Genomic DNA, 72,089 nt, shown 5'->3' with positions numbered 1-72,089 from the left:
CCATCTTCTTTCAACCAATATTGTTGAGAGACATTTGACACGTTCACTCTCGGTGATCTGTTTACCTGTTCACCTCCGCTGAATCCTGTTTCTGCACTGTATCTCTGCACATTTACACAGTTTGGAAGTGGCGGTTGTGGTATCTGACTTTGCTGAACCACTACCTGTCGCTGTAGCTGTTGCTGCTGATTTATCTCATTCTGCATCTCTGGATTTAATGATGCATTTTTTAACAAATTTCTGGGCGGATTCTTACATTCACGCTTCCAGTGTCCAATTTCGCCACAATTAAAACATGGGAGTTTCTGTCTTAACTCTTCTATATTTCCCATTAATTGTGGCTTATTATAATTACCTTTAAATTTTCCTTGATTCTGATCAACATTTCTATTTCCAAAAGTTGCTAATTGCTGTTCAGCCACTTTTACCTGAGCCCACATAGCTTTTTCTTTTAGCTTCTTTTGTTTAGCATCTATTTCATCACTGCAGTATTTTGCTTTTCTCAGGATTTCATCTACAGAGTTTGATTGCCAACCAACTATTCCAGTTCTTATCATTTCACCAATTTCAGGTCTCAAGCCATATACAAATCTGTATATAAAATGGCTCATATCCTTTTCACTCAAATTTTCATAACCACTGTATTGCTTAAATACCAGCAGCAGTCTTTCATAAAATGAATGTACAGATTATTTTGGCTCTTGGGTAGTTCTATCTATTTTAACCCAATCTATCTCTTTTGGAGGAATCTTGCTTTTCAAAAATACAATTACTTTATTATACATTCTCATTACCTCTGGTGAAGGAGCACCTGTTATCTTATGTCGAGGAAATTCTTCTCTAGGCCAATCTATAGAAATTTTACATTCTGCCCAAAGATCTGATGGTACAACTATGTCAAAGAATCCATCAAGATCAACCCATAAAACTTTTGAAACTTTCACAAATCTCTCTACCTGTCTATACCATTCTACAGGTTTGTTTCTTAATCGAGGAAAATCATTCGTGAACATTAAAATGTCCTGTCTTGTCCATGGAACATGCACATACCCTCCTCCTGGTATTTCTCTCATTGGTAATTCATTTACTACTTCCTCTTCCTTTTCTCTGACAGGAAAAGCTAAACTTGTTCTGTCTTCATCTCTTTTCTTTGTCCATTTTACTCTCCATTTAGCGAAATCACCCCATTTTCTTAAAAGCACAATTAAGTCTTTTATATGAATAATTCTTCCTGTGGTATTCAAATTTTCAATATCTTTTTCAGTGAAATCCACCCTGTAATGTTTCTGCATAATCTTCTGCCTACTTAAATCTACTTCTAATTCTGCAGCCATCTCCTCTAATTGATCATATTTGTTTTTCGTTTTCCATGTTATGCTTTTGCAAATAAATAATAATTCATCATCCTGATATAGCTTCAAACTGTCAGTTCCAATTGTTCCAATTATTAATTCCTCAATATCTGCTTTCAATTTTGCAACATCAAGTAATTTACATTCTGGGGTTTGTGTTAAATCTATTTTATTTGGACTTTTTTCCGGAGTTCCAGAATCAGATTCTGCACCAGATGGAGTTTTACTTGTCAAACTTTGATTAAAGGTAAAGTCAGGCATCATTTTCTCTCGATGTATTTCAGACAAATCTGAATAAAAATTTTCAGTCACTTTCTGTATTTCTGAATTTAGTGGAACAGTCAAAGCTGAATGTCTAATTTCTTTTTGATCAAATACTGGAAGAACAGGTCCAATTGTTACAGGTACTGTTACTGCTTCCATGCTTTTAGTTAACTGCTGTATTAAGTCATCCTCCGAACGATTATATTCTGAGATATTTGGTAATTCCTCATATCTTTCTGTTCTTTTTTCATTTGGGGTTACATTTCTCTGAACTGGTGTTATATTTCTCTGTACTGGGGTTTCATTTCTACGAACTGGAGTTTCAGCATAATTTCTATTTTCTCCTGAAATATTTGAACTACATCTTGTTTCTACTCTTTCAGGTGTTTTTCTAGAATCAGGATTTGTTTTAGGGGATGACTCATCAATAATTTCTCTCAGAGGGGCACTTGGAGAGGTCCATGTACAAACTGGTTGATAAGGTGGCGGTTTTCTAGTATACATTTCTTCTAATACTGGATCTTCTAATTCATTTTCTTCAAAAATATTATTTTTCTTTTGGGCACTCTTTTGTCCAGTTACCTCACTAACTAATCTCGCTGGGTACAAGCCATCACACATATCTGCACTTCTCCATCGACGCATTTTATCCTCATGTGTTTCCCTATTAAGATCTAATCCTCCTCTCCTTGATACTCCTCTACTTTCTCGTTGTAATTCAAACATTTCATCCTCCCATTCAGCTAGTGCTTCGAATTGAGTAGGTCTAGGCTTTGGTACTAGTTTCATCATTTTTTCTCTTAAGTTTTTCAAAACTGCCATGTTAAAAGATCCATCTTCTGGCCATGCTAATATACCATCATTTTTAGTATATCCCATCCAATTTTTAATCCAAAGACAAGTATGATAACCATATTCACCTAACGTATACGCTGCAGGTGTTTTGTACTTATGAATTAATCTTCCACCTCGCGTTGCAATTTTCTTGTCAGGTTTAAGTTTATTTTTTAATTTCTGAAACCAAGAAAGCTTCTTTTTCTCTTTCCTGTAATAATAATCCATGTTTTAAAACAATTTCCCTTGCTTCAGAAAAGATCGTAATAATTTATAACAAGGAAATTGCTATTCCGCAACACCAACCAATCCGTGAGCGAAACTCACCAACAAGCCAATCAGGTTAAGCTACGTCAGTATTCTGCTCAACAAATAGAATTACTGCTTTTCAGGATAAGCCAATCAGCTGTAAGCTTGGCTTAGTCACATGAACCAATCGGTGCGCGAACACTGTGACGTATGTTAGCCAATCACAATGGGACTCTTGTGACGTATGCTGCCGCTGCAGCTTCTCTGTCCCTCGCTCCGCTCCTTAGACTGACACCTCCTTTACAAAATATTTTCAAAGCGCCATATTTACAAATCCAATAATTGAATTCAGTTAGTAACTCCACAAATAACACACCATTTGTCTGTTTCGCTAAGTAAAGTGATAGCTTTTTCAATCATTCAAGTATTCTTTTCGCGTGAAATAGACGACACCATTTTCACAGAATATTTACATTCGTCGATAAAGTAAGGCTACTCTAAACTTCTAGCAGGTAATAACGAACTTGTTTTCTTCCGAATGCACATTGACAATTCAGAGTTTAACTCGATTGTATATTACAAATTCATTTACGCACAAGTTATTCAACCACCGCTCACGACCCCTAGTAATCAATCTACTATAATAGGGAGAAACAATGAAGGGAGGAGTGCAGTAAAGAAAATATGCTAAGTTAACTTACCACCAGATTGCGCACCCTACATAGTAGCACTTACAAATGTACCAGAGGGGGATTCCTATCTCACTGAGTCGAGGCCGGAAACCCATGACTCCCTGAAAAATAAATGTCTATCCTGGTTGAATAGGAATTGTGGGTTTCCTCTTGCCTTTTCTAACGACATTATATCGACCCGTAGAGTCAGTTGGATAGGAAACTCTAAGAAAAATGGTAGGGGGGACTGCCTCATTGTTAACTTTAAGCATCCGCAGCACGTTGCTACAGTACTGCTTAGAGCGGCCTCCCTAGTATCTGCTGATAACATTGTATGTGCACGCCCTCTTGGTTTCTTTTATAATCAGCTTAATACTACCACACACCTAAACACTGACCAGCCTAAACCATTTAAACATCTCCCTTGGCGCTGCTTTGTTACCCCTCCTGCCCAATTTGGAATTCAACCACCAAATAGTCAGGACCCATACTGCTATAGGCTGTCCAGGAATTACAACCAATTTGATCAACCCCTCCCACTGGCCAATCGATATGCCCCTCTAGCTTCTTTGGAGGAAAATGATTGACAGCCAATTGATCCAAGGACTAATATAAAGCCTCCTCATCCTATAGCCAGAATAATGACTTGGAACATTGCTGGCATTAAGGCTAAAGTAGGGAATGATATCTGGACTAATTCACTAAAAACTTATGACATTATAGATTTCCAAGAGACTTGGGACCAGACTAACAGCTTTTCTCTGGATGGGTACAGACACTTTTTTATTCCGGCAACATGCAGCGTGGCTGGTAGAGCCAAGGGAGGATTACTAAGTCTATTTAAACTTGATTTAAATGGCACACTAACCCAGTGTAATTCAGGTTCTCAGAACTGTCTAATTGTTGAGTTATCATATTCTGATACTCCCAAGATTTTATTTATTAATTTTTATAATTCATGTGCCAATGAATGTACCGGGACTAACCTACACTCATTGGAGAAATTCTTGTCAGTCTATAGTACAAATGTAAATACTTTTGAATTAATATTTTTAGGGGACTTTAATATCCATCCCTGTAACCAACCGTGTGCCAGTAATGAAATAGAAGGTCCACCATATTCCTCATTTATGCATTTTGAACATTCTAAGAGGGGGGAAGTACTTGAAAATTTTCTGGTGAGATGGAATCTTTACGAATCTGGTTGCGGGGAAAGTGATTCTAGGCCCCCTACTTTTAAAGGAACAGATGAAGGCACTATAATTGATTATATTTTTATGACTTCTTTTATGTTATGTAAGGTACTAAGGTATAAGACGGAGGTATCGGTCTTTAGTGACCACAACCCAGTGTTAGTAGAGATAAAGTCTGTGGATCTATTAACCCTGAAATCTGTAACTTATAAAGGTGGCCAATGCGTGGCTGTAAAAGATCAAGGTCGCAGGCTAAAATGGTCAAACATAGTCCCTGAAACTTTTTTGCAGGAAGTTTTGGAAAAGGTTGAGGACGATGTGGCCATATGCCTTGAGAATCAGGCCCAAAACAAAGAGGTGGTCATTGCCTTTGATAATATCTGCAGACAAATTAATTTAACCTTACATGTTGTCCCTAGACAGAGGACAAACCATGGAAAAAGATGGTTTGACAAAAAATGTTCTAGGGCACACAGAGTTACTGATGGCCCTAAAAGCAACCCCTAGGGACAGAGCCCAAATAGCTATGCTAAGATCGGCCTATAAGAAAGCAATCTTAGAGAGGAAAAACGAGTTGAAAGATGAGGCCTGGTCACATTTACTCGCCCCTGAGACTCTTAGAGACAGTGGGCTGTTCTGGAGAATTGTAAATCAACCGTTATTCTCGGGAGAGGAGAATACTCCCCTTGAGTCTAACATTCCAGACGAGGGCTGGATAACTCATTTTGAGGAAATATACTCTACCCCAGGCCCTGAAAGTCATACGGCCAATACCCATGTTAGATCTGAAGGGTGCCAGGTGATTTTTGAGGCCGAAGAGATTGAAAGAGCTATTGAGCTGACATTAAAAAATAAGGCTCCAGGCCCCGACGGGGTCCCCGCGGATGTTTTTAAGTGCGCCCCAAAATTCTGGTCTAAGATCCTGTGTAGTGTTTTTAACGCTTTAAACCAAAATAATATACCGGTCTCATGGAAAAAATCCATTATTATACCAGTCTTTAAGAAGGGAGATAGGCAGGACCCCTCTTGTTATCGACCTATCTCTCTAATAGATTCCTCGGTCAAAATCTTAGGGCGGGTAATCTTGCACAAAATTACAGACTGGATCAATGACAGAGGGCTCCTGCCTAATTTACAGTATGGGTTTAGAACAAAAAGGAGCACTTTAGACCAATACCTTAACTTGCAAATGTTAGTAGACAAATATACCAAGGTCAAAGAGGGGTCAATGTATTTGGGGTTCATGGACCTCTCTTCGGCATTTGACCTTGTAAACAGGGCCAAGTTATGGCAAATTTTAATTAACATGGGTCTTGATCGGGCCTTAGTTGACCTCCTGGCAGACTTACATTCTGGCTTTTTGGCCTCCGTCAGGGTTACTGCCGAGGGGCGCTGTACTAGTCATTTTAACTCGGAAAGGGGGGTCAGGCAAGGGTGTATCCTGGCCCTGCTTCTTTGTACGGTATATATAAATGCCCTTGAACCTGCTCTAAAAGAGGCTACTCTTGACATACCGCGCATAGGGGAACTGGGTATCCCAGTTCTCCTCTACGCGGATGACGCTGTCCTTCTTTCACGGACAGGGGTTGAATTACAGCGGCTTCTGGATGTATTTGGGAACTTCATGGGATCCTTGGATCTTAAAATAAATGTAAAAAAGTCCCAAATCATGATTATGGGGAAGTGCTGTAGGAAAATGCAGTCTAAAACCTTTTTCTGTGGCAAAGAAGAACTTAGCAGGGTTCCCACATTCCCCTACCTGGGGATTACATTTGATGAGAGAGGGAATTGGGGCCCGCAGCTTAAAAATAGAAACATCTCCTTTGCAAGATCTACCTCTGCACTTCAGGGCTTTACGAAAAAACTTGGGGCTAGGCCTATAGCAGCACTAATGAAGATCTATAAGGCAAAATGCCTCGCAGTAGCCACATATGGTAGCTCAATATGGGGATATAGTTCCCCTGATTGTTTACAGGTGACCGAAAATAAATTTATGAGATCTGTCCTCTCAGTGCCACAGTCTACTCCCTCATACACTATTCATTCTGAATTGGGGGCAGGCTTTATTTCTGACATGATAAGCATGGCTCCTGTATTATGCTGGTTGAAGACCTGGATGAACCAGGAAATCTCCCTGAACCATGCTATCATGAAAGATTGTCTCCTTTTAGAAAACTATAGCAAGAGTGAGTGGCTGACTTACATTAAAAATACGCTTTAACCACTGTTTGTTACCTGGGAGAGGAGACGGACCCACTGACCCACGGACCCACGGAGCTGACCTGTTGCTCTTTATCCCTCGGGATACCGCTGTTCCCGCTACTGCTTGCCGCACCCACTTCGCGGGTGCCGCTTCGCAGGTTGCAGCGAGGGGCCAGGTTGTAAGGCTGTTGGGCGGCTGTGAAAGCTGCAAGGAGGAGTGAAACATCAACAGAGGGCGTGTGCAAGCAGGGACTCGGAAGACCAGGAGTCCCTGCGCCGCTCAGGTGCGCACGGCCGCGCCCCCAGCGAGACACGCCCCACGCCCAACCAAGATCTAAAAGGCGTGTGCTTCCTCTTGCCTGCGGGACGCTTTAACCACTGTTTGTTACCTGGGAGAGGAGACGGACCCACGGAGCTGACCTGTTGCTCTTTATCCCTCGGGATACCGCTGCTCCCGCTACTGCTTGCCGCACCCACTTCGCGGGTGCCGCTTCACAGGTTGCAGCGAGGGGCCAGGTTGTAAGGCTGTTGGGCGGTTGTGAAAGCTGCAAGGAGGAGTGAAACATCAACAGAGGGCGTGTGCAAGCAGGGACTCGGAAGACCAGGAGTCCCTGCGCCGCTCAGGTGCGCACGGCCGCGCCCCCAGTGAGACACGCCCCACGCCTGCAACGGCCACCATTTAACAGGCTGCTTGGCGCGCAGCGGGACGCGAGCGGGACGCCGAGCAAAGCCCGGGCAAAGGGCAGGCAGTCTGTGGCAGTCAGGGGCTGCCAGTGGCTGGGCTGGGCCACCCCCCTGTCATCTGCCATCTTTTGCTACAGAGTTAGTAATCCCCTTGGGGGTTTAGAGGCCCACATGTCTACCCGTTCTGGGAAAGCTCTGAGAGGCGGGGGTGAGGGTGTTGCAGGGAGCTCTATGATTGGCACGATGGACAAATTCATTACAAGAGTAGCTGCTGTCATTGAAAAGGAGATTGTGATGACGGAACGCCGCCTCTCACAAGATTCTTTCCCGGCCAGACGCTCCTCGTTAGGAGCAGTGGCACATGCCCTGTCTCCAACACCTACCCAGCCTGCCTCCACTCTACCTGGGATTGTCTCTGAGCAGCCACGGATTGCAGCAATAGGGGCAAGCATTGATAGGCTGGAAAGCATGGTAGTACAACCCTTGCCCATTAGCTCTAGTCCAGTGATCACAGGACCCCGATTTACTACACCCCCAAGTACTTCTGCCGGTCTGGTGTGTCAACCGCTTCCTCAGGTCCTCTCACAGGCTCCCACATTTTCGTGTTTGGCACGAGCCCCCCTGGTTCGTACTAAGAGGAAAAGGGTTACTTGCACACAGAAGGGTAGCCTTATATTACGTCACAAGTGCCCGAGGAAGTATGTCCCAAGAGGTCCTGCCCTACCAAATAGCCGTGGACTTGCCACATCGACCACTGATTCAGCCGGAGGAAATGATCCTATGATAACTGTGGTTGAAACCACACAGGCAAATTTCATGGTTCCTCCCCCTCCAAAATCTCCTCATGAAGCGCTTACCCCTAAGCTCATTGAGAATTTGGTTAAGTCTCTATTGGTCCCGCTTATCGACCAAGTTAAGAGTTTGGGGGATAGGCTTGACAGGTTCGAACAGACCACCCGGGATAACTTTTTTTCTCTGAAAACTCTCATCAAACTACAGTCCAAATCTAGGGAGTACATCGCGGGTGGGAATGCTGGGAAGGGGGATCTCGGGGGCTCAATTCAGGCAGCATCACCAACAACGTCTGAATATGCCTCAGCGGCAGGGAAAGACTCGGTAACCGCTTCCGAGACCCCTGTTACTGTTAAATCAGGACCTATAATTCATATTGCCCAGGTCCATGCTAGTACCCCCCTGATAGTGAGGAATGCAAAGCTCAAACCTGACCAAAAGAAGTTGCAAGCGGGAGGGGCCTTTACTAACACAAAACGATCGGCTCATCAAACTGATGACGCCAGGGTAGCTGCCCCGGCCTTAAAGGCAAAAGCAGCATTGAGCCATCCTGTAGTCCCTTCTCCTGCGACCACACCGCTGAAGGTGGTTCGAAAATGTCCCCCAGTTAATCTCCCCCCAGAGTGCCATCCATACGTTGCCGTCCTCATTAATGTTCCCGTCCTGAAGGACGCTCAGCCAGAAAACCACCAGGCACTGAAGAATAAAATCATCCATTGGCTAAAAGCCAATAGACCCCTTCCCATGGGAGTGGATGGGGTGATCCTTGGAGTGCGCAGGGTAGGTTGGATTGGACAGGGAAAGAAACCATTTGAGGGTGATTGCGTGGTAGTCAACTTTCAAGATATGAGAGTTGCTCACGCAATATGTAATTCTGAGCAGGTCACGGGTGGACCAGGTATTGATGTGGTCGATTTAACATACTTCTACCCACGGCCGGCTATGAAATGTCCTGTTCAAATCCCTGGGGCAACCTATTATAACATCTTTGAGAGCCAATAGCATCCTGCAAAACCTCTGTTACAGCCGCATGCTGTGTGGCCGAGGCCTGAGTTGGGGTCCCAGGGGGTACTGACTTGCTGATTCTCTTGGGGAGGCACGGGGGGATTTAAGAACTGATGGAGTTTCCCATTCATCCCTAAAGTTGACAGGTTCATCCACCGCAACAGGGAAGCAGGTAGCCTTAATGGCTGATCGGGAACTAGGTGTGGGGCGGGATCCAACTGAAGCTGTTATCGATCAACCCACTTTGGTAGAGGCAGGGTTAGTCGGCACTGTCATGTCCAGTAGCGCTGCAGCTGTGTCGGGCCCATCCATTAGGGTTTTCAGCTGGAACGTTGCTGGACTAGTTAGGAAGTTGGCCTTGCCTGACTGGAATGCTCTTGTGGAGGAGTACTCCATTTGCGTGTTCCAGGAGACCTGGAGTAGGGAGCCCCTGCACAAGGCGGGTTGTTCATCCCATTTTACACCTGCTGTTTACTCGGAATTGGGCAGGGGGCGTCCCTCTGGAGGCCTCCTTATTTGGGTATCTTCCTCCCTTAATTGCAGGGTAGAGGAGCATCAAACAAACTGTCCGGATCTCCTTAATATCACCTTAAAAAATTCCAGGGGTCGAGTCATTCTTAATATTTTTAATATCTAAAAGGAGGCAGACAATCACCCACTATAGCTCTCTTAGAGGGTCTGCTTAGATCTTCCCCGTATAAGCTATGTACCCTGGTCGCGGGCGACTTTAACTGCACTTTTGAGCCCCTTGGCTCAGAAGTCACCCAAGATCAGGAGGAGGATGACTATAGGAGAGGGATACCGGCTTTAGAGCTTAGCCCAATTAAGAGATGGACCGAGGTGGCACTCCAGGTCAATTCTCTCACCATGGAGTTTGACCTGAGGGCCCTCAATGGAAGGACTAGATCTAATAAAGCGGGAGCCCATACGTACAATAGGCCCAACCACACGTCAAGAATTGACTATATTCTGCTTGACGTCCACCTATGGAGCTCGGTGGAAGATATGGAAATCATATCCTCCGTGGAGAGCGATCACACCTTGCTCTCCCTTGCCTTGTCTCCTGGGTGGTTTGAGGATATAGGGGGTTCATCTACATGCGCTATTGTTCCCGGTGAATCAGTTGTCTCGAACTGTGGTAGACGGCTGAAGTGGGCTAAGCTCACGCTCTTGGTTGAGAAGATGTCCATCATATCTCAGCTCTTAACCACAGCCTCAGACAATTTGGACTCCCTTGAGGGCGGGCCGGTGGAGCTGCACGACCGGTTTTGTAGTCTAACTCAGGCCATAAGCAATCTGTTTATTGTCCCATTTAGTCATAATGGCGGGAAGACACGTCCACGCAAAAGACAGGGTTGGTATAACCACAAGTGCAGGGTAACCAAGACACTGCTCGTGGAAGCAGTGAAATCTAAGTGCCAAACAAGGACTAGGGAGGCTAGAAGGTTGTACTCACAATGTTTGAAACTTGCCAAAAAGGAATGGGAGGATAATAAGATCTCCTGGCTGCAAGTAGGGGGAGAGATGCTAAAGGCTTTTGGGATCTGGTGGGCAGTAGGAATCGCCCTGATGACACCTTGAGGACTTGTACGATCTCAGCACAGACGTGGTTCAACCACTTTAAGGCCCTTTATTCAGCTGTAGATGGGTCACTTGATGACCCATTTTCCCTTCCCCCATTTGCACTGGATAGAGCCACTGACCCCTTCACTGCACGGGAGGTTATGAACTTTATCAAATCCCTGATACCCCTGAAAGCAGCTGGTCCTGATGGGCTGCCATGGGATCTTCTTCGAGCACATCCGGGTGAATGGGGCATATTGATTTCTGCTATCTTGAATGCCATTCTAGACGGAGGCCCTGTCCCTGAGTCTTGGAAAGGGGCAGAGGTAGTCCCAATTTTTAAAAAAGGTTGTCGGGACCAACCGGGGAACTATAGGCCAATAAGCCTCATTGACTCTACTCAGAAGGTGGCGGGAAAGGCGATTTTGGGGCGGATTCTTCACTGGGTAGATGAAAACCATATATTGTCCGACCTGCAGGTGGGTTTTCGTTCCGGTACAGGAACTATTGAGCAAGTGTTTAGATTATTGCTTCTACACTGGAAGGTGGTGGAACTGGGCAAGGGCAGTCTTTACTTGGCCTTTATAGACCTGAAGACTGCCTTTGACCTGGTTCCCAGGGAGGAACTCTGGAGGGTCTTGCAGGGTCTTGGGCTGCCCCCTTACATTTTACTGCTCCTCATCAAACTACATAATGACAACTATGCCCACGTGCGATGGGGACAGAACGGGGAAAAGACCGACAGGATCCCGGTTAATAGGGGTGTCCGACAGGGTTGTGTATTAGCTCCCACACTATTTTCCCTGTACGTGAATGGTGTGGTAGAGCACCTGCTTGAAGAACCAGCAGGCGCCCCCTCCTTGGGGGGCGTGAGGATTCCAACCCTGTTGTTTGCGGACGACACCCTCCATATTTCAAAAACTCCCCAGGGCCTCCAGAAGCTTTTGAACCACTTTCAGGACTTTTGCTCAAAAAGAGGGTTGGTCATAAACGTGGAAAAAACGAAATACTTGATCATGCACCCTCCACGCAAGCTTGGTCGTCCTCCAGTACTAAACTCTGTTCCTCTTGAGAGAGTCTCAGAATTTGATTACTTAGGGATCCGCATGAGTGATGTCATGAGCTGGTCACCCCATATCAACAAAATGACCCTTAGTCACAAAAGGGTGGGGGGAGCATTGTTGAGTGAGTATCGTAATTCTTCCAAGCTATGTGTAGCTCCAGTAATTGACATTTACAAAGCCAGAGCTGTCACAGCATCTCTTTACGGGGCAGAGCTATGGGGCCTTGGTAATCTGGAGGTACTTTCCAAGGCAGAGAATACATTTCTGAAGGACCTTCTGGCCATTCCGATGAGCACTCCAACAGTTCCGGTGCTTTTGGATGCGGGTTGCAAAGCAGTTAAGGACCAGGCTCGCCTCCGGCCACTCCTCTTATGGGCTCGTCTGTGGAGAGTTCCCGAATTGAAAACATATGCGGATGGGCTGTCAGAGGTGATGGGAATGTGTGGTTGGAATAAGATTAAGTGGCTCAGGGATATCAAAAATCTCCTGGGAGACCTAGGTCTGGGGTCTTGCTGGACTACACAATCTGCCCCGCCAAAGGCGACCCTGAAAAAACTATATTGGGAGTGGGTTTCTGCCCAGCTTATCAGTAATCCACGTCACTGCAACTCCACCGCAGCTTACTTGAAAATAAAAGACGTTGTTGCCTTTGAGCCCTACCTGGACCTAATTACAATTCTTGCTGACCGGACACTTTATATTAAATTTAGAGTAGGCACCTTACCTTTAGGAGCCTTGCTCTCAAGATGGAATACACCCGCGCAGGCATCACCATACTGTTCACTATGTACAACTAGGCCAGAAACTGTGGCTCATTTCTTTTTTGAGTGCCCTGACTATACCCGCCCAAGAAGATATTGGCTTAAACCTCTCTGCAGGCAACTGGGAACTCGCCACTATACGGTGGCTCTACGGATTTTATTAACTGACACATCCTCCCCCATAGTCTGCGGTGTGTCCAAATTTTTAAAATGGGCATGGTTGATTCGCTTAAAAAGACTGTCTATATCAATTTAATTCCTTTTTAAATAATTTGTTGTTGTACAATTCAGAAACCTTTTGTTTGACTTAATTTTAACTGTACAGTTTTTTTTAACGATGTGCTATTTTATATACTTCTGTAATGCTTTTATGATATCTGCATATCGAAATAAAGCTACCAACCATTAAAAATACCCTGATCAAACTTGGGAGACTGGAGCTTTTCTCCTCTCCGGAGTCAATAAGACCAAAGGATATTGCTCTAATTAAGGGAGCAATGGCAGATTTGCTGTCTCTGGAGAGAGAGGAACGCAAATTAAAAAAACCTACTGTAAGGGCTAATCTCATTATTGCCAGCTCATGTGGTCCTGAAACCTACCTTAATGTGGTGAATCGTCCTTTCCATAGGTTTCTCCTAACCCGCTTCCGTTTTAATCTGATACACTTGAACTTAGGACTGTTTCCCTCCTGGAGTACCCCCAAAAATGCACCGCCGTGTTCCTGTGACAACTTTTCCACCCAGAACACAATGCACTTTTTGATGTTCTGTAGTCACTACACGGAATTAAGGATGAAATTCTTGGTCCCAATACTTAAGGAGGGTGGCTTTTTGCAGGTCAAGCCTGCCCTCCTTTACTTGCAATTATTACAGACTTCTAGGATCATCTTTCATGTTGCAAGTTTTTGGGTGGGTGCTGTAAGGATTAGAAATAAGAAAAACTGTCTGACTAATTGTACATAAATGAAGTTGGATGTTTATATGTATGATGATTGTACTCCAAAAAATGTCAAGGGGGGGCACTCAAAAGGGTTAATGTTCTTATTCTATTTATTGTGTTTTTAATCGATGACATTTTCATTTTATGAATATTTCTGGTTGATTTTTTAATTGGACTATGACTCTGTTTTTATTCTGTATTAATGAGTGTATTTAATTGTATATTTTGTATAGTTCCATTGTCTTTTTATGATATTGATTTATCGAAATAAAGTATTCTGACTGACTGACATTTACGCACATTCAAACGAGAAAATCCCTAATCATGCATACATAAAATCCTTAATAGGACTCTAACCCACCAAAAGAAATCCTACACTCGCCAGTAAGATAGACAACGCTTCCTTACCCTTCACTCAAGTTTGGATAAATTCTACTACTCTTTTCACAGTGAGTTTTGAAACAGGCTCCAAGACCCTATACTCAAAAAGCTACGATTTCATAGACAATCTTCACTATGCATTCTACCGTACACACCTAAAATCCCTAAACTTGTGCTGTACGTCCACAACACTAGTGATATACGACAATACCACTATTTTGAAACAGATCAAATGCACTGTGTAACTGCACTTGTCACACTTCTCATGCCGGCACAACCAGGAATTTTCACACTGCTGGAAAAAACCTTTCAACACTACATATAACAACTGACTAGACTTAACAAACGTAACATATGTTAAACATCGATCCTATGTATTTACCATGTAACATGTCAGTTACCATAGCAACCGAACTCTGCTACCAAAGAATTGATCCAGCGCTCCTATTGAAAAACTGTCTCATAAACGCTACCTATCACCTAATACTCACCATTAATCATGAATCACAAATAAAGGCCCATAACACCAATGAGACAATTTTGAGCGACTGAATCAGGTGACCTAATTATTAAAATCTATTCACATATTATCTACAAAATTATATACAACTACAGTTTGCCATTTATATCATGTGTTTAAACATAATTTATTATTAATTAAGCCACTAAGGCAATAGAATCAACTGATGGTAACTAGATCATCAATAAACAAGACCACCTTGTCGGTTCAAATCTAATTTTTATTAGCTTTATTATTCATAAGGAAAAAGACTTTAAACGGGGATACTTCTCTTTGTGCTATCTGCCGACGCAGCTTTGAACCAGCAGAGACTCTCCTTTACGTCTCCAACGTCTACACCTCGCGGAACCCGCTGCGCGGGTCCCGCTTCGCTCTCAGGACAGAGCGCTTTCTTGCTTCCCGTGGGGAAAGAGGGGTGTGCGACAGGGCAGGGCTGCGAGCGTGGAAACCGGGACTCGCTTTCCCAGGAGTCCCGGTTCCTCCACTGGCCGTGTCACCTGGCCCGCTCTCCCTGACCGCCCCGCCCACCTCCATCCAGCAGAAAAGGCGAGGACGCCTTAGCGCCGTGGGATACTTCTCTTTGTGCTATCTGCCGACGCAGCTTTGAACCAGCAGAGACTCTCCTTTACGTCTCCAACGTCTACACCTCGCGGAACCCGCTGCGCGGGTCCCGCTTCGCTCTCAGGACAGAGCGCTTGCTTGCTTCCCGTGGGGAAAGAGGGGTGTGCGACAGGGCAGGGCTGCGAGCGTGGAAACCGGGACTCGCTTTCCCAGGAGTCCTGGTTCCTCCACTGGCCGTGTCACCTGGCCCGCTCTCCCTGACCGCCCCGCCCACCTCCATCCAGCAGAAAAGGCGAGGACGCCTTAGCGCCGTGGGATACTTCTCTTTGTGCTATCTGCCGACGCAGCTTTGAACCAGCAGAGACTCTCCTTTACGTCTCCAACGTCTACACCTCGCGGAACCCGCTGCGCGGGTCCCGCTTCGCTCTCAGGACAGAGCGCTTGCTTGCTTCCCGTGGGGAAAGAGGGGTGTGCGACAGGGCAGGGCTGCGAGCGTGGAAACCGGGACTCGCTTTCCCAGGAGTCCCGGTTCCTCCACTGGCCGTGTCACCTGGCCCGCTCTCCCTGACCGCCCCGCCCACCTCCGTTTATCCACGCTACAAATACGTTGACGCTACGCTGCGCGGGAGCGCGCGGGAGCGCCCGGGGCTAAGCCCGGGCAAAGGGCGGGCCGTCTGTGGCCGTCCGGGGACGATCGAGGACGGGACGGGCCACCCTACTAACATCACCGTCCAAAAGTTATATCTTCATTATACCCTTGTTAAAAGGTCTTTCTCTACAAATAATATCGACGAAAGAGTCCAACTAATCACTTGATAGTAAGGAGGGGTGGTCAGAGATTCGTGTCGACTCGCTCGTAGTAATAAGAACGCGACTCACTGAGAATCTCAGCACTAATAACATCAAAACGTTGTCACAAGGAAAGTGAAATGGGATTAAAAAAACTACGTTCACGCACAATATTCATGAAGCGAATGGGCACTGAGGAAGCTGTCAGGAAATCTACAGATAAAGCCATAAAAGACGGCCGAATTACTTCAACCCCGGCAATTAGCAAATATTTTCATGTTCTACCATCTAAAAGGGAACTTGACACGATCATGCCGGAAATAGAAATTAAACTTAAATCACATCTAAGCACTGGGGATCAAACGTGCTTATCAGTGTCACCTCATTTGATTCACAATTTCAGTGAGATGGCTACTATCAACAAGTCCAACCGCTCCTTAAAAGGTCAAGAATTATTGGACTACCAAGCAATTCTGCTAAAAACCTCAACTCCGATAAAAGACACTGGGAGCCCACACAAACCTGAGGATCCAAGTATAATTAAGTCAAAGTCAGCAGAATACAACTCTGAACTTAAGCTATCTAATAGTTTCTTAAAAACATCAGAACGATTTATGGAACATGACTCCTTTTTGGATCCTCTCTTATCCGAAAATAACAATAATTTTGATAAATCCACAAGTCCAATATCAAAGGCTCTATTTTCGCTACAAGAAATACTAGAATCTGTTCTCTCCTTTCTAGGAAACATCCTAGAAAATTCAGATCAAACTTTGGATGTCCAAATAGGTATATTAAAGTTCCTAGTAGAAGAGAAAAAGAAAAAAGAGTCCTTTAAATCAACGGAAAATCAATCAAACAAGAATACTAAGCAAACGGAAACTGTCCAGAAACAAACAAAATGCAATTCTACTACTCAGACATCAGAAAAAGCACTAACAGAAACACAAAAAAGGAAAAAACCGGAAACTCTAAATGAATCTACACTTTACTCTCTGAAAAATTTATTTAGAGAAAAACCCCAAAAAAAGGTAAAACAATTTCCAATTTTCACAAAACACGAAAAAACGGATACGAATGATAATGACTCTGTCAAAGACGACCAGGACAAAAATATCTCTGAAACTTTAAAAAAAGGAATAATAACAAATAAAAATAAAGAACCCGAGCAAGTGGGGAAAAAAAAGAGGAGAAAAAAACCATTAAGAAGGATCCCCAAAAAGAAAACCCGCAAGCTAAAATTTCAAAAATCTACTACACCTCAAAATGATCTAGAGGAAAAAAAAGGAGAAATCATTATGCCACACATTACAAAAAAAGGGGAATTTACTAAAGGAAATATTATAGAGAAAACTCAAACATTGAACCCAAGAGCAGATGAATATTTTCCGCCCAGGATACTAATAAAGACAGGACATGAAAATATAGAGGCTAGAAGAGGTGATATGAGGAATATCCAATGCAGTGAAAAAATACAGTCAAAACTACTCCAATTTGAAGAACTTTTTCCTACCGATAACATTCCACTCAATAGAGGCAGGATACTCAATCTTCTGCAAAATATATGGTCACTCCAATCATTGACTAGTGATGAAATTGACTTAGTGACTTTCCCAAAAAGGGGTTACAATAAAATCGCACTGGTTTCCTTCTGGTCACCAGTAATACCTGGGATCATCCTTAACGAAAAAGAGATACTACACAGATTCGGATGCGATGTAATTGAAAAGTTTGAGCCTAAAGTAAATCAAACCTACAAAACATTTAAAGATCATACGCAATCAATCCCTTGTGCACAACCAAAAAATACTCTTAGAACTCTCCCAGCGCCAGAAGATTCAGGAGCAAGCTATCAAAGAGGCACGCGCCAAGGGGAGGATACTTTGAAAATCCAAGTGAACCAGGGGGAAAGGGAAGTTTGGTATCTAGATTCTAATGAGAACAGAGCCACTGACATTGATATTGCAAAGTCCTGGTCCTGGATATCGGAGACATTGAATAGCAATCAAGTTCCCAATCGACTGAAACACCCTGTTTAACAATGGTTTAAAGTTAACATCATGGAATATGGCAGGGAGAACAAAAAACAAAATGTCTGAAGCCCTAAAAAACCAGCCGGATATCCTGATTTTACAAGAAACTTGGGCAATAGAACCCTTCTCCCAGAAAGGCTATTATGTCTACAATATACCAGCAAAAGCAACTAAACGGGGCCACGCTAAAGGAGGTTTGGCTATTTTAATGAGGGAAGATTATCTTGGGCTCAAGAGATAGTCGAGACTAACTACGACAATCTACAATGCATCAAGTTCTCTCTAAATACCCACAATACTACTCAACAAAATGAAATCTTGCTTTTCAATATATATGCCCCCCCTGGAAGTAAGCATGATTCCTTATATGTTGATACCATGGAAATCATCATGCAAATAATAGAGGACCATTCGTTTCTGTCTTACATAATCATGGGTGATTTTAATGGAAAAATTTCAAATTCCGAAATAAGAAAGTGGGAGAGTATATACAAAGAGGAAATATTGGATATTTCTACTCCTCAATTCCCCAAAGATATTCACTCAGACAAAAGAGGTAAAATGATGCTATCAGCGCTCCCCAACATAAATGGGGTAATCCTGAACGGAAACGTCGAAGGTGATATCCCGGCATCATATACTAGACAGGGAAACGGGACCCCTTCAATTATAGACTACATCATCTGTGGTATGGATCTATTTGAAACAGTCACGTATCTGCACTCCAACTTCACAGCAGACAGCGATCACGCCTTGATGCAACTAAACACCAGTTGGTCAGCCCATCCTGCTGCGGTAGGACAGATCATCCTTTACAGAAATACAACTTCGGTAAATAGTGAACAGAGACGCATCTTTTGGAACTCATCACTTATGGACAAAATAACAGTTTTGATTAAACATACACAATTTTTAAGGAAAACTTACTCAGATGACCCTATAGTAAATTTTGAGTGCACACTTAAGGAACTCAAAGAGACATTATTAAAAATGTTACATCAGGATATTACAGGTAACGAAAGGAAGAAAAGTACAAACAAGAACAAAACTCGGAATTCATTAATAAAGAAAAAACTTAACAAATTAATACGTGCTCAATATATGAACTTTTCTCCTTCAAGAAAGAAAGAAATAAACAAACTGAAAAATCAGATAAGAAGAGAGAAACTAAGTCAGAAAAAAACTCTCCAAGACCGCAACTGGGTCGACATACAAATAGCTGCAAAAGAATATAACCAGAGAAAATATTGGTCCCTAATAGCTAAATTAACCGGAACAAAAAAGAAACTAGTAGCCGTACCGGTCCCGCCTAATGACTGGGAAATGTACTTGACCGATCTCTATAAATCAAATATGGTTAAACTAGATGAAAATAGCGCAGAAAAAATAAAGGAAAAGCATAATCCACCAATTCCCAAAACAACGGCTAGTTGCTGCATTTTCATTCCTAATAACGCACCGTCTGTATATTCAGCTATAACCAGACTTCATAAAATTGCCCATCAGTTACACCAAGATCCAGGCACCTGGACATGGTCCGGTTGGCTCTGGAGTATCATATCTGCCTGGGGATGGAAAGTATTGTCATTTATAGGTATAGCAGTAATGATCATATTCAGTTGCTGCCTCTGTTTACAATGTGGCCCTGCGATTTGCGGCATGTGTGCTACCTCTTGTATTCCTAGTCCTAAGTCCCGTTCCAAGACAATTCGAGACGAGCAAATGATGCTATATGAACAGATAGATGGTATCATGAATATTGATGTTTCCTGATGGAAACGTAGGGCACAAGGAGGGAATGTGGAAAAGTAAATTTTGCCATGTTATATGTCCCTACGTGTTCCCCATCCTATGTTATATGTACATGATTAATATGCATATGTATCCCCCTATGATCGATTAAAGACGCAATTACAGTTGTGTCCAACTCTAGTATGCCAGTATCCAGTTCTCGTGAAAGCAACGAGTATTAGGCCTATGTTGCCATGTTTTACAGTGTACACGTTAATTCATTGAATTGTCCCCGTTTCTAGGCCTCAAAAAGGCCCGGACGCCAGATTCAAGCTCCAGTCTCCTGAACCCACTCCGAGGAGTGATACAGCCCCCACCTGCATCCCTGACCCTTCACTTACTTCCTGCCGCGCGGTGCCCGGCCCGGCCTGGCTCTGCCTGCCTGTCTGCCAAGAGTATGTTATGCTTCTAGTTATCAGTTCAGCTCCTCGTCTTTGCATTCCTTAGCTACTGAACCGCATAAACAGCTTCAGCTATAGTCTAGTCTTTATGTCTCCATGCAAGAGAATTACTGTATTAATATTCATAGAAGATTCATAGCACACGCATTACACGAAGAATATATGCATGCACCAGTCTTAGTGTCAAGTAGCCTCTGCCCTGATAGCTTTTAGTTTCTATCAACATGTACTCCAAACACAAGATACCAGATATGCCATAGGTACATGTCGTCCTGACACCGTAGACTTTAGTCTCCTCTTCTAGTGTAGAAGTCATAGCCCCCAGTTCTCCCTAGTCACACGTCATTGCCCGTTTGCGCGCACCACTAGGTTAAAGGTCCCAGCTGCTCAGGTAGCCCCCTCCATGTTTCCGCCCCATTTATGACACTTCTGTGACGTCTACATCACATGTCCATGTACACGCCTTCTTGTTACACCCATTTTGTTCTTATCTTTCGCGACTGCTACGATTTACGCCTACTGCTACGCCTATTGTATGCAATGTAATGTAATGTATTATACTATATATATGCTGCACTGTCGATGAGGCATTGCAGCTGCCATCCATTCCATTTCCGTGCAGGCTATCCCGTTCCTGTCCCTTCCCTTATGCCTGATTAAAGCCTGTTAGACTCAGATACCTCGAATCCTGTCTCTTATTTATTGAGCTATCTGTTTTATTCAATGTATTCAAAAATAGTACCGGTAATTAATTATTTATTTACCACATAATGGCGCCCGAATAGGGACTTGCCCTTTCCCCACGCGCCGGCGAAGCCACGCAGGCCCCCTGACCCTCTGCAGCCGTGACGGAACCATACCGTGCACGTGCAGATATTTCTGCTTCAAGTATCCCTCAGGCCCACGGAGGAGACGGAGACTGCGGTCCAGCATCCAGACGAGGCGGTGAGGAATGCGGCGAGTCCCGACCAGAGCCCAAGCCGAGAGTACAAGGTCCGAGGTATCCGGAGGCCCACCTGTAACTGAAGTCCGAAGTTCGTAGTCCGACGTCGTAGCAGTCCAGTCCAGTCCGAGGCCTTCCGTTCTTGCTGCCCGGTGAGTACCGTTGCTGGGGTAGTATCTAGACATGGTCAATTAATTTGTCTCTGGTCCGATGGGTTTGGGTACACAGATCCAGTCCGAAGTATTCACTTAGGTGGATACGGGTCCTGACGTGTCTCTTTATGGGACCGGTATGTTCTGTACTGTTTTAGCAGTGCATCCAGTAATTCTAGTAAGTCTGTTCTCGAGAAGTTCAAGTATTATGTTTTAAATGTACCAGGTAATATTCTGTTCGAACTGTTATTAATGTTATTTAATGTGTTTTCAATGTCGTGGTATGAGTGATTTGTTTTGCTATTCATTACTGTGTTTTTCGTGTATTGTATTGTGTTTGGATTCAAGTCTAGAATGCCTCTGTTTTCCAAGTTACGTCAGATAGGAACCCGGAAAGGGTTACTCGAAAAATCAGTTCCTGTCCCGCCTAGGGACAGTCCAGGACATTTTATGTATCATAAGCATGGCTTAAGTGCCATATTGTATTTAGATTTATGGGTCGACTATACCAAGGATCTAGAAGAGAAATATAGATGGCCTGTATCAGGTACATGGGATGCCGAGTGCATCATGCGAGTAGAAGAGGCATTATGGAAAAAGAAAGCCCGACAGTCCCAGAAAGATGCCATCGAGTTATGGCGCAAAGAATCTCATAGAAGAACCGAAAAAGAAATCAGAAAAACAGAATTAAGTAGGGAATCCGCAGCAAAAGCCCAAGAAAGGGAACTTCTAGAAGAAGGTGAACGAGTTAGAGCAGAACAATCAGACAGACAGAGAAATGCTCTTATAAGGGGCATGTATCCTCTTCTTGCCGAGGGCTTGCCGAAGGCAACCCCGGAAGCATCCAGTAATTTTCCGCCATCATTAGTCCCGACTAGGCTACGTCATAAACCGACCGCAGCTGAAATTTTTCTTTCGTCCTATTTGGACGATACAGTTCCAGAATATGCAAATCATATTCCGCCTGTTCAACCTCAGCACCCTGTTAATAATGTAATCCCTGTTCCTCCAGCCACTGGTCCCGGGGACCAAGTTAATGTACCCCCGGCCCAGCCTACAGTAAATGCACCCGTTTTACCAGTCACGTTACCAGCACCCGCACGTCCGGTATTACCTGACGACTCTAGCCCAGGAGGGGCGGCGGGAGGCGCTCCTACCACCCCGCCTCAAACGAAACAAATGACGCTGAGAGAAGCAGCGTTACAACGTACACCGAAAGTCTCTACGTACGCAGCCCTCAAGAAATACCTTACTGATTGCGTATATGATTCAGTACCAGGTGAAGATTACATGATACTGTATTCAGTACGTTTACGACGAGTTACCACCTTTTTGGTTACTCTGCCAGACATGAAGGACCATCTAGATAGAATATATCGTTTTATCCGTACAGGGGAGGATCCAGAAAGTATTCACGAAGCTATGGCACACAGAAAAGTCGAGACTCAACATCTGATTTTACAGTTTTTGATTAACTGTTTAATAAGAGAACAAGACTATCCTGAGAAAGATAAAGATAAGATGAAAGTCCTGACAAAGTGGAGTGATAATATAGCCGAGGGAAAACACAAGACACAGAATTGTATAGACGCTATGTACAGGAAAATCCGTAAGGAAATTCTAGACATACACGAATAAGAGAAAGCAAGGAAAATAGCCGAGAAAGAGAATGACTCTTCAAGTGAAGAGGTAGACAGCGAGAATCCCGACAGAATAGCGTATGTAGGTAGAACTAGACTTTCCGACAGACATTCACGTCCAGATTACAAGAAAAGTTTTCCTTCTCCAGTGCCAGAACAATGTTCTCTTGAGCAAGTATTCCAAGCTACCGATAAAATTCTGAAATCACGAATAGGTTATAGTGAACTTAATACCATGCATGAACAAGAACTAGTCCGATCAGCAGTCCGATGGACTAGTGATTCTACCACGTTTCCAGATGAAATAGTGGCACAAATGTTCCTGAAACTACCCCCAGCCGAGCAACGTCTGGCGGGTATGTATATGTGATAGAGCGCGCGAGGCCACCCGACCAATAGTTTTCGCCGTTTTCCGGCTTCAGGGCCCATATACTTTCAAATCACCATATACATCGATCAGGTGACTTCACGAGCTCTACCAATTTGTGTGTGTTCTCCCTGCTAATAATTTTCAATGCACCCGACTTACCATCCACCGATGCGGGTACCTAATGACCACAATGAATCAGGGAGCTAGCTGTAAAGAAAAGGCAGCAAAATACAAACCCAACCAATAACATTCAAAATACTATTGAAATGACCACGGACAACTGGAAGTTTTAAAATGTTTATCTAAAGTTCATTATTTTCTTGCATGAGGTACAGTAAAATAAGGCAATCAATAACCAAGATAACGTAAATTATATAGGCATGAAGAAATAATGACAGGGTAATCATTCAAATGTAATATGGTATGTAGATGGGAAAAATACTATAAAATCTCAGAAATGTTTAAGCATGGACAGTTTATGCATGGATAACTATAGGAGGGCCTATAAAGAGTAACACGCTTCACTTAAGGTGAATGGGCCTTTGAACAATCTAGGCAATGAAGTTCTAGACCATATCAGAAAATTACAAACTGCAATGCAAAATATAATCTCTATCAAATGAGAAGACATAGGAACAAACTTATGAAAAATATGTAATTGACTTTCAATAGTTGCGGAAAGGCATGGAAAATATAACATATGCAATGATGAACTTTATTAAAGCAAAAGTTAGAAATTCAGAAGGTGCAAGATTTTAAGAGTTTCAGAGCAATATTTACCTAGAATGGTGTGGAAACCAAACCCTGGCCACGGGTCAGTTAAGGACAGGAAACCCTCAAGGAAGGATACCCCTCAAAGGACAGCAGGTGCAGAATGGACACCCAGGACAGGACAGGATACCCTCGGAATAGGAATCAGGACAGGACCCTCAGGACAGGACAGCAAACCCTCAGGACAGGACCGCTCAGGACAGGACCGCACCCGCAGTTTGGAAGCAACGCCTGCGCTCCACCCGCTCTGCAGTTATCGATCAAGACCCCGATTGGGTCAGCGAACTCCCAGTAAAGTGCTTCACCAGCACTTTAAGGTTCAGTAGAACCTCAGTCTATGGTCAAATTCGGACAGAGTGCTTCGCAGCGCTCTGTATCTTCAGTCACCTATTGAGTGCGTTGGGTCAGTGACAGGTCAGCTAAACCAGACAAGTCGGACGGTTCACTAGGTGAACCCAGGGTAGATATACAGTTTGGGGACAGTGTACCACCCCCCAATGTTGCAAAGTGTCAGAATCCCTTAATTTCGATTGGTCCTAAGGTAGGATTTGGGTAACACACCAATCACGACATAGTGTTTCAAGCCTACATTTGCATAATAGGGTACCGCCTAACTAGATTGGGGTTCTCATGAGAACTGGTGCAGAAATACAATGGCAACTTTAACATTGTTGCTCTGTGAGCACATATGATTGGTTCAGCCGAGTTTTCGGGTCGTTCTCAGGAGCATCTTGCTCATCACTGCCAACTGGCTGCGTTCCATCAGTCAAGGTCTGTTTAGGCCTCGGCAAGTCGCGCAGGCGCAGAAGAGACCTCCAAGATGGTTCCCAGACAAACCCCATTCCCCGCGGTACATAAAAAGTAAGCGAAAAACAAATTAATACATAATAATGTCATTATGAAAACACATCACAGGATTTGTACTTTTGACTCATCATCAAGAAATAAAACTATTGCATTTAAATGTTAGCTACATTGACACAGTCACAAGAGCAGTGGCACGAGCAGTACCACATGATAAGCACAGCTATGAATTACGCATGCGCATAACTTTCCCTCCACTTCTGCAGACGCGTCAGGACACGTGAGTGTGGCTGACGCATGCGCAGTAACTAAATACAAGCGGCGGCCATTTTAGATGACTCGAGTAAATTATTTTAGTAAAACACATGTGCAAGCTTCACGATCCTTATCCAAACTAAACATAAATGTTAGTAGAACATACACTTGTTACCGTATTACACATAAACGAGGTTCTTGACTTCGGCAAGCCGCAAAATATGCAAAGCTTTGCTTCATCAATCCCCTCTTTGATGATATTTACTATCATCACAAATTATAATGGAACCAGATGCCAACTTTCTTTCACACTTTATAAAGTTCTATCTCTTCCAGCAACCGTTCTAACTTTTCTCTCTCAGTTTTAGTAGGGTGAGAAGTCTTCACCTTTTTGTATATCTGATCATTCACTTCCTCTAATTCAATCTCATCCACACTTCGTTTCACTCCTCTTGCATTTACCTCGTGCTTTTTGGTGCGCTTGCGGTATTTACAGCACAAGAAAATGGAAAGTATAATAAGACCTATAATACCAATTGGCATCAGAATTTTGAACAATAAGCTTTTACCTATGCTAGCAAGCCAATGACCTACATTTGAGAGACCATCTACCAGTCTCTTCCAGGCACTATCAACCTCGAGTGGTTTGAGTTCTTTTGCCAAATTAGTAATGTTTTTCACATATCTTTTGATCTGTACACTTTTATCCGGAATATAAGTGCAACAATGTTGCGCCTTCAACATCCGGCAGACTCCGCCCTCTTTCGCTAATAAGGTGTCAAGAGCAAGTCGATTCTGCAAAACCATTGATCTGATCGCAACCATTTCAGTATTGACCAGCAGAAATCCATGAGCTGTTTCAGTAGACAGCACATCTACTATAGTAGACAATTTGCAAATTTTGTGAGTGTTCAGAACCACTCCCACTCCAGGTATCAGTGCACTGAAAATACTACCCATAATTTCACCTATACTTTCTCTTTTACTACGCACTAAGCCATTAGTATCTTCATTGCTTCCAGCTTTCCCATTCACATGGTATATTTTCGGGAAGACAATACCAAAGTAGCAGCTTCCATACCAGTGATCCGGCAATTTGAAATAAGCCTTGTCTCCACAAATATAATAAATTCCAGGAAACACAGGCTCTGACCCATTTTTGAAACCCCAACCTCCAATTACCTTGTAATTATGTTCGCATTCACTGGAACCAATGAAAACATTATTATAATAGCTAGTCTTCTCGCGGTGAAGACATAGCTTGCCTTTCTTTTCAAAATCCAGCAACAGAGCAGGACCCGCTCCACCAGATGAGGTGCCTTCCATGTTCTCTGCCCACTTTGGCTTTTTCTGACTTTCATCATTAGCCTTCTTTTGAATTTTAATTCTTCTTTTCTCTGCCATGTTCAGGAACATCTTTTCCTGCTCACGCAAAGAACAAGTCAAGTTATCTCTGTGTGCGTCTGCTATGTCAATGTTACCTATAGTCAGAAAGTAGTCTCCCATATATCTTATGGTGTCACTTTTGGTATGTACAGGATTCAAGTTCCCACGTATAGGAAGTTCAGAAAAGATCACGTCATTGTTAGAGTAATAGTACTGTAACGGTCCTCTTTTGTAAAATAAACTAGCTAAAATGCTACAGGAGATTCCATATGTCAATGGCAGGTGATGGTATGTCACGCCTTCAGCCACAGAAGTAGGTAGCTTCATGCAGACATAGCAATCTTCAATTTCCATAGTCTCTACATAGTGTATTAACAAGTTTGCGAAAACATTTAAGTGTGTCTTGTTCTTAACTCCATGATAATGTAGTCCTCCCTCATCTGATGCTTCTAAGTTTTGTTTTGTTTGTCTCAGGGCTCTTTCATGTCTTGCTACACTCTGTGTTGTTAGCTCCTCACTGTCAGTATTTACAACTTCAGTAGGGACAATGTTAGTATCTTTACTTACAGCAAAGGGAATGAAAATTGTTAGTCCTATCCAGATAACTATCAGTACTACTACACTACATATACACACCTTGCAACACGTCTTAAAACGGCTGCAACTAGGTCTACCATTCACTGTTGAATCAGACATTTTGGCTCAGAAGGAGTTTCTCAACCCCTCTTTTTGGCTTTACACAACTAGCTTACTTTGTGCAAATTCACGGTGGTTCGTCTTCTTCTTCAGCTGAGTACTCAGGGACGGGCTCTCCGTCGCTCACGTCAGTTATATCAAGATCTTCAAGTTCTTCCAAAACCAGTGTCCATTCAGGAGACTTGTATTTCTTGTTTTGTCTTTTTAATCGTTCACTCCTTCTTTTGCTAGAGTTTTCTTCTTGCTCTGCTATCCGTGCACTTCTCCTTGCTTCTGCACGTTTCTCTTCCACCGTCTTTATCCTTAGCCTTAGTCTCTTTATGAACCTAGGCTCAAGGTTGTTTCTTTTCTTTAGTCTCTTAGTTGGTACTTGGACTTCACCTTCTTCTCTTATTCTCTTGTTCTCTTTAGCTTGTGGCAATTCTTCTCCACTTTCTTCTTCTACTTCCCCTATTTGGCTAGTTCCCGGGCTAGCATCAAATTCTTCTGCCTGGTTGCTAATCTGGCCTTGTTCAGGAATATTTTGTTTTTGGCTTTCGATTGTCTCTGTTTCTGTTTCTGTTTCCTGAACCCGTTCTTCTAACCCTCTCTGATCCTGTTCAAGCACTTCGATCTCTTGATTTTCTTCTGCTCGAACTATCACTCCATTTCTAGTCTCTCCCTTATCTGCATCAGGTGTTAGCGGTGGTGTATCGAACACCTGTTCTGTCCCTGTCTGACCTTCTCCTTCCTCAGTTTTGATGTGAATCTCAAGCGGCTGAGGTTCTTCGCCTGTGCCTTGCTTTTCCTGGCTAATCCACTCTCTACCTTCACACAGTCGTTCTCTTGTTCTGATGGGATCTTCGGTCAGATCAATCATCGGTATCCATTCTTCTGGCCATATGCTTGGCAGCTCGTCTTCAGCTACTCCTGGCTCAGTTTCCTGGACCTCTTCAGCAGGCTGGATTCTTGGCAGTTCGTAGTCAACTACTCCTGGGCCAACGTCTGCTGTTCCTGTAGCCTGACTGGTGCTGGGCTGCTCGTTGTCAGCTGCTTCTGGACTGGCTCCTGCAGGGTCCTCTGCTGGTTGCCCTTCTTCTGCAAATTCTTTGTCTGGTAATACCTTCTGGGTGTGTCCAGCGTGGATCCACTGGGGAACACCTGCGACCTTCACTGCAGTGGTTGTTACCAGGATTACTTGGCGTTTCTTTCCCCACCTTGGTGCCAGACAGCTTGATCGAGTGTGCTTCTTTATTTTGACCCAGTCTCCTGGAACCAGGCTGTGGAGAGGAGTCGTTGGATTGAGGATGCCGTCGTCTCCAATCTGGCGAGAGATAGAACGCACTTGGTCACCCAATCTTCTGCAGTATTCAAGCACCAAATCATCAGTAATACTCAACAGTTTGCTTACTGGCACCCATGCTTGTCTCATTACTCTTCCCATAATGATTTCATGGGAACTTAGGCCTGTCTTGCGGTCAGGAACACTTCTCAGTCCCATCAGGACCAGGGGCAGGGCCTTCACCCAGGTCATGCCAGTAGCATTTGTCAGCTTTGCTAGCCTGTTTTTGATAGTTCCATTTACTTGTTCCACTATTCCAGAAGCCTCTGGGTGGTATGCACAATGCAGTTTCTGCCTTATTCCAAAGGCCTTACAGAGTTCAGCCAGTATTTCATTCTGGAAATGTCCACCCTTATCTGATTCAATAATGTATGGTATTCCGAATCTAGGTATCAGTTCTTTTAGTAAACACTTCGCTACTGTCAGTGCGTCACTTTTGGGAGTAGGGTAAGCTTCTACCCATTTCGAGAATACGCACACAATGACAAGGACATATCGCTTTCCTTCACAACGGGGCATGGTGATGAAATCAGTCTGTATTTTTATAAAGGGACCCCCTGATCTCCCAATTTTGCTCAGTTCAACCATTGTCCTCTTGCCTGGGTTCATCTGTTGACATGACAGGCACCTCTGGCAGAGGGACTCTGCTACCTTCCTGAACTTTTTACTGTACCAAGTCTGTTGAAATACCAGAATCATGGCATCCCTACCAATGTGTGATCCTTCGTGTATAATCTTGCCATTGTGCCAAGCAAGTGTCGGGGTAACACAGGCATACCAGTTGGGCCCAAAATCACACCATCCACACGTCTCGGTCTACACCCATCCTCCTTCCATTTCTCTCTTTCTTGCCAAGGAGCCGATTCCTGCCACTCTCTCACTTCATCCCATGTAGGTACTTCTTCAAACACCTGAAGCTGGCAGCTGGTTCCTGGCCCCCCTCGTTTTGGATTTACAATATACCGATCTTTGGCGCACCATTGGGCCACTCGATCAGCATAATCGTTTCCCAGTGATACTTTGTCCATGCTCTTTTTATGAGCAGCACATTTTACCACTGCCAGTTCTTTGGGCAACTGGATGGCCTCTAAAAGGTCATGAACAACCTTTGCATTCCGAATGGGAGTACCTGAGGAAGTCATGAATTCCCTCTGTAGCCATAATTGGCCAAAGTCATGCACAACTCCATAACAGTACTGACTGTCAGTATACACTGTTATGCGTAAGTCCTTCCCAATTTTGCAAGCTTTTATCATAGCAATCAATTCGGCTACTTATGCAGACTTGATGCTATATAGGTAACCTGCTTCTTCAATTTTTGTAAAAGAGACTACTGCATAAGCAGCACTCAGGCCTCCTAGTTCATGTCTTAGACAGGAACCATCCACAAATAGTTCTTTATCATGTTCAGGCAATGGCGTTTCTTTTATGTCTGGGCGTGGTTTAGTACTGAACTCTGTCAGGTCAATGCAGTCATGTTCATCATCATCCCCACCTTCCATTTCCAAGGGGTCGGGGAGCAAAGTGGCAGGGTTCAGAATACCGCACCTGACAATGCTTACATTTGCTGCTCCCACAAGAATCCTCTCGTATTTAGTCAGCCGACTAGGGGTGAGATACTGCGTTTTAGTTCTGGTCAATAGAATTACTACTCCATGCGAAACATACACAGTCACAGGATGTCCCATGACAATGGACTCGCTCTGTTCCAAACTTGCACAAGTAGCAGCTACTGCTTTCAGACAGCCTGGTAACCCAGCAGCTACTGGGTCCAAAGTGGCAGAGAAATAGGCCACAGGCCTTCTGGTCGTGCCATGTTCTTGAGTCAGGACTGACAATGCGCAATTATCGCGAGTGTCACAGAATAAGGCAAATTCTTTGGAATAATCAGGCATTCCCAGCGCAGGGGCTGTACACAGACAGTTTTTCAGTCTTGTGAAAGCCATTAGGCTTTCATCGTCCCACTCTACAATATCTGGCATTCCTCTCGTGGTCATTTTTATCAAAGGCCTGGCTAAGGCTGCAAATCCCAGAATCCACTGCCTACAGTAGCCTAGTACACCCAGGAACATTCTGACATCTTTTTGAGTACGGGGCAACTGCATCTTTTGAATTATTCTCACTCTTTCTGATGTGACTTTTCTGACACCCTTTTCTATCTGGTGTCCTAGATATTTCACTGATTTCGCACAGAACTGTAGTTTGTCAGGGGCCACTTTATGCCCTTTCTCACACAGATGATTTAGGAGGGCAATGGTGTCAACTACACAGTCCCTATGACTTTTAGACGCCAGTAGAAGGTCGTCTATGTACTGCACTAAGACAGAGTTCCCGGGTAAGATCAAAGTCTCTAGACATTTTTTCAAGATCTGATTAAAGATAGAGGGGCTCTCTGTATACCCCTGAGGGACCCTGTTCCAGCAATACACGTGACCTTCGAAGGCAAATGAGAAAAGAAATTTGCTGTCGGGGTGCAGGGGTATCGAAAAGAATGCATGACACAAATCAATCACAGTGAACCACTCAGCATCCCAAGGAATCTGGTACAGAATCACTGCAGGGTTCGGGACAATAGGGCAGCAAGGAACTACAATTTTGTTTACCTTTCTCAGGTCTTGCACTACCCTATACTTGCCGCTAGGCTTCTTGATGCCCATAATCGGTGAGTTGCATGGGCTGCTCATTACTTCCTGTATGATGTCTCCTTCTAATAATTTTTGAATTTCCAAAGTGACACCTGCTTTCACTTCAGCATTCATTCGGTAGGGCCTAGTGTTAGGATATACTGCATTGTCCTTGATGGCTATCTGTATGGGGTCCACATCTTTCATTAACCCCACATCCTTCCCAGTGAAATCCCACACCTCTGGCTTTACTGCTTCCTGGAGTTCTTGGGGCAAGTCCTGCAGGGTCAATCTTTTAATTTCTGAGTCAGGTCTAAGTAACAATAGTTTATAAATGCCATCTTCATCTGGGGTCTGTATTTCAACACCCTTTGGTGTGCAAAAGATGGTACAGTTCATTTTGCACAGCAAATCACGACCCAGTAGATTCACTGGACTGGTGTCACAGACGACAAATCTATGCATCTGTTTAAAATTTCCAATTGAAATCTCCATTGGTTCGGTAACAGGAGTACTAATCAATTGATTAGATACACCCACTACTTGGATATTTTCTCCCGAGAGGGGTAGGTTTGGAACGTCCACTGTTCTTACAGTAGAACGGGTAGCGCCAGTGTCCAACAGAAAGGTGACATCATTTCCGTCTACCTTTCCTTCAATGTATGGTCCAGACTGGTCTACCGGCAAGGAAGCGCCAAGTACGCACTCCTCGTCCTCCCCTCTCAGGCCCCGTCAGTCCTGATCATTACAAAGGAAGGTATCATTTAGCAGATACTGCGAAGTTGCTGTATTTCTGTTCTCACCGCTTTCCCAAACTTCTATCTCCTCACCCTCTGCTTGCTTTCCCCTGTATACCTGCTTGGGTGCTCGAGGCACCTGAACTGTTTTTACCTGGGGTTGAGTCTTTCTTGGCCTTTCTTTCTGCGTCTGTGGATTTAAATCAGGAGTATTTGCATTATCATCCATTAATTGAGGACACTCGTTACGCCAGTGTCCAATTTCGCCGCACTGATGGCAGGGACATTTCTTCATAGCCTCTTCCCTGCTAAATTTTGGCCGTGGCTTTCCTCCACCCCCTCCCCCAGGACTTTTGTTCTCAGCATTTTTAACCATGTTACTCAATTGTTTTTCCTGCTGGTCTGCGAGCTTCACCTGAGCCCACATCACCTTTTCCTTAAGGGCCTTTTTCTTTTCTGCCATCTCGTCCTCGCAGTACTTAGCGTACCGCAGGACCTCATCCATTTTCTTTGTATGCCAGCAGATTTTATTATCTTTTATCCACTGGCAAATTTCAGGTCTTAAACCATTTACAAACCTGTAAATAAAGTGCGTCATGTCCTTCAAATCGATGTTATCAATACCACTGTATGTTTTAAATACCTGCAATAACCTCTCATAGAAGGAGTGCACTGTCTCGTCCCTTTCCTGTGTTGTTCTATCTATTTTTGTCCAATCCGTTTCCTTTGCGGGCACCTTTTCTTTCAAATGCTGAATTACCTGCTCATATTTTCGCATGACATCCTTTGATGGCTCCCCTGTTTCCTTATTTCTTGGGTACTCCTCACTGGGCCAGTCTATGGCTATTTTACACTGGGTCCATAAATCTACTGGAACCACAATGTCGAAAAACCCATCCAGGTCTTTCCACAGACATTTCTGTACCTTCACGAACCTCTCCACCTGCCTGTACCAGTCAACTGGTTTCTCTCGTAATTTTGGAAAATCGTTCGTGAAGGACACAATATCCTGCCTAGACCAGGGGACATGCACATATTTCCCTCCTGGAACTTCGCGCATGGGGCATAACTGCTCAGGTTTTTCTACCTCCCTTAAAGCAAATTCAGGAGTCACTTGTCGGGAGCGAACCTCTTCCCTCTTTTTCGCCCACCTGCTTCTCCATCTTTCCACATCTCCCCATTTCTGCAGTACCCCCATTAATTCTTTAATCTGCAGCTTTTTTCCCGCCACATTCAGGTGCTCTATATCTTTGTCTGAGAAGTCTGCTCTGTACGGTTTCTGTAAGGGCTTGGATTTTGAGATATCTACCCCCATACTAACTGCTGTTTCGCTCAGTTTTTCGTGGAGCACTCTGGTGTTCCTTGTAAAGCTTTTACATATGAACGACAATTCTTCTTCAGAGTAAGTGTTCAATCGATCCAACCCCACATTTCCTGCCATTAATTCTTCTATTTCTACCCTTAGTTTGTAGAGGTCTAAAGGTTTCGTTTGCGGAGTCTGTTTCTCTAATTCACGACTCCAACTCTCAATTTCATCTGGAGTTACCAGAGAGACATTCCTAGTGCCTGTTGCTGATTCTAATTTAATCTCTTTCGCATTAAAAGGGTTATACCTCTGCTGCATTCCCTTTCCGGTCGGTTTGTTTGGCAAGTCCAAGAACGCAACTTCAGACTCGCACTCACTGGAATGATCATCTATGATTATCGGTTCCTGTCTCGGGGTTGCCATGACTGGGGTCATAACTGGAGTAATCGGATTTCCCTGACCATTTCCGTATAACGGGACCACCGGTCCAATAGTTACTGGAATAGTCAATGCCTCAGGACTGGTATTTAACTGGGAGATTTTCTGAATTATTTCTGTCCTTTGTCTAGCTAGAGCCTCTTGCTCTTTTTCCGCTAGTATCCTTCTTAAAGTCGTGTCCTGTAATATCTGTGGGGTCAAGGGAGGAGTAAAACTCGGGGCAGTAGGATGCGTTTCACTTGGTCCCCCACCATAATTTGGTTTCGGAAATAAAGTTCCAGTGTTAAAGGACCTGCGCTCTTCCCCATATGGAGGTTGAACAAAAGGCAGTCCTGAATTCGATGGTTTCTCTTCGCTTTCATACAAGGGTCTGGGGAAAAAAACTTTCGTACTTGAATATTTTTCTTCCTGGCTTGCGGCACTTTGGGATATATATCCCTTGTTTCCGCCGGTTCGGGTTTCTCAGGATAGGGCAATACTTGACCACCCCCTCCCATTCCTAAGAATCTGTCTTCTTCCTTGAGGAAGTGGCGTCGGGGAGCATCTCCTACACTGGAAGGTCGGGTTCTCTCATTATAAGGTGGCGGACTCCTGGTACAGATGTCATCTATCAATTCATCATCTGATTCCCCCGGACCCCCCCAATGTTTACACTTTTCGGTGCTTTTCTCACCTGCTCCAACGTTATGACATGCCGGCATCATGGGAAACAGACCCTCAACAATCATGCTCTGCCTCCACTGTTTCATCCTTTTATCCCTGGACTCCTGTTTCTGCCTGGGGTACCACTTGGTCAAACCCTTGTCCATTCGGGGTCTTTCTCTTTCAAAAGCCTCAATCTCCCATTCCTCTAATGCCTCATACTGTGTTAGTCTTGGCCTGGGATGCAGTTCATTCATTCGGGTTCTTAAATTAAATAAGATCCTTCCATTGAAAGTACCATCTAACGGAAAAGCCAATACTCCGTCATCTTTTGTGTACTTCACCCAATTCTCCAACCACACACAGGTATTGTACCCTCGGTCAAACATCATAAATGAGGCAGGAGTATTAGGTGGTGGGACAAGAACACCTTCCCTAGATTTAATCGGTTTGTCCGTTTTAAAATAATTTTTCACTTTACTTACAAGGGACATTTTTCTCTTGGTTCCGTACATAATATCGTATCTATTAGTCTTCCACTGATCCCTTTCAAACCCTAGGTGCCTTGGATCAGGTCGAGTTCCTGTAGTCTGCGAGTGCCACATACGACTTCTGCGCTAAACTTTGTTTACAAACTACCTCCAATCAGAACGCGCTTCAGAAATTCGTGCAACCAATGGGTGCGCGACACTAAATAAGCTCCGCCAATGGGTGCGCGGCCCCTTCGTGAGATAGTTCCCACGCTCCGGCGCTCACCCCTCCTTTACAATTCCAGCTCCGCTACCCGCCCGCTGCTTCTACCAATCCCAGCGCGGCACAGAGTGACGTCAGAGGCGCTTCGCGACTGACTCCCTCCCTTCACAAGGTAACGGAAACTTTCTTTCTTTTAAAGTGCTCAGTGCTTGGTTATTTTACAACAAATACACATTCGCCACAGTGCTCAAGTGTCTAGACAGAGAAAGAGTTGTTTTACTGCAAGTAAACTACTTCCATTTACTTTTCACTCGCTGCGGGCAGATCTCTTCCGCCTACCCTTCACTCTAGCATCGGTGAACCTGTTATTCCCCTAAACTCATCCACTTCTTTCCGGGATATATTCCGAGTTTAAGGTTTCTCAGCGGACCCCTCTGCTTTCACGTTAGCTCCGAGGAACCTGCTACTCTTCCGATGTGACCCTTACAAGGTTACGCCACTATGGGAATTTTGCCAATGAACCCCGTTACTGTCATTTATTCACACATGTATTCAGAAAAACCCTAGTTAGTGCTTCCCGGTTATCCTAACCTGCACCTAACTTTCCTCGAGCCTGTGACCTCAGGACAATGGATTCTATTCACCACTTGCCCTTTCAATTCCCCGGGGAGTTCGGACAACATGAAACGATACGGTTTACAAATGCATGGATTAGTACATATAACAATATAAGAACAAGAATAATAACAATGCAAAAATTCATGAGTTTCAGCAGCGTATTCACAAGAGAATGATCAGGTCTCTTAGAACAGCCGCTCTTCTAGCAGCATCAATATACTAGCAGCTTCCGACTCAACTAGTCCAACTAATCCCTGCCTTACTCTCAACTAGTCCCTAACCATCCTCTAGCTACCAGAAAAACTGATAGAGCGCGCGAGGCCACCCGACCAATAGTTTTCGCCGTTTTCCGGCTTCAGGGCCCATATACTTTCAAATCACCATATACATCGATCAGGTGACTTCACGAGCTCTACCAATTTGTGTGTGTTCTCCCTGCTAATAATTTTCAATGCACCCGACTTACCATCCACCGATGCGGGTACCTAATGACCACAATGAATCAGGGAGCTAGCTGTAAAGAAAAGGCAGCAAAATACAAACCCAACCAATAACATTCAAAATACTATTGAAATGACCACGGACAACTGGAAGTTTTAAAATGTTTATCTAAAGTTCATTATTTTCTTGCATGAGGTACAGTAAAATAAGGCAATCAATAACCAAGATAACGTAAATTATATAGGCATGAAGAAATAATGACAGGGTAATCATTCAAATGTAATATGGTATGTAGATGGGAAAAATACTATAAAATCTCAGAAATGTTTAAGCATGGACAGTTTATGCATGGATAACTATAGGAGGGCCTATAAAGAGTAACACGCTTCACTTAAGGTGAATGGGCCTTTGAACAATCTAGGCAATGAAGTTCTAGACCATATCAGAAAATTACAAACTGCAATGCAAAATATAATCTCTATCAAATGAGAAGACATAGGAACAAACTTATGAAAAATATGTAATTGACTTTCAATAGTTGCGGAAAGGCATGGAAAATATAACATATGCAATGATGAACTTTATTAAAGCAAAAGTTAGAAATTCAGAAGGTGCAAGATTTTAAGAGTTTCAGAGCAATATTTACCTAGAATGGTGTGGAAACCAAACCCTGGCCACGGGTCAGTTAAGGACAGGAAACCCTCAAGGAAGGATACCCCTCAAAGGACAGCAGGTGCAGAATGGACACCCAGGACAGGACAGGATACCCTCGGAATAGGAATCAGGACAGGACCCTCAGGACAGGACAGCAAACCCTCAGGACAGGACCGCTCAGGACAGGACCGCACCCGCAGTTTGGAAGCAACGCCTGCGCTCCACCCGCTCTGCAGTTATCGATCAAGACCCCGATTGGGTCAGCGAACTCCCAGTAAAGTGCTTCACCAGCACTTTAAGGTTCAGTAGAACCTCAGTCTATGGTCAAATTCGGACAGAGTGCTTCGCAGCGCTCTGTATCTTCAGTCACCTATTGAGTGCGTTGGGTCAGTGACAGGTCAGCTAAACCAGACAAGTCGGACGGTTCACTAGGTGAACCCAGGGTAGATATACAGTTTGGGGACAGTGTACCACCCCCCAATGTTGCAAAGTGTCAGAATCCCTTAATTTCGATTGGTCCTAAGGTAGGATTTGGGTAACACACCAATCACGACATAGTGTTTCAAGCCTACATTTGCATAATAGGGTACCGCCTAACTAGATTGGGGTTCTCATGAGAACTGGTGCAGAAATACAATGGCAACTTTAACATTGTTGCTCTGTGAGCACATATGATTGGTTCAGCCGAGTTTTCGGGTCGTTCTCAGGAGCATCTTGCTCATCACTGCCAACTGGCTGCGTTCCATCAGTCAAGGTCTGTTTAGGCCTCGGCAAGTCGCGCAGGCGCAGAAGAGACCTCCAAGATGGTTCCCGGCACAGACAAACCCCATTCCCCGCGGTACATAAAAAGTAAGCGAAAAACAAATTAATACATAATAATGTCATTATGAAAACACATCACAGGATTTGTACTTTTGACTCATCATCAAGAAATAAAACTATTGCATTTAAATGTTAGCTACATTGACACAGTCACAAGAGCAGTGGCACGAGCAGTACCACATGATAAGCACAGCTATGAATTACGCATGCGCATAACTTTCCCTCCACTTCTGCAGACGCGTCAGGACACGTGAGTGTGGCTGACGCATGCGCAGTAACTAAATACAAGCGGCGGCCATTTTAGATGACTCGAGTAAATTATTTTAGTAAAACACATGTGCAAGCTTCACGATCCTTATCCAAACTAAACATAAATGTTAGTAGAACATACACTTGTTACCGTATTACACATAAACGAGGTTCTTGACTTCGGCAAGCCGCAAAATATGCAAAGCTTTGCTTCATCATATGATCCAGCACCTCATCACACTGTATGAGGTTCAGCATTCTGATCCAGGTCCTTTACATGATGTATTGAACGAGTTACTCCAGTACAGATGGAAAGGTCTAGGTACCGATTTAATTAATGTCATTCTAGAACAGCGCCACAATTACAGTACGTTCCTGACTCCGCATTTTGTTCCCGTTCCACCCCCAGTAAGGAAGTCATTCTACATAGATAGACAGAATCCGTTACGAGAAGTACATCCAGTTAGGACAACGGGGGGTGCTCTAGAACGAGTATTTGTTTACACCCCCATCACGAAAATAGAACTTTTGGAGATGAAGAAATTAATTCCCTGTCATGATAAAGATCCAGCAGGGTTCCACCGTGAACTAAAAGACATGCTTCGTATGGGAGAATACACGTATCCTGATATCATTAAAATGTTAAAGGTCTTGTTGCCTGCGGGCATATATGAAAAACTTAAAGAAAAAGAATGGGAGGTGGGAGAGAATAAGATAGATTGGTCCGCATTAGAAGCCGAAGATAACACACGAGTACCAGGTACCGGTCTTGGGGATAAAGCTAAAGCTTTGCCCGAACTGTTAATACAAGTCTTGCCAAGATTACTAGCCACGAAAAAGGAAGACTGGGATGCCATCTCAGCCTGTAAACAGAAACAAGATGAAGATACTAGTGACTTTTATTCTAGATTCGAGAAATGTTTCATTATTAATAGTGGTCTGAAAACAAGTAGTGAATCGTATCCACATCTTTTTGTTACCAAACTAGTCGAGAATTCAAGTCCACAAGTTAAAAATCGAGTACTGAAAGTCGAGAGTTCTTGGCAAGCTAATACTCCGTCACAAATGCTCCAGATGCTCCAGTATCACCAGAACAGAATCAGGGAAGAGCAGGAACATGAAAGAAGACGTATGAAAGACACGAAAATGAAAGTATTAGTTGCACAGTCTGTTCCACAAGACAGTCAGAAGAGGGGTCCGAATCAAGCCAGTCATCCTGCAACTCCCGTTAAAGGGACATGCAATTATTGTAAACAGCCAGGTCATTTTATAAACGAATGTGCAGTTCTGAAACACAACATAGCTACTGGTAAGACTAAAGAGAGACCGCGTCCGCCTAGACAAGAACAAGTTTCACAGACTTCCCAGCCACCGCAGAACGCACAACAGACAGTTACAGTACCGCAGCCTATCGCTGCAACACAGCACGTTACACAACAGATGTACCAGTATGCACAGTCAGAGTATCCAGATTATCAGCCGTATTCATGAAACAGCCTAGAGAGGGAGGTTGGCTTGCCTCTCATCGAGATTCCTGTACATAGTCAAGTATTAGGGAAAGACAGAAAGTTTCTGATTGATACAGGGGCAAGTAGGACTACCATCAGTCATGACGAGGTTCCAGGGGCTCCGCTCTCAGGCTCTAGAAATGTTTCCCTTGGATTTTCAGGAAAGCCTATTGTTAATGAAATATCGAAACCAGTTACTCTAGAAGTTGGTCCACTGTCCCGAACTACTGATTTGTTACTTACGAAGTCATGTCCAGAAAATGTATTAGGCATTAAGACACTGAAAGAATTAGGTGCCATAATTTGTTGCTCCCCAGAGGGAGTAAGACTGTTCCTGCGAGATTTTAAAGGTCATTATGTATTACGTGATTTTGATCCAAGATTATTGAATGTACCACAGCATTTATGGGCGCAAGGTCCAACTGATGTAGGTTGTATGCATATTACACCCTATCGTGTCACTCTGAAACAAGGTGTTGTATTACCACGAATCAGACAGTACAAATTGCCACCTGAGGCTGTAGCAGCCTTATCCAAAATTATTGACGAACTTATTGTTCAAGGAGTAGTTGTAGAAACTGACTCCAATGTATGTAATTCTCCTATCATTCCGATTCTGAAACGTACTGATCCAAATGCACCTCCAGTTTATCGATTAGTGATTGACCTTCGAGAACTCAATAAATGTATCATACCACAGTACCCAGTGGTCCCAGATATTTCCTCACTCTTGACTGCCATTGATTCTGAAGCCACGTTCTTTACTGTAATTGATCTCAAGAACGCATTCTTTAGTGTCCCCATTCATCCAGACAGCCAGTTTCTTTTCGGATTCTGTTTAAATGGAAGAAGCTATAAATTTACACGAGCTCCTCAAGGTTTCACAGAAAGTCCTAGCATTTACAGTCAAGCACTTAAAAGACAACTAGATAATATTCACATGCCAACTGACGCTGCCCTACTCCAGTATGTCGATGATCTACTGATCACAGCCCGTTCTGAACGTGACTGCGAACGTGCGTCACTGACAGTCTTGTATTTCCTGGCCGAGATGGGGCACAAGGTGTCCCCTTCAAAGCTTCAGTTCTGTGTCCAGCAAGTGGTCTACTTGGGACACTTACTGTCCAAGAGGGGTAGGCAGTTGACACCTGACCGTATCCAGTTAATAGCACGTCTTCCACAGCCCAAGACACAGAAGGAGGTACGAGCTTTTATCGGCCTCACCTCTTACTGTAGACAATGGATTCCTCAGTATGCATTTCTAGCCAAACCACTGATACAGTTAACGACACAGGAGGCAGCCGTATCGACTGTCCTCCCTTGGACCCAGGAACATACACTTGTTTTTAATGAATTAAAGAAAGCTTTATGTAAAGCACCTGTTCTAGCAACACCAAACTACAGTAAGCCTTTTACACTTTTTGTTACTGAACGTGATGGTACTGCATTATCTGTTCTCACACAAGATCAAGCAGGACAATACAAGCCCTGTGCTTATTTTTCTAGCACATTAGATCCAGTAGCCCAGGCTCTGCCTGCGTGCCTCAAGTCAGTTGCAGCCACAGCTCTAGCTATCAGACAGAGTGATTCCATAGTGTTAGGACATTCCCTGACAGTACAAGTTCCACACTCCGTGGAAGTTCTTTTAAACCGAACACAGACTCAGCACTTGACAATTGCACGTTTAACAGGTTATGAATTGACACTGTTTCAGCCACACATAGAAATCAGACGCTGCAACGTTTTAAATCCAGCTACACTGTTACCGTCAGTTACTTCAAGTCCTGCCACACATGACTGTGTGGAAGTTATTAACATCATGACAAAGCCAAGACAAGACTTGACAGATATTGCATTACCTGATCCTGACCTGACACTTTATGTGGATGGTTCATGTATGAGAACAAGTACAGGAGAACTAGTAGCCGCGTATGCAGTGACTACTGAAACCGAAGTTATAGAAACACACCGTATTGATACCCTGTCCGCTCAAGCAGCAGAGCTAGTTGCTCTGACCCAAGCCTGTATACGTGCCAAGAACCTGAAAGTTAACATATACACAGATTCACGTTATGCATTCGGAGTCGTACACGACTTTGGAGTGCTCTGGCAAGAGAGAGGTTTCATGACTTCTCATGGAACTAAGATTCAGCATGGTCTCCTTATTCAAGCTCTGTTAGATGCAATACATTTACCGACAGCTATTGCCATTATGAAGTGCAAAGCACATACGAAAGTGACTGACATAATTTCCCAGGGTAACGACCTGGCAGATCGTACAGCCAAGCTTACAACTCAGACTCCAGACATTCCAGTTAACAAGACACCGACACACATTCCAGAACAGACTACTTGTATGACAGTTAAGGACCCTACACAAGATGTACTAGATATCCAGTCACATGCTACCTCTGATGAAATCAAGAAATGGTCCGAACAAGGAGGGGTCCAGACAGATCAAGGATGGTTGACGAAGGGAAAAGCCACATGGTTTCTCCCCGACTCAATGGTTCAAGTAATTATTAATACCGCACATAGTCCAGTACACCTAGGAGAAAAGGCCATGTTAGACAGTATCCAGAACATTTGGTTCAACAAACATTTACGAGCAGCCGCCAAACAGAAAGTACGTACCTGCATGATCTGTTGTCAGTTCAATCCAGGTAAAAGTGTCCCGGTGGAACAAGGTGGATTCCATCCTCCTGACCACCCTTTTGAAGTCCTCCAGATGGATTATATTCAGATGGAGCGATGTCGAGGTTTCAAGTATGTACTCGTAGTTGTATGCGCTTTGTCCAGATGGACAGAAGCATATCCAGTTCCAGATTACACAGCCGCGACCACTGCCAGGCAGTTGGTTCGTGAGTATTTTCCCCGCTATGGTTTACCAAGGGTCGTGTATTCAGACAACGGCCAGCCATTCTCATCTGAACTCATGAAACAAGTTTCCCTTCTGTTAGGGTACCAGTGGAAGTTCCACTGTGTACGGCACCCCGAAGCAGCTGGTCTAGTAGAGAGACATAACCAGACTTTGAAAATCCGCATTGCAAAAGTATGTACAGAAAAAGGTGTAGATTGGTTAGTAGCACTGCCAGTTGCCCTTTTTTATATGAGAATGGTTGCACACTCTAGATCAGGTCTGTCCCCGTACGAGGTCGTATTCGGCCGACCTCCAAACATGTGGGGTACACCTATGCCCAGAAAGATTACAGACGTTTCCAGTAATATGCTGACAGATTACCTAGCTTCCTTGATGTCTGCCCTACACTCTTGTCGTTCACAGGTTGCCGCTACATTTCCAGACAACACCGAAGTGAAACGCACGAAGTCATACCAGGCAACTTCGTCCTCGTGAGAAATTTTGATCGTTCAAATCCGTTGGAGCCCCGTTGGAAGGAGCCCCAGCTGGTGTTATTAACAACAAGGACCGCAGTCAAGCTCGAAGGACGCAAAGGCTGGGTGCATACCAGCCACATCAAGAAATTCCATGGATTACGGCCAAAGACATTTATCAAAGACTGCCCCGTTCTTAAGGACTGTCCAGACACAGACTCTAAAACTTCCCCTGTTAGAGAAAACTCCGCAGCAGGAGTATAAAGCCAAGTTGAGGTCTAGCAAGTCAGACAGTTTAATTGTTTAAGTCCCTCTCGGGTGAAGCGGTTAGACAGGTTCCTGACATGTATGAGATAGACCCACACAGTGAGAGAGTTAGTCAAAACTCTAAGAGATGTATTATCGTCCTATTCTTTTTATTATTCTTGAGTCTTATGGTTACCTGCATAAGTTATGCGTTACATTTATGTTTTCCTATTTCACATGTACATATGTTTTCTAATGTTACAGTAGAGCACACATTTAGTGACCTGCCTCCTCACGAGTTATCCTATCGTCTTGCTATGCGTAATAACACATTTATCAGAATGTTACACTATTCACACCAGACCAGCAATGCCACTAATTGTTGGGTGTGTGGTCGACTCCCCCCTTTCCAGACACCGAAGGGAGTTCTGCCACTTTTTCCTTATCCGTTTTCACACAATGGTTCGTGTGGAGCATGGTCCACGTTAACGTCATCCTCAAATGATATGTTCCTTTTGAATCGAACATGTTTCCCAGACAAGGAAGGTTTTCCCCACAGAACAGGATTAGATCTAGAAAATGAAGTATATGATTTAGGTAATTATTCCTCGAATTTCATGGTCCTGAATGTCCAGTCCGATACTACTCCAGATTTGCCCGCTATTTCAGTACTACCAGTTAAAGGCGAATTATGTGTCAGAAAGAATGGTTCCGCACATGTAGGACATAGTGATTGTACTACTGTGGTCGAGTATAGTGACAGTGGGAAATCTATTTTCAAAGCCTCACGTCATTCTTATTTTGTTTGTGGTCAGACCGCATATGTTCGTCTGCCCCTCGATTGGGATGGAACATGTTACATTGCCTTCCTACTGCCACCAGTTTTTCTAGCCCCATCTGATTATCACAGAGACACACATCTAGTACACGTTAGACATAGAAGGGAGACTGAGTCCCCAATTGTCGATCAAACTGAAACTACTCTAGAACAATATCAAGACTTCAATAAAGGTTTCTTTTTCTTCATAGGTCCGGTCCAGAATAGTAAGTTAATACGTAGGTTAACCAGAACCCTTGAAGCAGTAGTGAATGAGACTACTTCCGCTCTAGGTAATTTAACTGAAGAGCAATCTGCTATTAGATTTGTCGTGCTCCAAAATCGTCTCGTCCTTGACGTCATACTGGCCGATAGAGGAGGAGCTTGTAGAGTCATCGGATCTAGTTGCTGCATTTTCATTCCTAATAACGCACCGTCTGTATATTCAGCTATAACCAGACTTCATAAAATTGCCCATCAGTTACACCAAGATCCAGGCACCTGGACATGGTCCGGTTGGCTCTGGAGTATCATATCTGCCTGGGGATGGAAAGTATTGTCATTTATAGGTATAGCAGTAATGATCATATTCAGTTGCTGCCTCTGTTTACAATGTGGCCCTGCGATTTGCGGCATGTGTGCTACCTCTTGTATTCCTAGTCCTAAAATCCCGTTCCAAGACAATTCGAGACGAGCAAATGATGCTATATGAACAGATAGATGGTATCATGAAAATTGATGTTTCCTGATGGAAACGTAGGGCACAAGGAGGGAATGTGGAAAAGTAAATTATGCCATGTTATATGTCCCTACGTGTTCCCCATCCTATGTTATATGTACATGATTAATATGCATATGTATCCCCCTATGATCGATTAAAGACGCAATTACAGTTGTGTCCAACTCTAGTATGCCAGTATCCAGTTCTCGTGAAAGCAACGAGTATTAGGCCTATGTTGCCATGTTTTACAGTGTACACGTTAATTCATTGAATTGTCCCCGTTTCTAGGCCTCAAAAAGGCCCGGACGCCAGATTCAAGCTCCAGTCTCCTGAACCCACTCCGAGGAGTGATACAGCCCCCACCTGCATCCCTGACCCTTCACTTACTTCCTGCCGCGCGGTGCCCGGCCCGGCCTGGCTCTGCCTGCCTGTCTGCCAAGAGTATGTTATGCTTCTAGTTATCAGTTCAGCTCCTCGTCTTTGCATTCCTTAGCTACTGAACCGCATAAACAGCTTCAGCTATAGTCTAGTCTTTATGTCTCCATGCAAGAGAATTACTGTATTAATATTCATAGAAGATTCATAGCACACGCATTACACGAAGAATACATGCATGCACCAGTCTTAGTGTCAAGTAGCCTCTGCCCTGATAGCTTTTAGTTTCTATCAACATGTACTCCAAACACAAGATACCAGATATGCCATAGGTACATGTCGTCCTGACACCGTAGACTTTAGTCTCCTCTTCTAGTGTAGAAGTCATAGCCCCCAGTTCTCCCTAGTCACACGTCATTGCCCGTTTGCGCGCACCACTAGGTTAAAGGTCCCAGCTGCTCAGGTAGCCCCCTCCATGTTTCCCCCCCATTTATGACACTTCTGTGACGTCTACATCACATGTCCATGTACACGCCTTCTTGTTACACCCATTTTGTTCTTATCTTTCGCGACTGCTACGATTTACGCCTACTGCTACGCCTATTGTATGCAATGTAATGTAATGTATTATACTATATATATGCTGCACTGTCGATGAGGCATTGCAGCTGCCATCCATTCCATTTCCGTGCAGGCTATCCCGTTCCTGTCCCTTCCCTTATGCCTGATTAAAGCCTGTTAGACTCAGATACCTCGAATCCTGTCTCTTATTTATTGAGCTATCTGTTTTATTCAATGTATTCAAAAATAGTACCGGTAATTAATTATTTATTTACCACAGAAACTAAGTCAGAAAAAAACTCTCCAAGACCGCAACTGGGTCGACATACAAATAGCTGCAAAAGAATACAACCAGAGAAAATATTGGTCCCTAATAGCTAAATTAACCGGAACAAAAAAGAAACTAGTAGCCGTACCGGTCCCGCCTAATGACTGGGAAATGTACTTGACCGATCTCTATAAATCAAATATGGTTAAACTAGATGAAAATAGCGCAGAAAAAATAAAGGAAAAGCATAATCCACCAATTCCCAAAACAACGGCTATAATGATAGAAGCTCATATCCGAAAAGCTAGAAGCACAGGTGCCTTCGGACCCGACCAAATATCGATCAAGGTCCTGCAGGCAGACCCCAAGGAATAGAGCCTTATGTCAGCACCACTTTTCAACCATATTTTGATCACTGGACAAGTACCAAAATCATGGCAGGGGAGCATTATTATCCCTATACACAAAAAAGGGAGCAAAATGGTAGCAGGAAACTATCGTCAAATAGCATTGATGGATTCCTCCGGACATTTTTTCGCTGCGGAAGTATTATATCATTTGAAAAATTGGGCTTTTTCGTTGGGTCTAATACCTATGTTTCAAGCTGGTTTTAGACCTAAGCACTCTGTCACAGATAACATCGCAGTCATCCAGGTTATCCTCGATAAATACGTATCACGGAAAAGCCAGACTGTTTATACAGCATTCATTGACTATTCTACCGCGTTTGACCGAGTCGATCGACCCACATTATGGAACAAATTAAGGAGTCTTGGCATCTCTGAACAACTGCTACAGGTTATAATAAGCCTCCACACCAAAACTTGGTGTCAAGTACAAATGGGGGGCGAAAAAGGCTTAACGAAAACAATAAACACAGCTAATGGTCTTAAGCAAGGATGTCTCTTAGCCCCTATGTTATTTTCTCTATACCTCAGCGACCTGCCATACCAGTTACAACTGGGATCGAGTTTGCCCCCAAGAATTAGCAAACAAAGAATACACTTGTTGCTTTACGCGGACGACATAGTGATGTTTGATCTTACCCCATTTGGTCTGCAAAAATCATTGGACACTCTGTATAAATACTCAAAAGAAAATTTCTTAATTCCAAACATAAAGAAAACAAAAATTGTAGCTTTTTCTGGAAGGAAATCAAGTGCTAAATACAACTGGAGGCTAGGTGGAGAAAAGATAGATGAAGTAGACGAATACATATATCTTGGTAGGATTCTCTCAAAGAACCTAACAAATACAAAACATATAGATAATCTAATAAAGAAATCCGATTTACATGCTGGAGCCCTATCAAGACTTTATAGTGCTACTGGGAGCAGGCATTTTTCCTCACTGTTAAAAATATATAAAGTAAAGATTCCTGCAGTTCTATCTTACGCTATGGAATATGTCCCTATAAAGCAGTGGGGTTACATGGATCGTAAAGAAGGAAAAATCCTGAAAAGAATTATGAAGGTCCCAGCTGCTATACCAGTTCAAGTTTTAAGACTAGAATTCTCCATAACAAGTTCTTATGCCACGGCTGTGGCCAACGTTATTAGGTGGGCTTACAACCTCCTTCACGCAAAGGAGGGAACACTAAGATCCCTGCTGAAAAATGAAACTTTTGATGCTGAAGCTGCTAAACAAACTTTTCTAGGGAACATGACTGTTGCACTTCGAATGGCTAAAATTAGTCCAGATATTCTACTTACCTGGTCGGTATCACAATTGAAACTCTTTCTGAAATGTTTTACCCCTAAACTGAGTTACGACCTTGATCTTGCACATAGTGAAAAGTTATCAACCTATAAATCTTTCTCAGACCTACTGGAGTACAAGCATATCCAGCCGTACATCGGGTTTTCCCTTACGCATAGTGCGAGGAGGGCTATCTTAATGTTACGACTAGGCATTTTGCCTGTGCAATCCTTTAAATCAAGATGGTCATCTGGAGAATCCTCACTATGTCCCCTATGTCAAGGGGGTGACCAGACCACTGAGCATTTATTACTTGTATGCCCTAGTTTTAACGTAACGGTAGCTCGCGATATGTATCTTGATCCAATATATCGCATTTGCAAGATTACAAAAGCAAAAGAACTATTAGCAGTGTGTAAACAGCCCCCGAATGAACTTATATGTTATAATTTTTACAAATTTTTTAAATCTTTGCTGATTTTATATTAATCAATGATGTAAATTTCTTTTAATTCTTTTCTCTTTATTTCATTTGTTTAATGTTATATTTGTGGTCCTCTGTCGAGTACCAATACAAATAAAATCTTTTTGACTTGACTTTTGACTTTAAACGTTTAGAATCTTTATTTCATAAACAATTAAGAAAGCAGCATTTTAGTGAGGAAATGAATTATTAAACTGACATTTTAAGCAAGTTCAGAATCACAAATTATTAGCAGAATAACAGTTTCCATTCCCTAAAATCTATTTCCCTGTCTATTCTCACTTCACCTAGAAAGGAAAAATCATTAAAGTCTGCTGTCCTTACGTGCGCCAAAAGTCCGACAGCATGTCACGTCAATCAGGAATCGGAAAGAAGAGAGAGTTTTTCTCCGCTCCAAGTGTCAGGTTTTATACCTTTCTTACTAGCTAAACTTTCTAAATTCGCATTCTTGAAAAGAAATTCAGGCTTTCCATTGGCTGGCTAAAGTCTGTCCACGATAAAATTGGTTAAGTCATGTCCGTTACTTGACCAGGCTCGGGCTTTACATAAGCCCTATTGTCTTTTGCTTCCACAACTTTCTGCTTCCTCAAGAAAGATACTTTCCTCGAGTTTCACATATTAGCTTCCTAGCCTTGGCAGATACTACGAGTTCCTGTCCTTGAGCCTTTTTCTCCAAGAGAGCACGTTCAGCACAACCAAAGAACCTTTTCAAATATTGTTGTCAACGTGGTAAAAATCTCCACTGCTGCGCATGTGCAAGGCTCCTCTCTGGACAAGCTTTCGGAACTGCAGCTCAATCAGCCATTTTCTAAGCGATCTTTAGGCCTCACTTTGGAAACTATTATTAAACAAACACAAGACATCAATTAATTAAAGAATTGAAACCCATTCTGTCACCCACACCCTTTACTAATTAAACCCATTAATTATGTTACCTAGCTGAAGCACATATAAGCAGCATTATATCTACCTTTCCTTTAGGAATTGCAGGAACTCTTTTGTGCGTTTTGTCACAGAAAGACATAACATAAGCACACAAAATAAGCACATACCATTAGTTAAACAGCCGCATTTAATACTGACAAAGACAATAGACGAGGTTAGTTAATTATTTCTTCTTTGCATTTGCAACATAAAGCACATTAGTTAGTCCCGTGTGTTCTGATGCAAAAGTTTCTTAAACTATGTTGATTAGTATTTTCACCACAAGCATATTAGTTCAATTATAATTACGGACGATTAACTTCGCAAGTTTGAACAAAATCTTGCTCATTACCTTGCTCCATCAGCCGCGTTCCTGCTTGTTTGCCTGAACACGCTCCCGGCGCATGTGCTGGGCTGGGCAGGGAGCTTTCTCTTGCGTTCTGGCCTCGGGTTTTTCCAGTGCTGGGGTCTTCTAGCGGCATCCGGCTCCCGCAGCCATAATGTGTGTTCTGTGGCTGTGGGGGAGACTGCAGGGCTGTCCCTTTTTCTTTCCCAGGTCTCGTGTTGCTATGACTTGGTTGTTTGGGGACAGTTTTTAGGTCAAGCCTATAGCAGCGCGCATGCGCTACAATAGGAAAACAACCTTTTGTACTTTATTCAGTTTTTGCCCTAAAAACGTGCACACGTTGCATTGCTTTCAATGGCAACGCTTGCACGTTTGGCAATTCCCTTGCAGGAGCGAGCTTTGACAGCATATATTTGTAATTAACTTGCAATCATATGGTGCCCCTGCTCGCTCCCGCAAGGGAAACAGGCGCAGACCCCCTCCTCTCTCCCTTCCCCTGCTGGTTCTCGTTAAACTTGTTGCGCGTTTCTTAAATGCTTAGCGTGGTTAATTATTCAGTTTGCCCTGTATGCCTTCTCTTTCTATCACGATTCAGTCTGTGAAATGTTACGCTTGTTTATTAATTATATACTATTAACCATCCATGTAGCCAACACAATCTGAGTCGTCTCTTGGCCCTCACTCAACTCGTAAACTGTGCTATTGGAGTATTTCCTCCATAATAAACAGTTTGCTTTTCGTATGCTCAGTAGCTGACTAAAATACATTTTACTGATTTCTAGAATCGTTTTTTAGCTTCGTCGAAGGACTTCGAAATGCCTGCCTCAATCAGAAGTCTTGGAAATAATTGTCAGATGCACATGCCATAGTGTTGAATTGAATAGTAGAAGTGTTTTTGCTGTGCCATAAGTGGTCCTTTGTTTATGCATTGATTTTGTTCAGCATCTACGCCAACTCTCTTCTCAACATGTTTCTAGAGACGGACGTTCAGAATGTACCAAGAGGCTGCTTGCAGCAGTCTTGTCTGGTATAGAAGATAAATAAGTTGCCTGTCCTTTTTAAACTGTGTGCGAGCTTTGTGAAGAGTTGCATTTTTGTAATAATAAGTCGAATTCTTGGTGCTCACTGTTTACAAAGGAGAGTTTGCAAGACACCTTGAAATACGCATGAAAAATAGAGCAGGTGTGGTACAGGTATCTAATGTTCCAGCCAAGGTCTTCGAAGAGTTTGTAATCTCACAGCTGTGAATTCGGTGTTCCCTCCCTGACAGGCGCTATGACTCGAGTCTTAACCACTATCCCACCTAGCGCAGTGCCAGCTTGTAAAGTGTTCGTTTTGCTCAAGGAAATAAATATCTTTTAGGACCCACCCCATCATAATCCTAGTGGCTACAATTCTGAATGGAGGAGCCTGCAGCCCCATATATATGTTTCTGATGCTTCTAATGTGACCATATCAGAGCTAGTTCATTGAATGGGCCATGTTGAGCATTGGGCGTGTGTTCGAATCACCCCTTTTTTTTGGTGCTTAAGCCCAAAAAGTGCTGACATAGGGTTAACCAGTGGAAACTGGTTTGACTATCTTGGGCATCTGGAAGCTTATGTAGGACTGTGCCTGCCTAAGAGGCAAGGTGGAGGTTTCAAGCCTTGCAAACGGGAAACCTGAGCTTTATTTATTTGGATTGTATGCAAATTGCTGCCAATCACCTGCAGCAGGGGGAGTGAGGAGGGTATTAATGATGGAAGCGTGCTTGAATGTATAATATCTGAGGAAGAAGGCTTTAGAAAGTGGAGTGGCTGGCAGGAGGAGAGTTGGGAGATTTCAGTGGCTGAGGGAGACAGGCCATGGTCAGAACTGAAGTGACTTATTGATGATGAGCCCGAAAGTCATTGATAAAATTCTTATATTGTGGACTGTGAGTTGGCCTCAGCCCACGACAAGGTCTTTAGAATATCGAGGTATCTGTCAGTGTGTCAAAGATGGCCTGTCTATTGTTCACGGGCTCAGAGTTCTGATCCACATTGTAGGGAGGCCTGGGGTGGGGAAGAGCAAGCTATTCAATCCATTTGAATTCTCTGGCATAAAAATGTTCGCTCCATCCCCCCAATTCCATGATTACAATCTGATGTTCAGCCGTTCAGTCAACCAATCAGGGGTTTGTAAAGCGCAGCTACTCACCTTTTGGGGTCTCAAGGTGCTTGGGGGGGGGGGGCAGGGGGGGGGGGGGCGTATGCGGCTCCATTTAGGTCATCTGGAGAGCCAGATCTTGAGGTCCTTCTTGAACTGGAGTAGTGTAGGGCTTTGCCAGAGGTGGAGGTCATTCCAGGTCTTTGCTGCGAGGTAGGAGAAGAACCTTCCATCCTCTCTGGTCCTGTAGAATCATGAGACTGTGGCTAGGGAGAGATCGGCTGATCAGAGGTTTTTCTTGGTGGTCTGGCAGTAGAGAAAGTTGTTGAGGTACTCTGGTCTCGTGTTTTGGAGGGCCTTGTTTTCATGCGTGAGCAGCTTGATGTTATTCTTCTTTTGACAGGGAGCCAGTGGAGATTGCTGAGGTGTTGAATGATGCGGTTGTGTTTGGGGGATGTCAAGGATTAGTCTGGCTGCGGCCACTGGCGTAAGGAAACTTGAGGGGGCCTCCCTGCAAGGTATGTGGAGGGCCCCTTCTGGGCTCAATCAGGTGCTCGGTGGCTAAAGTGCTGTGCTGAACGGGCCCCCTGGAGGTCCGGACCCCCCGCACCACAGGGGCCTGTGTTACGCCCCTTGCTGTGGCCTTCTGGACGGTCTGGAGATTACGAAGTGTTTTTTTATTGATTCCGGCGTAGAAGGAATTGCCGTAGTCCATTCTGCTGGTGATGAGATTGTGGGTGACCGTCTTCCTGGATTCGGAGGGGATCCATTTGAATGTTTTTCTGAGTATGCAAAGGGTGTTGAAGCAGGCAGAGGATACGGCGTTGATCTGGCGGTTCATAGTGAGCGATGATGTATGATGCCGAGGTTACATGCATCGTCCGTTTGGGTGAGTGGGTTTCCGAGGGTGGGGGGGGGGGCACCAGGTGTTGTCCCAAGCTGAGGTTGAGTATCAGGCAGCTGTTCGTCATCCAGGTTGTGACGGCTGTCATCCTTTCTTGGAAGTTGTGCCAGGTGTTGGGTTCCTTGATGAGGGAGAGGATGAGCTGAGTGTCATCGGCATGGGAGACAATGTTGAGCCTGTGGTTTCTGACGATGGTTGCAATGGGGGCTATGTATATGTTGAAGAGGGTGGGGTTGAGGGAGGATCCCTGGGGTACTCTGCATCTGGTCTCTGTCAGTACTGAGAGATAGGGCGGGAGCCTGACTCTGTGTTCTGCCTGTGAGGAATGAGCAGTGGCCCTTTCCTGGGATGCCGGGGTCATAGAGCCTGGTGGCTAGTTTGCAGTAAGAGACTGTGTCGAAGCCTGCTGATTGGTGCAGGAGGATGAGGGCTGCCGTTTGGCCCTTGTCAAGGAGGGTGCGGATGTCGTCAGAGAAGGCAAGAAGGTCAGTCTTGGTGCTGTGGTTGCTGCGGTATCCGGATTGGTTAGCTTCATAGTCCTTGAATGGAGCCCAGATTTCTAGAGTTGCAGGAAATCTATCTAATAGTGGCACATTCCTCTTAAAATGAATGTGAACCTCAGTTAATTTCGCTCTGTGATGTATTGGTTTTGTCAATAATTATAACACTGGAAGCCAAATAAACGTTATTATTCTGCATAGTTATTTGTGCTTACAACTGTAAACCACTAACTGAATGTCATTATTAACAACATCGCTGTCTTTTTTTTTTTAACTTGTGTTTTTTTTATGTCTGCTACAGTTATTTGACGAGGCAAAATTAGTTAGAGAGGTTGCCATTCTGCTTAACAAGTAGCACAGCATTGCAGAGGTTACAAGTGGGCTACTCTGATCTTGCAAGATAAGTAGCATACCCCGACGACATAAAACATGATTCACCACAGCGACCTTCACACGAGCTACTATCTTTTTCTGCAGATTCGCTCGCTCAACTCTCCCTTCCCCTAGTGCTTAGAAACAGTTTTCTTCTCCATGCACTTAATCATTTGTTCTTTGCACAGGTTATGGCGCAGAGCCTCACCCTCCCACCCCCCTGTCCTCGGACTTGAAATCTCTCTCTGTTTCAGAATCTCCGACCTGATCATCTGGTTTAGGTAAGGATGGGGAGGCAAGTGAGTGAGCTCTTTTGCAGAGAACTCAATTGGTCCAGAGTTACTAAAATGCTTCATATTGCACCAGAGGTGTTTCTAAGTGCTGTAATTAACAGTTGTTACTAATACCGTATGTAATCCCCAATGCACTCTATTTGCTGACTTTTGATAGCTGAGTCAGCCTTGCTCAGATTCAAACGTGTGGTCTGTAGGTTGTTTCATTCCCCTCAGAGACATTGTGACCACTGGATGTGAGTAAATGCCCCTTCTAGCTGCCTCATTCAACAAAAGAAATCATTAGAGAACATGTGCGTGATTCAGATTGGTTATGTAATGTAATGTGGAGAATGGATTGTTCAGTTCTTTTTTTTAGGTCAGGATTGACAGCGTAGCTGTTTGCAAGACATTATGGGGCCGATTATGATCGCGGACGGACTTTCGTCCGTCCGCGATCACTGAGGAGGAGGGAACGTCTGCATGGGCTGCGGCGTTCCCTCCTGTGCGATTAGGATGTGACCGCCACCCTGGCGGTCACATCCTCTATTACTAACATTGCGGCGGGTGCGGCTTCAAGCTGCACCCGCAGCAATGTCAAAAATGCAGGTGTTGCATTTGTATGCAGAAAGAGGCAGGCACCGCGCGGTGACTGCCGCTTTCCGCATACAAATGCAGGGGGGTACCATAGGTACCCCCCATGTGCACCCCCACCCCCCCTTCACCTAGGGGGCCCGCAACGGGCCCCCGCAGTGAAGTTACACATGCTTTTCCACGGCGGAAAAGCCGCCGCGGGAAAGCATGTTTCACATCCCATCCTAATCTGGCTGACGGTGTCTGAGAGACACCGTCACCATATTAGAGCTTTTCCGCCGCGGTTGTAAGCCAACCGCGGCGTAAAAGCAGCGGACGGAAACCAGGACCCACCAGCCATCCTAATGGGGCAGTGGGTCTTTGGTGGGTCCGCAGCGGATTTTCCCCATCCTCCGGGCCGGCGGTGGCTTCCGCCGGCCCAGAGGATGCGGAAAATCCGCTATCCTAATAAGCCCCATTGTTAGCAATTTTTAAAATATATGTATAGAGTGGGCTTTGGTGGTGCCCAGAGGGGTATACTCTCACCTCATGTTATTAGCTGTTTGGTGTATCATTCTGCCTCCCATAGAGTACTGACACTACAATGTATGAGGGATTATTTTACAGTGAAATCTGTACTCAGTCAATATGCAGTGTTTCTTTCATGTTTGCATAATTACAGAAAACAGTCTTTATTGTTTCTTTGTAACAGTTTTTTACTGCTATACTTTCCTATGGTTATGTCAGGATAGGACTATAGTGCCAGCCTGACCTTTAGCTCGCCTGTTAATTGCCTTTTGAACTTTTTCTAGGATGACCTGGACTCCAAATGACCGTCGGAGCTCCTGCTAAGTTCCTATATCTGCCCTCCCTTCTGTTTAATACGATGGCTGTGGCTCTTCTTTTACTGTACAGCTTTTGACGCCTTCAGTGTGCCTGGTATGCCCAGACCTGGCTCCGGGGCTCACTGTGCCACTGGAACCAAGCTATACCCTGCTCAAGAGCCTATAACAAGGGCAGAACCAGTCTTTAGTTGCTTGTGGTCCTGTTCAGGGAGGACTTGGCCCAGCAGTTCCGGGCTGGACTGTTCCCATGAGATACAGGTTCGAGACTGATTTGCATATAGCTGGGTCCCAACTGAGGTGGCATGGTGGGTGACTAGCGATGGATTGGGATGCGGCCCGAGCGATTGCCATTGGCTGAGATTAGTTCAAGAACTCCATCCATCACCTATTTGTTTTTGCTTATGTAGGAGAGGTGTCATGTAAATTTGGCCTATTTTGCCATCTTTTATTCTTTGGTAAGAGATTTATACATTAGCAATGAAGTTATTCACAATATAGTATCATACAAAGCAGGGAGTAACACTATGGCTATAATTGTAAAATCTGAACTGTAATACAGGGTGGCTGATTAGGTCTCGCCTAGGCAGCATGCATGCGCTGCTCTAGGAGATGACCTTTTGGAATTGGTCAGCTTTTTTTAAGCACTTGTGCTTGTGGCAGCATCCACCTTGCGGGAGTGAGCAGACGTGCACAGGGCCATCTGTTTCCAATTAGCGTGCCCGCGCGCGCGTCAGCTCGCTCCCGCAAGGTGGATGCCGCCACAAACACGAGTGCTTGGGAATAGCTGACCGGGCCATCTGTTTTTTCAGGTTCTCGTACTTTGGCAGGGTGTGCACAGGAAACCAAATATTTTCAGCGAAGTAATGCTCCAAAGAGAAAACTGGAGGCCGCATCGGAAGCTTTACGCTGCTAGCATCGCGTTCCCCGCGCTGTCTCCAGCGTGTCCCTCTACTGGTGCAGGCTGGATGCCCATCCCCTGGCACAGCCAGCCTGTAATGCCCTCTTTGAATACTTGGCAACAAGATGGCAAAAATATCAACACATCTTTCCTTTCATTTATCGCAGCCTACTGTCTTTCTTCCTCAAAAACTCTCATTCTCTCTCCCTCCCAGACTCCCATTCTCTCTTTCTTACGGACACTCAGTCTCTCTTCTTTGCAGACTCTCATTATCGCTTCATCACGGGCACTCAGTCTCTGCCTTCCTCGCAGGCTGCTCTCTTTCTCTCCTTGCAGACTCTCATTCTCTCCTCGCAGACTCTCATTCCCTCCTCGCAGACTCTCATTTCCTCCTCGCAGACTCTCATTCCCTCCTCACAGACTCTCATTCCCTCCGCGCAGACTCTCATTCCCCCATCCCCACGTGCTCTCATTCCCTCTTCATACTTCCATACTAGTTCCCTCTTTACTCTTCCCTCGCTCTTTCTTTCCTCTCATTCTCATCCTTTCTCCTCCATTCCTGGAAACAACCCAACTTTCTTCTCATCACTGCGTCTCCCCGTTTACCATCTCCTACTCTTTCCCCAGTCTCTTCCTGATCATTATATCTTCCCACTCATCACAGACTCTCCTTCTCACACCATCTCCTTACTCACCACATATCCTCACTCACCACATACTGTCCTCCCCTCATCCTCTAGCCTCCACCCCTTGGGTGCTCTCCGTCCCCGACCCCATCTCACTCATGCGCTGTGCTCAGTTCATCACAGACTTGCTAACGTATATTTTTTTCTTGTGTAACTCATACTATTAAACATACTTTTGCATACAATTCATCATTCGTATACAGAGCCACACACGTTACAAATTAAACACCTAAATATTTGTCAACTTAATTCGAAAAAAGATTCACAATCCAGCATTCAAATTAATGCAATCCTGCCTTCGGTTGGTATTGGTGGACAAGTGGTGCGTATTTAAGTACAGTTATTTGAAGAAAACTCACTGGAGCATTTTGTAGATTGTACAATTCAACAAAATCCTGTCAAAACTCTCCGTCTTCCCAGGCCCTTGTGCAACATTATCCACGCCTCACTCTTTTTTGCATGCTGGGGCTGGTAATTCTGAATTTATAATACACGGACGTAACAAGAGGCTGAAGCACGCACCTGGGGAACACAAGAGGTCTGTATACATTTTGTACAGGTGTGCTTTAGAATGATGAACACACGGACACAATTCGTGTGCTGCATTGAATTTACAATTGTCTATCATTTTGTTGATTCACTGTTGCAAGTTTTACATATCTGTGCAAGGGGCTTTGACACTTCACTATGGCTAAAGCCAGGAGCTGACCCCTCACTGGTCACTAACTTTTTTCACAATTTCAAATGGCAGGTTTTGCACTTAAGGGCATGTTTTGCTGGGATTGCCACTGCATTACAATGTGTTTTACTGCAGTCCATAAAAGACTGAGAACCAGTTTAATGGTCGGTGACTCAATATGCCCAGCAGCCAGATACGCTATCATTTACATGGATAGGAAACGAACATGGCCAGCCTTTCCTAAAGCTTTGTAGCTCCTGTTGAATCCAGCGGGTGAGAGCATTCTTTCAGCCAGCATGGGGCCTGCTATCAAACTACGTTTGCAAAACAAAGGCGGCCCGCGATCAGGCCTCTGACGGTCAGCCCCACCTCCCGACTAACAAACATTGGCCTAGCCAATAGGTCTCGCCTTTGGGACCTTATAAGTATTTAGTTATGCAGCACAATATCCTTGGCGCAACAATCAACTGTTGCATGGATAAACACTTATAAGGTCCCAAAGGCGAGACCTATTGGCTATGCCAATGCTTGTTTAGGGGAGTTGCTGGACACTTCCTGGTGTGTGCTGTGGTTTCCTGATACTGCATGTGGCCAGGGGTTTTGAGGTTTCCGCTCCAGTGCCTGCAGGATCTTTGTTTATGCAAGCTCATGTTTGGGGTGCTGCAGGTCGTTGACTTGTTGCAGATTTCCTGGTCTAGGCTGCAGGATTTGGTTCATTCTGCTGTGATGCCTTTCTATGGGGGCTGGACTGCTTGAGCCTTCTGCTTCCTCCTCTCCATAGGGTGGGAATACGTGGTCATTTTCCCTACTAAGGGGTATGTCCAGTGAAAGTTTTTTTGTCGGTCATGTTGGTCCATCTCGTCAGGTTCTCGGCTTTACGCCTGCTTTATTGTCTGCTGAGAGGTGTCTCCCTTTATTGTTCCTCGGTGGTGCATGACCTGCGTTTCCATTATGTCTAGGAGGTTCTGGCTGTCGCATGGCTTGAGGTCAACATGTGGGGGATTCCCCATTTTCTTTTTTGATACTCATTTTCCTCTGGTTCCTGGGGTCTTTCTATTTTGACCTCCATGTCTTTTTCTTCATCTTTGTCTTTGGAGGAGTTTGCTCTCATGTGTTCTTCTGCTGCTCCTCATTTTGGGGTTCGTGCTTGCACTTCCTCAACCTCTGCTTCGCAGGTCCATCTGTTTGTCTGTCTTCCGGATCGGGGGGATCTACTCCTATCTTGGCGCAGATGGAGGTCTTGGGTCAGTTTCTGTCTTCTGTGTTTTGTTGCCCTGAGGGGCCTCTCTTCGTCTGCTGGGATGGCGGTAGCTGGTAGGAGGTCTTTCTGGACCTCGTTTTGGTGCTTTGATGCTGCGCAGATGCTTTGGTCGGTTACCTGCCTTTTGTGGTTCTCAGGCTTTTTGGCTTACTCCAAAGGCAGTCTATGCGGAGGGGTTTGTCTTTTTTCCTTCTTCTGGAGTTTTTGGATTCTCTGTCTTCTTCTCGGCCTTTTCATGGTCGGGCCTGTGGTCGGGGGCTGCGTTTCATTTGGTTCCCAGCCTCTGCAGCACCTGCTGCTACCTCTGGGTGTTGGTCAGATATTGTTATCTGTGGTTGTGAGAGTGCCCACTTTAAGGTCACTTTGAGCCCTAACTACACCTTATCCGGGCTCCTGGTATATCGGCCCCCAGAGTCTTCCCTAGGTTTCAGGGAAGCCCTTGGATATACGGTCAGTACTTTAGCAGTCAATACCGCCAATTTTACCATTTTGGGAGATTTGAACCTCCATTTAGATAATTTGGAGGACACTGATATGGCGAACTTCATGGCCGACCTTGCAGCCTGTCAATTGTCACAGCTAGTCTCTGGCCCAACCCATATTGCAGGGCACTTATTAGATCCAGTTTTTACTAACATACCTTAAATCATAATGCATACACCGGTTAGGTTGGGATGGACGGACCACTTTATGGTCTCAATGTCCCTTTACAGTGTTACTCCTGCCCTGACTAAGGGTTAGTCTACTACTTTGAAACGGCCATGGCATGAATATAAATGGGATCATCTGGATGCTTGCCTTTTGGCCACTCGTCCGAATTTGCCTAAGGATTCTGACGAGGCATATAGAGTATTCTCTGAATGGATAGAGCACCCATTAGACAACTTAATCCCTATGAAAAGTTTAGTCAATCGTAAAACCGAAACACGTCCATGGTTCAAGACTGAACTCGCTGATATGCATAAGGGATGCAAGAGACTAGAGCGGATATGGAGAAGAGATGTCAGCCCAACTGCTAAAGATATCTATCGGGCAGCAATCAAAATGTATCACAAGACTATATATCAGGCACGTGCAGTTTTTATCTCCAACCAAATCCGCGAAAGTACTAATCCCTCTAAGAGCACATTCTCTATTCTCGCCAGTCTTCAATCTCAGCAAATCACGGCTGGGTCATCCATTTAGTCCAACAAACAGTGTGAGGACTTAGCCATCTTCTTCGTGAAAAAGGTGGAGGACATCTATAGGTCCTTTCTGACCACTCATAGTAACGTGCAGGAGGCACGTGTCTGTCAACAGGTTAATACTCTCCACACCTTTTGCCGATCACGGCTGATCAGCTGTCTGCTCTGTGCTGTAGGATCAAGTCAGGATCCCCCGTTGACCCGCTTAATCCAGACCAATTTAAGAAAGTGCTGTCGACAATTCTACCTTCCCTGTATCAGGTGATAAATGGGTCCCTTAGTACAGCTTCTGCGCCCAGGGCCTGGAATCAGGCTAAAGTAATTCCGTTACTCAAGAAACCTGCGCTCGACCCAGCCATACCAGGAAACTACTGCCCTATTTCCTTGCTTCCCAGGGCGGCCAAGATCACAGAGGCTTATGTTAACTCCCTTCTATCTGATTTTCTGGCCGCTAATAACATACTGGGCCCCTCTGAGAATGGTTTTAGGCCGGGCCACATTATGGAGTCAGCTCTCCTAGCTGTTACAGAACATCTCAGGTCTGCTATGGATGAGGGTCAAACGTTGGCGCTGATCTTGTTAGATCTGAGCACCGCATTTGATACGGTGTCGCATGATATACTACTGAGACATCTTGCGGAGGCTGGAATTACAGGCTTGGCTCTGGAGTGGCTTGGCTCATTTCTCCGTGGGAGGTCATTTAGGTAACTGCCCCCCCCCGATTGCTTCTGGTGAATATCCAGTCAAACAAGGGGTGCCACAGGGCTCCTCCCTTAGTCCCCTGTTGTTCAATATCTATGTTCAGCCATTAGCGGCAGTAGCCAGGAGCAGGGGTTTGACCATGTTCTCCTACGCCGATGACACTTAGTTGGTGGTGGCACTCTCTAATAACACCAAGCAGGACACCCTTAAGTTTCAGGGTGACCTTGCGGCAGATGCCGAGTGGATGAACAGCAACTGCCTCCAACTGAATTCCAACAAGTCAGAGGTACTGTTAGTAGGTAGGGACCATGGTCGGTGGAGTGATCTCTGGTGACCAACTAGCCTAGGTAAAACCCCTTCCCCTAAACAGGCAGTAAAAAACTTAGAGGTTTGTCTAGACTCTTCTTTAAACTATCGAGTCCCAAAAACAAAACGGCAGGGAACTGTTTTGGACTCCTCCGGGGGCTCAGACCCCTGCTGGATTTTGTTAAGCATCCACGCGGCAGGTCATCATTCAGGCGACGGTTCTATCAAGACTTGACTATGCCTGTTCCCTCTATCTAGAGTCCAATAAGGCGGAGGTCTCGAGGTTGCAAAGGGCACAGAATGCAGATGCTAGAACACTCTTAGGTCTGCGCAAATGTTGCTCTGTGTCAAATGCCATCCGCAGTCTACATTGGTTACCTGTGGCCATGCGCATTGAATTCAAGACCTTATGTATTGCCTTTAAGGTTTTGAAGCTGGCTACTCCTCCCATCCTGGCTGATCTCCTGATGCCATATGTCCCTACACGGTCTCTCCGCTCACAGGGTCAGCACTTCGTGGTGGTTCCCCGGTCCGTAGAGTCCGGGCGGGTGGCCGCTCTTTTCGTTACAGAGCCCTTTGGAACTCACTCCCTGTGCAGATTCGTGGCCTTGATAATTATTTCACATTCAGAAAAGGCCATTAGGACCTATATTTTCCCTGCATCTTAGTTCTTGTCTGCCTCTTGCTTTGTCAGTCTTTCCTGTACAAGCGCCAGGACGCCCCTTTGCTGGGGCAGCTGTCGCGCTTTACAGGCTAGGATAACATAACATAACATAACATAACATAACTTCTGCCCAGGAGGAGTCACCGTGGATGGTGGTTCTGGTTGCGGTCTCTTCCTCAAAAGGTTATGTGTTCAACTCCTGATGGTTCACTGGTTGTGAATTCCCTGTCTACATTGTTGGCGATGTGGCAATTTTGGGGGCTTGGTTGTTCCTGGATCGTTGGTCCGGTATGATTTCCGCCTGGTGGGTCTTGCCGGTCATCGATGTTGGTTACCGGATTCCGTTCCATGACCGTCCCCCTTTTGGACTGTTTCGAGGTTACCCCGTTGTCCTTTGGCTCCATGATGCGCTCTGCCATCTTCTCTGGCGTCGGCCTGTTTTTGTCCTGGGGCACTCTTGTGCCGGTTCTGGTGACAGAACGGGGCCTGGGGTTCTATTTTTCTCTGTTCCTGGTCCCGGCGACCGATGGTTCCTTCCGCTCGGTTTCTGAATCTCCGGCTGGGTCATTTTTGGATGATTCCCTTGCTGTCCATCGTTCCCCTCATCCTGGTGGGCGATTTGTTTGGCTTCCCTGGGTTGGGAAGTCACCTGTTTTCACATTCCCGTCTATTCGGCAGGTCAGAGGTTCCTGCGGTTTGCGGTGGATGGGTTCCATTACCAGTTTCGGGTGTTGTCTTTTGGCCTCTCTACTGCTCCCTTGGTTTTTCCACGGGGTTGGCTCCTGCTGTGGTGGAGTCTGGATTTCCCCTTTCCCTATGTTTCCCTATGTTGCTTTTGTCTGGTTTCTGCTTCCACCCTCCTTGTAGCTCTTCTGGCGGTGGTGGCGTTGATGACCTTGTTCCAGGATCTGGGGTTCATGTTGGATCTGGCATTTTCTCATCTGGCTCCTGTTCTGGGACTTCAGTTTCTTGGAGGCCTGTTCGACACTTTGCAGGGAGCTGTTTTCTCCCTCTGCCTCGGTTGTTGCCCTTTTGACTCTTCTGTGGGTCCTGCTGGGTCACCCTTCTGCCCCGGCTCGGGGTTTGTTGCAGGTCCGGGGGTTGGTGGTTGCCTCTGCGGCTGTGGTTCCTTGATCTCGCCTGCGCCTAAGGTCCTTTGTGATTCTTCTGTTGGCTTATTGGGACCCTTCCCATACCAGTTGCATGGCTCTGGTTCCTCTCTCCCCTGTTCTGGTTCCTAATTTGGTATGGTGGCTTTGCTCTCCCACCCTGGTGTGGGGCTGCGATTTCTGCTTCCTTGTCTCCTCTTGTTGACAACGGGCGCCTGTCCTTGGGGTTGGGGGGCGTGTTGGGATCCTTGGTGGCTGATGAGTCTATTGGTTCATCCCAAAAATCAGGTGGCTTGTTGTTACTTGAGACTTCTTGGGGGGTCCAGGTGCGCTTCTCTGTACCTGCTGCCTTCCATGATGTGTTTCTGGGTGAAATCTCATCTGTTGGCATTGAGGGCTATTTACGTTCGGAGGCATCTGAATTTCATAAGGACGGCTTGGGCCGCTTCCTCCCATCCTCTGTTTAGTGCTGTCTATCTGTTCCTCTGTTCTGGGACCTTTGTCTTCGTATCGGGACTCTCTGGATCGTTATTTTTGCTTCCCCTCACAACGCTCTTCTCTCCCGGTTTTGTTCCAAGGTGGTCTGTCCTCAGGCTTTGGGGTTGCTCTCTTGTTTCCTTGGCCTTCAGGCTTTCTGTATGTCTTCCATCATATTTCCCTCTTCCAGAGGGTACTGCAGAGGATTTGGGGTGGTGAAGGTGTCTGTGCTGTTGGTTGCTCCTTTTTTACCTCGCTGCCTTTGGTTTCCGCTCCTGCTGGAGGGGGGCAGATTTGGCCGGCTTCCCTTGACTCTGGCACCGCTTATGTGTCCGCACCTGTTTTTGCCCTATCGTTGTCGCCTGCGTCTGTCGGCGTGGCTCTTGAGCGGCTGTCGTTGTTGTCTTTGGGCTGTTCTTCTGTGGTGTCCTGTGGCAGTCCGTTGTCGCTTCGGCGTTCAACACTTCAGGACTGTGGTGCGCGTTGAGGCTCTTTTTGTTCTCTTGGTGCCCTTCTCTTAGTCTAGATCCATGGTTGGTGGTCCGTCTTCTATTCTTGTCTTTCTCCAAGATGGGTTTTTGATGGACCGCCCCCCCTTCCGCCTTGCCTGCTTATTGGGCTATGGTTCAGGTTTGTTGGGGTCTCGGGCCTCTTTGGAGGTTGTTGCTCCATGGGTGAGTCGGGTTCTGTGTTGTTTTCGGCTTCAACATCCGATCTCTCCTGTGATTGTGCCTTCTTGGGTTTGCCTACTGTTTTGCTGGGTCTGCAGTTGCACCCTTTTGAGCCTTTTTTGGAGGCTGTTTGTTGTGGTTATCCGCAACTATGGCTTTTTTGTTATCCTTCTCCTCCGCTCTGCGGTTGGGTGTGTTGGGTGCTTTGCTTCTCTCCTTCCCTTGTTTGCAGTTTCTGCTGGATGGGGTTGTTTTGCGGCTGAGCCCAGTTTTTTCCCCTGAGTTTCCCCTGGGTTCCATTTGCTATTGGTGGTGATTCCTACCTATTTTGCCTGGGGTTCGGGATTCCTTTGTTCCTTCATCCTTGTTTGTTTGCGCCCTTAGTTTTTTCTTCCTCCGTACCTTGGGGTTTCGACTTTCACCTGCCCTGTTTTTCTTATGTGGGGGTGTGGCTCAGGGAAGGTTGGTTTCTCCTTCCACCTTTACTCGCTATGTGTGTTGGTTGGCAGAGAAGTGATCTAATATATTGTCTAGCATCTAAGACTGATGTGATTTTACCTTTACATCCATTCTTACTATACTGCTGATGGATCATTATTGTACTTGGTGACAGTGCTGGGCCTCTATCGCTGCGTATCTCCTATAGTTTAGAAGAGAGTGGCAACTTGGGGTGCCAAGGGGTGGCGTATCCCCATGTGTAGTATGATCTCCAGGCTCCTTCCCCTACGGGACCTAGGGTAGTTCACTTGCCTTTTTATGAGTCTACAACTGGTTGTCAGGTAGTGTTGTCTGAGGTAATAGGGGACCCACCCTCATCCTCCATCTGCGTGCCAGTGGTCTTGGCCTGTAGTGGAGTGTCAAGTCCCGTAGTTGGCCCCAGGTCTCCAAATCCTGTTCGACATTCTCGTCTGTGCAGAATATATGCAGTCGATGCTCCTCAGCTACCCCCCATTCACACATATCTGCCATCCATTTGTGCAGTCCGGGGGGCGCCAGTCGTGTCCAGTGTATCACTATGCGGCGTTTAGCAAGGACCAGTCCCAGATTCGCGAATCTCCACTGCATTCTAGTCATCACCTTTGGGGTTGGTAGGACCCCCAACAGGCAATGTTTAATTGTTTTGTCCATCAGGAGGCCTGTTGCCTCCCTGAGCGTCTCCAGCACCCCTGACCAGTAGCACCAGGGTCGTGGACAATCCCACGTCATGTGAGCGAACGTGCCCGGTTCAAATCCGCATCGAGGGCACATCGGGGAACGTGTCTCACCGACACATGCCAATCTGAGGGGTGTCATGTATGTACAGTGCAGATAATGAAATTGTACGAGTTTGAATCATGCGTTACTGGCCACTTCCTTGGCCTGTGGAAACGCTCATCTCCATTCGCTTTCTGCGAGGTATCAGGAGGTCTGGGGACCATCTATTTTGATCGTGCGTAAACATCAATGCAGTGGTCCTCCTTAAGTGTTTGATATAGGAGGGAGATCAAGCCCCTGTACGTGTTTGGTCTAAGATCGTTAACAAGGTGTGGAATTCTGCAGGTTCCTCGAGGAAGGTTGTCCATATTTCTCGCATGGTACGCAAGATGTTAGCTTATTGTAAAAAATTGCCTCCCGGGACCCTTAAGTATTACTGTGCTTTAGCAAATGAGGGGAAGTTCCAGCTTCTTCTGAACCTCCCTCCCCCAATTTAAGTGAACATCCCTGCTACTTCTTACAAACCCCTCAGTCTTAATTAATTCTTCAACACCAGAGATCAATTCCTGAGAAGTTACCAAGGACTCCACTAGGACTTTCCCGCCAATAAAGTCCCTTTCCTGAGGATACTCATTACTTATCCAGATTGAAATGCTTTAGCACCTCTACACAGGGGGGCAGTTTCCATTTTAATCATCAATGGGGCCGACATGGCATATCTAACTAACTGCTCTGTTATGTTATGTTATGTTATGTTATGATGGTTTTTATAGAGCGCACGGCTACTCAAAAAGAGTGTCCCGGCGCTTTTATTTAAGGTAGGCTGCAGTAGACTAACATAACACATTAAGAGAAAAAGTGTCACAGACAGAAAGAAAACAACAAACAAAAAAAAAGACCTACTGGGTAAACAACCAGGTTTTAAGGTCCTTTCTAAAAGCTAGTAGGCTAGTGGCTCCCCGAAGTATAAGAGGCAGAGAGTTCCACAATTGTGGCGCCAGTAGTCCAAAGGAGCGACCTCCCAAGCGCGCTCTCTTCACTCGCGGGACAGTCGCCAAAAATAGAGATTCTGACCTCAGAGAGCGAGCCGGTCGGGGCATCCGGGTTCCCTCCTCTTCAGATCCAAGAAATATATCCTCAGATCTGGACTGATCATAACTTCATCCCGTTTGATATTTCTTTGAAGCGTAATGTTCCTGCAAATAATAGAAAACAAATAGATGCGTCAAGTAAACCAGAGTGGAGGAATCTACTTACTAGGCCAGATCTGGTAGAGACCTTAAAAGAAAGTAAGCCCATTCCTACGGGCCACACTTCCACGGATTATCAACAATTCTGCAGTTGGATAATGACAGTTGGTACTCTTTTAGTTCCAATCTGTAGGAAAAAGGCAGGAGGCCCAAAAAGTAAAAAGAGTGCACCATGGTTCTCTCTTACCTTAAAGAAAGAGTTGATGGAGGTGAGATCCTTGGAGCGTAGGTGGCGTAGGGATTACGAGGCGGCTGCCCGTGATGTTTACCTGCTTGCCAGAAGACGATATCATGCAGCAATTAAGTCAGCAAAAAAGGCTCATTACCTGCATGCGATAGCGACCACCAAAAATGGCCAAAAAGAAATTTTTAAAATAGTGAATCATTTTATTAACCCTCCAGCTCGTCTACAGGAAATCCCCCCATCCTCATCTCTTTGTAATACCATTGCCAACCACTTTGAAAATAAGATCTTGGACATTGTGAAGGTTTTTCCACCTGTGTCTCCTACTCTTGGAAATATGGAGGCGGCCAATATAACTACTGGCCTTCCAAGTCTAACTACATTTGCCCCTATTTCCTTGGATGACACAAAAAAAGCCATCTTAGTAAGTAAATCTGGGTCCCCTTTTGACCCATGTCCACCATCAGTGGTGCAGGCTCTAGTGGAGGTGGCCAATCCCATCATCAACAACATCATCAATTCGTCTTTGGCCACGGCAGAAATCCCCAGTGACTGGAAGCTTGCTGCAGTTAAGCCTCTTCAGAAAAAGTCCGTCCCTGACCCGACCACCCTCTCTAACCTGCGCCCTATTTCCCTGCTCCCTTTGGTGTTCAAACTGACAGAAAAATGTGTTAATAACCAGCTCACAAATTTTCTGGAGGAGAATGACATCCTGCACCCCAACCAATCAGGGTTTCGTTCGAAACACTCTACCGAATCAGCTTTGCTATTTACGGTTGAGACCCTACGATTGGCTATGGACCAGGGAAAGAAGGCCGTCTTGATTTTACTCGATCTATCGGCGGCCTTCGATACGGTCTCACATACCATCTTAGTGGACCGTCTAGTCAACGCAGGTATTGGAGGAGTGGTATTGGCATGGCTTAGAAATTTTCTGAGCGATAGACGCCAAATTACGGTACTGGGCCAGTATCAATCTGAAGCTAAAATCATCAGCTCAGGGGTCCCTCAGGGCTCGAGTTTGAGCCCTGTACTTTTCAATCTGTACATGGTGCCCCTGATTGAGCTAATCGCGAGCTATCAGATTAGCACAATATCTTATGCTGATGACACTCAGCTTATTCTGGTCCTGGACAGGGAATTGCCTGGGGCTGAGGAGAACTTGAAAAACTGCCTTACAGCCACATTTGAGTGGATGACTAACAATCACCTCAAATGCAATTCCGGTAAAACGGAAATTCTGCCGTTTGGCCCTCAAAATCTGTTCTCCCCAAAAGAATGGTGGCCTGATGATGCTGAAGTTCCCCCAAACACCATCTCTTCGGGTCGGAACTTGGGCATTAAATTTGATGATCAGTTGTCGTTTCAACAACAAGCGGTGGCCGTGGCTGGTACGTGTTTCCATCTGATTAGATCTTTACGGAAGTTTTTCGATCTGCTTCCTTTGTCAGCAAGAAAAACAGTGGCAGTTGCCCTGATTACATCTAGATTGGACTACTGCAATGGCCTGTATGCAGGAGCAAATAAGTCCGTGCTCCACAGGCTGCAGATGGTCCAACACGCAACTGCCCGTCTGGTGTTACGCTGGCCCCGAAAATCGTCTGCCTCGGCCGCGCTTAAAGCACTTCATTGGCTACCGATCTGTAAACGGATCCTGTTCAAGATTCTTCTTATTACATTCAGAGCTTTCCAACAGTTAGGGCCCAGTTATTTGGCTAGTGGCTTCAAGCGCTATCAGCCGACGCGTTGTCTGAGGTCTGCTACTCAGAACCTGTTGGTAATACCCAGATTTAAGCGGGCAACCAAGGGTGGCAGATCTCTCTTTGTTTTGGGCGCTAATGCGTGGAACAAACTTCCATTGCAGCTCCGATCAATATCTAATGAGAGCAATTTCAGGAAAGTGCTTAAAACTTGGATATTCTCACTGACTGATGCCGCGTGTAGAGCCTTGGTGTAGAGTGTATTGCTACTGAGTATGCCTTCTTTCCCCCTGACCCTTTTCATCTGGGTTGGTGTTAAGCACCAAGATACTCCCTGGAGTGATAGCTGCGCTATAAAAATGCACTTTACATTACATTACATTACATACATTACATTACATATCCAAGAACCAATGAACTTGTAAAATAATTTTAGTTCCCACATGAGAATCAATGACTATGGATCTATGAATCTGTATTATAAGTAATGTGGCTGTACTGAATTCGAGATCAGCGCGGGGAATCAAAATCCGTACAGCTTCAAGTTAACCGTTCAGTCAATAAGATTGAAAGACCCCTTGGATTTGTGACAATTCAAGGCCCATCGACCTGGATTTCGTACACCAGTTTAACACTCAATGTGTATTATCTATAATTCAGTTCACCTTGAGTTTGTCTCCTTGAGCAATCCCTTGAAGTTCTTTTGATTATCGCATCATTACTGACCCCTTGAATTGTCACAAATCCATGGGGTCTTTTAATCTAATTGACGGAACGGTTAACTTGAAGCTGAATGGATTTAGATTCCCCACGCTGATCTCAAATTCAGTACAGCAACATTACTTATAATACATGCTGATCTTTCATCTCTATTAGTTCCCTTATTCATCACCGAGGGGTGACTCCACCCTTGCGGAGTTAAGTTCTGCACTTGGAGGCCGATTATGATGGCGGACGGACCTGAGTCCGTCCGCCACCATAGAGAAGGAGGGACCGTCCGCAGAGGCAGCGGCGGTCCCTCCATGCTAATTAGGATGTGACCGCCACCCTGGCGGTCACATCCTGTATATTTATCATTGCGGCGGGTGCTGCTTGAAGCAGCACCCGCCGCAATGATAAAAATGTATGTTGTGCATTTGCATGCACAAAGCGGCAGGCACCTCGCGGTGCCTGCCGCTTTGTGCAGGCAAATGCAGGGGGGTACCATAGGTACCCCCCATGTGCACCCCCCACCCCCCCTTCACCCCTGGGGGCCCGCAACGGGCCCCCAAACACAAATCTGTATGCCTTTACACGGCGGAAATGCCGCCGTGTAAAGGCATCTTTCTGCTGAAATCCTAATATGGCTGGCGGTGTCTGATAGACACCGCCAGCCATGTTGAAGCTTTTCCGCCGCGGACGGAAGGCGTCCGCGGCGGAAAAGCTGCGGACTGAAAAACGATCCCCCAGCCATCCTAATCTGGCGGGGGGTCTTTTTCAGTCCGCAGCGGTTTTCCCGCATCCTCCGGGCCGGCGGTGGCTTCCGCCGGCCCGGAGGATGCGGGAAAACCGCAATCGTAATCAGGCCCTTGGTGTGCATTTAGCTTCTATTTACTCTGTTGAGGACCCTTGATTCAGATGTTTCATTGAAAATTCCTTAGACGCTCCTATGTTCTTTGCTTTGTCCTGATGATGACCTTCTAAGTTCATTTTTGGTCTAAACGCCGTCACCGCCTAAATGTGGCCCTAAATAAATAGGATGCATTTTTTTGCTGTGTGTTGTTTCTGTTTTTTTCTGAACCCCGCCTGTGTATATTGTTCCTCAGCCACTTTGTTTGAGATTACACATTGCATCATTTGTATTTTTTGTTTTGTGTGTACAATCCCATGAGCGCCATTATTGCCTTATGATTATTTTTGACTATCTAATTTGGGTAATACATTTTCTACTTAAATGAAATAGTTTGTACATTGGTATCCTGTGCCCAAATAGCACCTGGGCTTTTTCTTTTCCTATTTTATTTTACATCACTTTCTTTTGGGTTGGTTACTTTGTGATTTTTTATTATTGTAAGTGCTATACTTGAACCCTTTTTTGGAGTCCAGTGTTACTTTGCCCCAGGTTCAGGTCTTAGGGCTGCCCCTGTTGTCCGTAACTAATTAGGCATTTTCAGTAAGACTTCATCCATTAGTCTGTGGTTGGATCATTCAAATTTTTATACAACCCACTCAAGCATGCATCTTGAGGCAGGCTGCTTCAGTCATTCGCTGACTCCACTATGAGTTATGCCCTGACCCCTTTCAAAAGGAGTTCCTGTCAGTACCAGCGACAACTATGGTATCGTGCAATTTTGAGACAAAAGAACATTTTCATCTTTAGCCAATATTTTTTTAGATTGATGAGAGCCAGCAGCTTCCCTATCAATGTTCATTTTGCAAAAACTATAAGAGAACAAACCAAGAATTTCTAAAGCCAAAAGACTGGTGGAGGACACCAGACCTATTGACTTTGCCAATGCTTGTTTTGTATTGGGGAGGAAAAACAGTGAGGGTATCCCCTAGGGTGGTCTTAGAGAGTGGCAGATCACCAGGTACTTTTTACGTGCTGAAGAATCAAGGTGATGGGATGGTATTGGCGAGGGTGAATGGGGAGGTTGTCAGTGTGCCAGTTTGTTTATATTTCAAAAGGGTGGGGAAGGGAGAGCTTACCTAAGGGTGATAGAGTGGTGGTGGAATGATATGTTTAAGGAAGAAGGAGGAAGGTGAGAGACTATGTTGTGCACGTCTCCGTGTGACTCGTCCTTCCCCCAAGCACTGCAGATCTGAGCAGGAGAAGAAGTTTGGGAATCCATACACAACAAAACGTGGTAGAAGATGCATAGTGGTCAAAAACATGGGGTTTTCCGACTTGGGGCTCCAAGTAACATCATTGACAACTCAAGCTTCACTCTCGTCTTTTTGATCTCATTTGAAAGCCCACTGTTTAAATTAACCAGGTTACTAACAGTTATTAAAGTATTTTCAAATGATTATGCCTTGGTTTTCTACTGTGACCAAATTATTGCAAATTCTTCTTATGCACTCTCTGGGGCCAACCTTAGTACTGTCACACAGAATAATTCTTAGGATACAAGAGATCAATTATTTCTCACAGATATCCTCATTTCTTTCTTTCTTTTTAGTCCTGCCACAGGACCCCTTTATTAAAGCACTCCTGGCTAGGAGGGGGATCCTGTAGGCAGTTTTAACTCACTATCTTCACAACTGCAATCAACAAATACCTGCCCCGCTGTAATCAGGCATCGAAGTACACCTGGGATGCATTCGGCATCCTAGGTGGGAGCCTTATGATGAATCATGCCACCAACTGGGTTGGAGGGTGAGGGTTCTTTTTACAAATCTATTGGGTTGTTTGTACACATTGTTTTGAATGCGGAATTATCTTTGTGAGCTCGTACTTTCTGGTTGATAACATTTGAGCAGGGGAAAGGGACGAGCCACTTCTTTATCCTCGGTCTTTGTTTGATTATTTATAATTTTAGGATTCAAGATCAGCCATTGTATTTTCTTTAAATCTTACATTTTATGGTGTATCCACGTATAGTTTGCTGCGATACAGATAGTGTTTTTCGACTCATGTACCAATTTGGACTCCTAGTTGTTTTTTTCAAATGATATTGCCTTGGTTTTCTCAATATGACCAAATTATTGCAAATTCTTCTTAAGCACTCTTTGGGGGCCAACCTTAGTACTGTCACAAATTACAATTGCATTAGCATATTATAATGTTTTGATATATTTATGGCAAAATGTAGGCATATACAAATAGGCCTCGGCTAATCACTTATCACGGGCATTCAATTACAGTTTATAAAGCTGGAAGTCAAAACGCACCTATACCTGATGCCCCTCCTCCCTCAAATGATCTTTTCATGGTCTTCAGAGAAAAACTGATACGTACTAAGAGCTCACTGTTAGACGGGGACCTGGAGGGTCGGCCGAGCACAGTGATCGCACAGACAGGTAACTTCCCCCCCACAGATGGACACCACACAAAGATTAGGGTAACACCTTTTATAGGCACTTCGGGTAGTAGTGTGGTACGATACAAGGCGATCAGGACACGATGATCCTCTCAATTCTAGTCTCTAGTAAGGGAAGGGGGTAGCGGGACAGTCTTGGTACCCACGGGTACGGGTGTGTAACGGTGATAGCTCACAATCCTCGAGCTCGGTGTTCGGATGGGTCAGACCGCGGCAGCGCCGGCAGGTCCCGAAGAGGTCGTAGGTGGCAACGGGCCGCGGCAGCGCCAGCAGGTCCCAACGAGGATGAAGGTTACAACGGGCCGTGGCAGCGCCAGCAGGTCCCACGAGAATGCAGGTTGCAACGGGCCGCGGCAGCGCCAGCAGGTCCCAACGAGGATGAAGGTTACAACGGGCCGCGGCAGCGCCAGCAGGTCCCACGAGGATGCAGGTTGCAACGGGCCGCGGCAGCGCCAGCAGGTCCCAACGAGGATGAAGGTTACAACGGGCCGCGGCAGCGCCAGCAGGTCCCACGAGAATGCAGGTTGCAACGGGCCGCGGCAGCGCCAGCAGGTCCCACGAGGATGAAGGTTACAACGGGCCGCGGCAGCGCCAGCAGGTCCCACGAGAATGCAGGT

The sequence above is a fragment of the Lissotriton helveticus genome, chromosome 11 (assembly GCF_964261635.1).
Source record: "Lissotriton helveticus chromosome 11, aLisHel1.1, whole genome shotgun sequence".
Lineage (NCBI taxonomy): Eukaryota > Metazoa > Chordata > Amphibia > Caudata > Salamandridae > Lissotriton > Lissotriton helveticus.
The sequence above is the reverse complement of the archived record's forward strand: the minus strand, read 5'-3'. Positions refer to the sequence as shown.